General features: G+C 37.9%; 1 protein-coding gene and 1 pseudogene across 1 annotated transcript; both read left to right on the plus strand.

The window, feature by feature from the left end:
- Positions 1–29456: 29456 nt before the first annotated feature.
- On the plus strand, positions 29457–29942 carry LOC149990341 (homeobox protein TGIF2LX-like). The gene has a single exon (XM_090265207.1). The coding sequence runs from the start codon at positions 29457–29459 to the stop codon at positions 29940–29942; it is 486 nt and encodes a 161-aa protein (XP_090121333.1).
- Positions 29943–35142: 5200 nt separating this feature from the next.
- Positions 35143–35670, plus strand: LOC149990342 (V-type proton ATPase subunit G 1 pseudogene; annotated as a pseudogene).
- The last annotated feature ends 36419 nt before the right edge of the window (positions 35671–72089 follow it).

Genomic DNA, 72089 nt, shown 5'->3' on the forward strand with positions numbered 1-72089 from the left:
GCTGAATGGTCAGGCACTTGGAAGGAATATGACTGGAAAACTGGTAACAAAGAAATTGGAAGAAGAGATTTGTGGATAGATTTTTCTGAATGGATAAGTAATGTTAAAATATTTGTGTCCTATGTGAATCTCACCAAAGAGTGACTTCAGAAGAGGAGGATTTTAATCATCTCGTGGATAGTGACAGTCATCCTTTTCCTTCAGCCACCACTGAGTTCTCAACATGTCACCATTCCCTAGGGTAGTCAGCCAGTGATTTTCCTTCTGGGAATATACCCTAAGAGTCCTGAAATGCTAATTCAAAAAGACATATGCATGCCTATGTTCATTTCAGCGTTATTTGAGATACCCAAGATTTGGAAGTTTTTATCAAATATGTTAAATTACAAAAATGTGTCTCTGAACAACCTCTTGGCCTCCAGTCTTCACCATGATAAATTTTTTTAAAGAATTCTCTTCAGTTATTGATTGGTTGTATGTCACTTTAAGGAGTTTTTCCCATTCTGGCAGGAGATATTCAAATATCATATAAATAAGCCACGATGTCTAGATTTCCATATGTTAGAAAAATTTTACCATATATTATCACTACCTTAAACCCATATTTTTATTCTTTTGTTTCAGGACTATTGACTTTTAAGTTTATAGTTCCAGTGTCCTAATTGACCTTACCTTAATTTTTAGACATTATTTTTGGTTCATCTAGTTCCCTTGTGTCTAAAGTACTGAGTTTATTCTCAGTTCATAAGTTGCCTACTGACTCCTGGTTCTCCTGGAATAGCTGATCATTTTAATTATGCTTTGTTTCAGAAATTTATTTTTTGAATTTCCAACATAGGAAATCCTGACTTTCAAGAAGACATTCGTGCCTATGGCAGTAAATGGACATAGGAACAAAACTAGGTCAAAAGAGAAAAAACAACTGGTGCATATTAGTTTGAAAAATTGTATCATATGTTGTTAGATAAAACCTTCCATTTTAGTATTTTTCAATTTTAAAATAATGAATTTATGTTGAATATATCATACATTATTTGAGTAAATTATTCTTCAATCGGTAATAGATTGAAGCATTTTGACCCCACTCCTGAAGTTTCAGTGACAATGTTAGGTTTAATCTTGAAAATGTATTAAAGAATCCACCACTCTTTTATATTACCTTGGCCAAATGCATGCATATTTAATGCATGCTTGATGCCAGTAATTATTTGAATAATGACATATTTCATAACTGGTTTTTGCTCATGTTCCTAAACTTTCTTTTGACTCTATCAGTAGTTTAGTAATAAAAGCATCAAACAAAGCAACAAATCTCAGAATATGAAACAACTCAATTTTCTGTAAATAAATTATGATTTTATGCAGAGAGCAAAAACATTTGTTAGAGTATGTGCAGAAATGGGCAGCGTTATGGACTCAGAGTGTCAGGATACCCTCATGACCTGGCGAGCTAAGTACTATTATCCCCACTATTCAATGATGCAACTGAGACTCGCCCATGAACAAGTCAGTTTTAATGAACATTTCGAGTTCTTTTTTTAAAAATATTTTATTTTTATTTATTTATTTATTTGTTTGTTTGTTTGTTTTTTATTTTGGTTTTTCAATTACAGTTGTCCCCTTTTCCCCTAATTTCTCTCCCCCACCCAACCCACCCCCTCTCCCGCAATCATATCCCTCCCCGTTGTCCATGTCCATGAGTCATTTACACGTTCTTTGACTAAACCCTTCCCTTACTTATCCCCCTTCTCTCCCTCTCCCCTTATTTAGTTTTAGAGAGAAGGGAAAGGAGAAAGAGAGGGAGAGAAGCATCACTGTGTGGTTGCCTCTCACTTGCGCCCCCAACTGGGGACCTGACCTGCAACCTAGTCATGTGCCCTGACTGGGAATTGAACCAGCTACCCTTGGGTTCACAGTCCACCGCTCAAGCCACTGAGCCACACCAGCTGGGGCTGATTTTTTAAAATTTTTTTATTAATGGATATATCTTTGTCTTTCTGATTTCATGAAAGATCTATACTTTACTCTCAGTAGTCTTATGGATAGCTTAAGACCTTATTTCCAATGACTAATTTTAGCACTTTTATAGCATATTAAGAGATTGTTCTTAAATTTGCTGTTAAATTATTTTCACTTTCTTTTTGATTTGTGTAGAAAATATTTCTTTTCTAATTAGGTCTAACAGTAATTGAGACTCCATCACCAACTTGAACATTTTTGCAATTATTTTCTTTCCTACTTATGGATTACACTAAGGTCTTAGAAGGTTGAAGCTGGGCAGTTATTTCAAAAATTTTTTGGATAAAAGGAAGTACAGAATTAACTTGTATTTTCATTTTTTAAGGAAAAAAGTATTCTAATTAATATCAAAGAGATAATATAGAAAAATTAGCATGTTTAATCATATTTTTTCTGAAATAATATTTGTGTATTAAGAGAAAAAAATCTTTCATCTTTATTCATAGTCAAAAGCCTGTCTTTTGCAACACCACCAACAAAAAGGTCACTTTTGAGTAGCTGTGAGTTATAATAAGTCCTGAAATAAGTTTTTCAAAAAGTCACAAGGCTGGGTTGAAAAATATGAGTCATATTTTCCTCACCTTTTCAAAAAGAGTCTCGTCTTACAACAGCTTCAAATAGTTTTTATATTTGTTGTACACTTGCTTTTTTTTTAATTAGTCTTTTTTTTTTGCAAACTGTCTTGAATTCAATAAATTAAATAATGCTTTTTAAATGAAAATGCTGCCATTCCTAGAGGAATCTGAAAACTGCTCAACAAACTATTCAATGGAGAAATAATTTTGTTTTATACGTTCAAATTTTTATCTTGTCTGTTTAAATTGTTCTATGTTAAAAAAACCACTTGAGCTAAATGGCACAATTTGGTAAGATCCTAGGAGAGCAATAATGAGAGTCACATATTTCACACAAATCACATAAATGAAACAATAACCTTCATTTGTATTTTTTGTTTTTCTCCTACTGACAATTATAAAAAACAGTGAGCAGAAGTTTTGATTGTGTGTGCAAGGTTGCCTTTTGCTTGTATTAATACTTGCCTTTCTTTTAATATTCTATCTTGGCTTCCTCCTATTTATTACATTATCCATTAACTTGACACAATAAAACCCTTTAAATATCAAATCACCTCTTTGACAATTTTCTCATACATTTCAAACACAATAATTTATGCAATAATCTATTCATGGGAAAATATTCTTAATCAGAATGCTAAGCTATCTTCAAATAGATTGTTTTTTTCATAGTAGTATAATATGGTTTCATACTGACAAAATCTGGAGACATAACAATATTTTGCTATACCACATAAGGTGCTGAAACCCATGTACCTATGTAAGTAATGTTGTGGCACTTAAAGTGCACAGCAAGCATTGAGGCTTGCATGACTGGTATGCTTGCTTTAACATTTATTCTTCAATAACTTGTACTTATTATCTGTACTGTACATCATGGTAATAAGACATGTAACAATAAACGTGGGATGCAGCTTACAGAACTACAAGAAAACATCTCTTGGGAGCAGTACGTGACAATATGGATGAACCTGCAGGACAGTGTGATGCTAATCGTAATAAGCCAGAGGCAGAAAAATCCTGTATTATCTCACTTACCTGTGGAATTTTAAGAACTTGAACTCAGAGAATCAGAGAGTAGGACTGTCATTGTCAAGAGCTGGGGCCTGGGAGAAATCAGGAAATGTTGTTCAGAGCGCCAACTTTCAGTTACAAGTTGAATAAGTTTTGGGAATCTAGTATACACCATGGTCATTATAATTTCTAATGGTGTGAATATTCAAAACTGTATATAGTAAATCTTAAGTGTTCTCACCACACACACGCACACACACACACACACAAATATAACTGTGAGGAAATGCATGTGTTAATTAACCTGATTACGGTAATCATTTCATAGTGTATACAGATATTAAATCATCATACTATAGATTTTCTAAGGCCATAATATTGTGAACCTTAATATATTTAATTTTATTCACATCCTATCTCATTAAAGATGGAAATAATAAATAAACCAGTTTTGACTACAAAAAATAAATATTTATTAAAACTAATAATTAACACAGTAGAAGTTTCAGTCTAGCATTTAAAAATGTGAATGTAACTAAAAAATATATACATAAGTGTAATTGGTAGGAAAGAAAAGGATGGAGGGGGTTGGTGACAGAAGTTATTCTCATGTTTTCAACTAGAGAGTGACTGGATAATGCACATAGTTTTATCAGGAAATAATAGTCAAGGTATAATTTAGTTTATTAAGGTAACCATTATAAAAACTAAAAATAATAAATACATTTTCCAGTTATGAGTTAGGATCATCTTAATTAACATCAACAAAACAAACTGAACAACAAAAGATTTCTAAAAAGAGATAGCAGAAAATGTAATTAGTTAAGACCAAGCATCACTCTTACAAAATGAGAAATTTTCACTGAATTTAAAAAGGAAATATCAAATAGGATTTTCAAAAATTTGAAAATCTGCAGTTTAAAAATAAAAGGGGTAATTGTGGTTAAATTGATTTGAATGGTTAAAAATGTAAGATAAATTTATGAACAAGAAAATCAGGCTTTCTTGTATTAAAAAAATTAGGTTGAAATAAAAGGAAAATAAAAGCATTTAGTCAAACAAATAAGTGTTTTATAGTAGTAAATTATGCAACCAAAATTATTATTAAATTGTAATAAAAATGGGAATTGTTACAGAGCGGATACCCCCCCAAAATTAATTAATTAATTATGTTAAAAAAGCGTAACTGGTTGGTACAGAATAGACAGGGGGAAGTTAAGAATAGTACAGGAAAGGGTGAAGCCAAAGAGATTATGTGCACGACCCATGGACATGAACTAAGCGGGGTGGGATTGCTGGGGGAATGGGGGTACTGGGTAGAGGGGAGCAAAGGAAAAAATTGTGACAACTGTAATAGTATAATTAATAAAATATACTTTAAGAAATTGTAATAAAAAGCATGCAGCAAAAAAAAAAAAAAAAAAAGCCTCAAAGAGCACAGGGGAAATCCTGCAGGATTCATAAGCATGATTTGGTTGAAATATGAATGAAGTAAACAAACAAACATACTACTAAAGACTTGACATTCATTCAGCACCTTGAATTTACTAGTAATTAGAAGAGAAATGGAAATAGTGGTTAACCCCTGAGGCACACATATATTGTCCCGTTCTAACATTTGCATCTTGACATACTTTGAAGAAAGCTATTTTAGAGTATCATCATATATGACAACTTTTGAGTTTTAAAATGGTATCAAGTTAACACTATTGCAATTATTAGGTAAAGCCATTTTCAGTAGCACATTTTAAAATAACAATTTTAAATATCACTGGATAAAAACCAAAGACCAACAAAATAAACAAACAAAAACAAAGTTCTGGTCAAATTTAGTTTTTAGAGCTTTGTCTGTGGTTATTTTATGATTGTCTATGCAAGAAATATTGTTTCCCATGTTAATTGGGAAAATATTTCAACATGTTTTGTGATGAATCAGAATGAATGAAAACTTTATGTTGTCTAAACTTAATATTTCAAATTATTTTAATATAATGTCTTGTAGGAAATGAATGTGAAATGCCATTTCTTCAGTCCATCACATTCAGTTAGACACACGTTGTGGACTTGTTTAATTCAGAAAAAAACACAGACATAACTTACGTCATATTCTAGTGTCATGAGGCCAGAAATGCATAACATGTTGAAAGGTGGGACTAGTTGTAGCAACATTTTAATGATGGTTGTGTCCAATCTTCTTACTGGGGTCAGCTGAACACATTTTCATTTGTGCATTTAAGTGGAAATCAAAAGGAAAAGCAAACTGTAATTTTATAGCATGTTGGTAAACAAGGCACCCTCGTCTCACGTCCAATACACCGAGTGAAGAAGCTCCATAGCGCCACAGGCCAGCGTGGTAGGTCACTTCCGGGACTATAAATGCAGCAGAAACATACCGTGGCAAACATCGATATGCTTAATGTTCGTATTAAAAACAAAATAAATTTAATCTGTCACTTCTTCAAAGTAGTACTCCCTTCAAAGACCCAGTGAGGGGGAAAGAAAAGGCTAACGTCACTTATCATCTGCAAGGTCATGTATTCTTGACAAATTCCCTTTTCTATTTCATACTAATATCAATTCCTCTACATACAAATCAAGTTCAGTATGGCATGGATTAAAGCTTCTTTTTTTAAAGGTTAAAAAATCTTCTGCTATTCAACATCAGCAAAGCAACTCGGGTTGAAGCTCCATTGCTTCCTAAACACGTGAGAATTTAACTCAGGTGTGTTTAGCCAGCACTATGCGAGAATTAGAGGCTATGCATGCACGATGAAGGGAGTTAAGGGAAGTTTAAAAAAGGCTTTTCAAAGTCACACACTAGCACAGCTGCAGCCCAGAGCGAGCGGGAGCGGAAAGGCAGCCTCAGGACGTTGCTGGGCCATGCGGGCAGGAATGCTCTGCTTTCTGCGAGGCAAAGGCAGGTCAGCCCAGTTCTTTGACTTATAAACGGTACATTCTGACACTCAGCTGCAAGTCCAGATCAGAGGTCAGCAAGTACAACCACGCTTGTTCCGAAGAGGGCTCGGAATAATGGTTTAAATGAATCCAGAAAGCATCTAGGAAATAGTTTTGAGCTGTGGTCATTGACCTCAAATTTTTTTTTAAAAAAAGTGTTTATAATTTGCAATTGTAGGGAAGGAAACAGTGACCAGCTCACAGAAAAATAGAGATTTTTTGAAATAACTTTTATATTTAATAAATCAGTTTTATTTACCTTTACAAAAGACAATTCTAAGGAGTCAGTAAGGAATATTAAGTTACATATATGTTAAGTGGAGAGAATATTAACAAGCGAATCTCCATCACTAAGGAATAATAAATATGCAGAAGTGAGCCAGGGGAATTTGATTTCATTTGCTATCCGAGGAAGACTTTTTATCTATGACTGTAATGAGCATCTGAATGACACTTTGGAACCTCCCTATTTGAAAATCTTCAACGATAGAACGCAGCCACCTAATATATTTACCTGACATGCGCCAGATTACTGCAGACCTGCGGTCCAGTTTCATTAGCCTGAGACAGGAAAAACCGAGCCTGGATAGAAAGTTGTCCGTATGTTCTTGCCTAAAGTAAACGACGCACATGTAAGAGCCACAAAACTACTTTTACTTTTGCATATTTTAATGCATACATCTCTTACCACAGACAGTCACGACAGATTCAATGGAATAAATACTGTAGCTAATGTACTAGAACGGCATAGTTGAAAGTGCATCCCTTACATGCACCCTGTATTCTGACAATGGTGCTCGCAACGCAAATTGTTTGACCATTAAAACGTTTTCTTTCAGAAAGCATCTCTCTCCAATGACTATTCCACCACCAGTTCCGGTAGTAGACACCACAACGTCTTCTTAAGGATCTCACCTGAGTGAGGTGTTTCTATGGACATGGGGGAAAATGGAAATGCCAGAGAATCAGAGACCCTGTAACCAGCCTTAATGAGTAAGAGATGGGAGGTGGTGGGCGCGTCACCAGTTTGGGGTGGGCACGTCACCAGTTTGGGGTGGCACGACTATGAAGCATGTCCAGTGGAGGAACTGAGTGGCCCAGAGTGGTAGCTCGCCCTTCACCTCTCGCTGTATCGTCTTTCCCTCCGGTATCTCCATCCCCCATTACCCCCTAGTGTTTTGGATCACTTCCTATATCTGCTGGTCCCCACGTATTCTGGGGGAGCTCAAACCAAGAGAACTCTTTAGAAATCCTTAACAAAGACCGTCTCTGCACACCCCAGAGATAAACACACCCTACAAATAAAACTGAACCACAACTCTGACCATAGTTATCACAGGATTATTGGTTAACTCTAACCTTTACAGACCATCTGGGCATCGCCTTCCTCACCGACTCTGCTGTTTCTCCTTCGTGATATCACCTTGGATCCTCTGTCAGTGGCCTGATGTGTCTCTTTAGCTTTTATTTTCAACATTTCTCTTAGTACCTCTGAGCCTGGTTCTCTGAGGTTTTGAGAGCTCATAAAATTTTTACAGCATCTGGAGGACGGAGTATATTTCAAGACATTATACTATTCAGTGTATCATAAATTCCTAGACTATTATATTTAGATTTATAACAATTGAATAATAAGCATTATGAAGAAATCATCTGTTTGTGGCTGTTTTGTAAGTGTTGAGATAGGTAATATTAAACTTATTGATAGCAACATGTCTCAGAATTGTTAATAGTATACTCTAAAATGTCAGTCTCCAAGATATGCATAGAATAGGCAATTTTTACCGAAAACCTTACACTGCAACTCTTTATTTGCATCACTTCTGATTAGAGTAAAATTGAAATGATATGGGAAAAAAGCACAAAGAGAAAGCATACTAATGGGCATAATTTTAAACTATATAGGTTTTTTAAAAATTAAAATAAGAGATGTAACTGAGATAAATACATTATGAACCCATTCATATGCATATGTTTGCCCTGTGAAGAGTTGCATAATTTTATATTTCTTCCAAAAGGGCACCAGGGTTCTAAGTTCTCTGCATCCTTACCAACATTTTAAAATTTTCTAGTTTTTGATAGTGACCATCCTAATGGATGCAAGGTGTGTGATGATATCATTGTGGTTTGGGTTTGTAGTCCCCTCGTAATTAGTGATGTTGAGAATCTTTTCATTGGCCATTTGCATGTCATGTTTGGAAAAATATCTATTCAAGTAATTTGCTCATTTTGATTGGATTATATTGTTTATTTGTTTTTGTGTTATTGAAGTTTTTATATATTTTGAATATTAACCACTTCTCAGATAGATGATGTGCATTTATTTTCTCCCATTTCATAGGTTGCCTTCTCACTATGCTGATTGTTTTGCTTGGTAGTTTTTAAGTTGGAAGTAATCACATTTTTTATTTTTGCTGAATATATAATTGTCAAAAAAATTAAAGACATGAATCTTATTTGTATTACAAAAATTTTTAGAATTCTTCCTGGTATCATAGAATCTTGATACTTTGTCAGCACACCTGCAGTTATATATTTTCCGACCACATATTTCTGTCAACAACCCATCTCCAAGCATCTATGATTGTACCTGTTTGCCATTGAGGGCTTACTAAAGCCTTATGTAGTGTTTGCTCTGATAATTACAAGGAGATGGGAGTGTAAGCTTGTGGGAAGATGAAAATACCATAGCACACAACTTCGTGTAGTGGCCTTGCTTTTTAAAATGATGTGATAGCTTTAATCAAAATTGGAAGGATTAATTGGCTATAACAGTGTTTACCAAAATTAAGCTATCAGGATATTTAGTGTTCTGTTTATCAAGCAATAAGTTAACAGACTGCATTTTCATTCAGCATTCATGTGACTTTTTGACATTTTATTTGATCATTCAACAAATATTTATAAAGGCTTTTGTAAACATTTATCATGCACATTGATAATAATGTATAAAGCTATATAATACACAATAGTTATCCTCCAAAAACATATTTTCATGAAGACAAACGCATATAAGCACATAAATTACAAAACCAACTTATGTACATTGATAGCTAGCCTTAAAGGCTCAGCGCATGCGCGGTCGTACGTACATTTACCTGCTCGTTTCCTACTGTGTCTTAAGCAGATACAGGAGCCAAAAAATTGTAAATGTCTCGACTGCCTTCCGTGTCCCTCAGAATCATAATTCCTCTTTGAAACAAAAGGAGTTCACGTCAATCATATTGACATAACCAGTGTAAGCTTGTGCACAAGAAGAATCGTCCCCAGTAATGAACTGGGATCATGTACCAGCGAGCATGGCGTTTCCGAGGCTTTTCCACTTGATTCTTGTTGGAATAATGAATCAACCAGTTATCCCGTGTGCCACCTGTGCGAACACAAATGGCTTCTGAAATAGTCATGTCCTCCTGAGACGATCCTCTGACACCTTTCCACGGCCTTGTGCAAACAGTCCTCTTACACGAGTCATCAAATCTTGCTTCTGTGCCTCAAAGGAGAGTAAATGGAATGGGGAAAGACGGGGTGCATAACTCCCTGATGGTCTCAATAGTGCCTCGGTGTATACTTACTAACTTCTGGATCCTGGCAAGGATTTATAAGCCACTGTTGGAGAACGACAGAGCTCCTGCTACATTGGGTGATAGATCATAAGATTCCCTCAAAGAAAAAAATTGTGAGAGAACTTACTGCATTGTCCTGAAAGTCTCCCTAAATTAGCAAATACATAATATGAGGGGGTCTATGCCAAAATCAGTCTATGTTTGTTATTTTGTTGTTATCTAAAACAATTATCTTGAGTTAACTTTTATGTAATGTATACAGCACATAATCACCACTCCACTCAAGATAGTGATTATTTTAAGCTTCTAGAAAACGTCTTTGTTTCATCTTCTAGTCGTTCCAACCTTCCATACGTAATTGTTCTTCTCATCTATATCAAAATAGAGCAGTTCTGCTCATGCTTATGATTCAGACCAATGAATAACACAGTGGGCCCTATTTCTTGTGTTAATCCTCTCTCTTAGATACAATGTTTTGGAGACTCATCCATATTATTCCCTCAAAAATTCTTACTATGGTAAAAAGAACAAATTTATTTCCTTTATTTGAAATTTCCTGTATTTGAAGCTTCTAATAACAAAACAAAACAAAAAACATCTATTATTGTCCTGACTGATGCATATATTTTTGTAGCGGAGTGTGTGAAATAAGTAGGAAAAAATTGCTTTAATTAATGACTACAATAGAAATATTTCAAATGAGAATCTGTATGATTAGGATTCAATCTCTGACATTAGCTCTTTAAAAATCTTACCCTAGAATAACAAACACAAACATTGCCCTTCTTCAATTTACCATATTGCGGGTATTTTGTGCTGACATAAAAGCGATATTCAGAACCAATGAGAACTGAAATTGATTGTTGTAAATATATGTCACAATAAAGCTGTATGTCCTCCACACAGAACAGAGATTTGAAACACTGACTCAGATATAAAAATATCTTCTTCACTGCCCACAAAACAAGAAAGGTTTCTTAACTTATCTAAAATCTCTTTAGCTATAACCCAAGTAACCTCAATTTCTCACATCCCAAGCTACAACATAATTTATAATGTTTTTTAATCCAGAATGTCTGATGATAAATCATACCAAAATAAACTGAATAGAGGTAAGGATATGGCCTTAATATCTATAAGCATAAAATTATTAATTATTGGACTTGTAGTTTGAGTGCATATATATATAAATTAGTAATGTGTTTATTTTCACATAACATTTAATAAATATACAATGAATATGTCTTTACTTAAAATGGTTTGTTACTTGAAATCAAAGATAAATAGACTGACTTATGTCACTTCCTTCATCATTTACTTATTTTTCTTCAATTACTGTATCATCAACCCCCTGGCTGGTTTGGCTCAGTGGATTGAGCGTCGGCCTGCGAGCTAAGTGTCGCTGGTTCGATCTTCCAGTCAGGGCACATCAGAGAAGGAAAACTCTGACTCCAAAAAACCTCCGCTGCCTTGCGGCATACCTCTTCAGGGGAAAGGCTAAGGGAGTAAACCCCGACAGAAAATCCGGAGCCGGAGTCCCTAAGGCGGTTTGACGTTGGAGTCAACACCGGCAACTCCTGCGGCGCACCTGAAGCCAAGCTGTATTGACTCCATCTTTCCCTCGGACCCTTCAGCTGCGAAGAGAGGGGGGGTCTGCTGCATGGGCAACAGCAGACCCTCCATATCACCCTGCCCAGGCTCTGTAGCTTCAGCTTCACTGGAGAGGACACTCCAGCGTCATCGCAAGATGTCGATTCAACACGGGAGGAGACAGATACCGTGTCACTCCCGAGTCGGACTGCACAGCCATTCTCGGCGGTGCAGATAGACTCTTAAGAAGCTACACCATCGTCTCTCGAGACGGACGGCTGCCGACAATGTATCATCAAATATTAAAAATTTCCTTGCGATGAAACATATCAATTAAATGTAATAAGAGCCATATTACATTTAATTTGGTGTTATTTGGTGCTTTATTTTTCTTCCAAATTTGGTGTTATCCAATCCACAGATTACATCAATTCTATAAATACTGTTGAGTCTGAGAGTCTGGACGTTTAGTGGTATAACCATGTGTAAAGGGCTTAACTATCCCTGTGGTATTTTGCTGTTCACCAAATATTTCCATTTTCCACTTTCCAGTAACATGGCACAACCGTTGTTTGTGATTAAACAGCCAGGGTATTTAACCAGGAGTTCAAGAGTCTACAAAGTTCTATCTTTCTTTACACAGAAACTTTGGATATGGTAACTGATCTGTCCCCCTGTGTGCCTGAGCGATTACAAGGAGCAGAGACTCCCTGATGCCTCATGTTAGACAAATAGAAGAAGGAAGAAACAAACATTATTGTGAACATAACCCACTAAGATCTTTTTGCAACCACAATATAACCTAGTTTATACTGCTTAATAAAGAGAAGGTGAACAAGATCAGCTAATGGTAGATGGTTTATAGATTTGAGTAAAAGAGAAACTTGAGTCATTGATAAACATCGCCTCTAAATGTTTAAGAATATATGAAAAAGTAGATTACACTAAAAGAGAAAGGAGTTTTGAGATCCGTAACTCAGAGTACTCCTTAATAATTACATGAGAATTATATGAATATATATTTGTCCAGACATGTTCACACTGTCATATTAGATATTTTTAATACAAACAAAAACATTTCTTTGGAAATAAAGATTCTAGCATCCGTTGAATTCAGTCACATGTAAATTAGTTGCTGAAGGACTACAAGACTAAAAAGAGACCTATCTATCAAATTATTCCTGCATGTTTTCTTTGTTTCTGAAGAAGCAACAACCAAAAAACTGCTGATTACATTTTTTAATAGGCCAAATAAGTCTCTTGATTTTTAAATATTTTATTCCTTTTTTACATTTAGGGAGTAATAAAATAATTACAATAAATTTTGGCAGTGAATATGCATACACATAGTAGCAGAGGTAGTATTATCTTAAAAATATAAGTACATTTTTTCAGATGAAAATATTTAAAAAAAATTTGTAATTAATGGGCAATCACATACCACAAAAGGTTCCTTTTGAACGTGTAAAGTTGAGTAAATGTTGATGTATTCTGAAGAATGTAATCCCATCACAACTATGTAATTACAGAACCCTTCAACACCCTAACCCATTAACATTTAGTCCCCATTTCTCCCCCCTCCGAAACAAAATAAATGAACAAGCAGAACAGAAACAGACTCATAGATACAGAGAGCATTTTGACGGTTGCCACATGGGGGGGCGGGGTTCGGGGCCGGGTAAAAAGGGGAAGGGCTTGAGAAGTACAAATGTACACATTGCTTGTTACAGAACAGTCACAGGGGTGGAAAGGAGAGCACAGCAGGTATAATCAATAATATTCTAATAACTGTATGGGGTTAGATGGGTGTGAGGTTTATCGGGATGATCACTTAGCAAGTTACATAATGTCTACTCTCTGGGGCGCAGTGGCAAGTCTGTTGTTTGGTCGCCTGTTGGGGCCTGCCCGGGGTGCCGGCACTCGCCCGCAGGCGGCTTTGTTGCGCGCCTGTGGATGCGGGCATGGCGCTCATAGGCGCGCCGGCAGGGGGCTTTGTTGCGGGCCTATTGGTGCGGGCCAGGGGCGCATGCGCACGCCAGCAGGCGGGCTAGTTCCATGCCTGTTGGTGCGGGTTCAGGGGTCCTGCGTGCGCCTTTTGGGGCGGCCAGTGGCGCCTGGGTGCGGTGGCAGGCATGTTGGTCCTTGCCTATTACGATGGGCCAGGGGCTCCTGGACGCACCGGCAGGCCGGCTGGTTGTGCACCTGGGCGGGCGTATCGGGGCACTTCCATGTGCGCGCTCCCGCGACCCAGGGGGACGGTTGGGGTGCGGGCTAGTGCATTGCTGCGTTCCTCAAGAATCTCGCCCCACCCCTAGCCTCTCCTCCCCTGTCCGCATGAAACAATCAAAGAGAAGAAAAAACACCCACACACTCACGAAAAGAAAACGGACCGCTCCTTGGCTCTCAGAGCCAGACGCCACCTGGCCCACTCCTGGCTCTGCCAGCGGGCACAGCCTCGCTCGCCGCTCCTGACTCCTCTCAGGGGAAACCTGGGGTCACTTTGCGCACTGCCAGCCACTGCTTGGGAAGCCAAGCCAGCCAGAAATCCCGTGTGGTCCCTTTCTCCTCCGCTATCCTCACCAGACAGGTCACTCCCAGACGGTCTTCTCTGAGCCAGCAGCACCGAGGCTCAACTCCCGCCAGTATCCAGATGTTAACTGGGATGCTCGGTCCACATGACCCTGAGATGGACATGGCCCTGCATGGCTTTGGACAGGGGTGGCCACTAATTGTGCCAGGGACTGGCCTGGCAACAGGGCCATGCGGGCAGCAGCATCTCCAGCACGACTGTCCCTGGCTGTGGGCAGGTCCCGTGCTTCTCTGGCCCTGCTCACTGTGGAACAGGAAGTTCAGGCCAGGCAGGAGAAGGGAAAAAATAAAAATAAAAACGTGTACAATTAGATATTTTTTACTGTAATTACATAATTGTGCAATTATTACCATAATAAACACCCTATCCTTTGGATATAATCTATTTTTGATCCTACCTCTTATCCTAAGCAAACGCTAATCTATCTTCTGTCTCTATAAGATTTCCCTACTCTGGGCATTTCATAGAAACATATAACGTACAGACTTGATTGATTGGTTTCTTGTCTTTATTCCCAGATATTCATGTTAAACTTCTATATTGTCTATATAGTTTTCTCCCCCCATCCTTTTTTTTTTCTTAAACACATCATGAATGTAACCTAGCTGTGACATTAGGCTTCCTGAAAATTTGCCACTGAGGTGGATGTTTTTCCATTTTCAACATGCTCCTGGGAATATAATTTTCTACAATTTGCTCAATGTACATTGAGCTCCCTCCATCAGGGATACAGGCCACTGGTCCTCAAGGCCTGCCCAGGTAAAACTTCCATACCGTGGATCTGGATGGAGGAAAAGAAGGATGATACTGGCCCTTGGTCATTTTCTAGTCTTTAAAAATGACTTTCTGACCACATTGTACAATTTTGTTATTGCTATTTAAGGAGAAAATTTGCTAGTGTCCTCACTCCTAGATGCTACCTTATTAGGAGATATTTTAATTTCATTATTCTTTTTGTCGTTGAGAACTAGCACTGTTGTGTGAAGGGAAATGCACGAGAAAGTAATACAGTAGAAGCAAAGAAAGACCTCAGTAAACCTGCATTTAAATTGAAGTATTATGAACCCATAAGTCATTGCACATGTCTAAAATATATTGATAGATATTGTCTACATATAGACATGTATTACCTGCCTGTTGATAAGCACTAGAAAAAAACAGCCAAACCAGAAACAGTTCTAATTTCAGGCCCCCATACTGTGATGTTGAAATACCACTTACCTTTTTTTGAGTTTATTTTTATTGTATTTTTTCCATTACTGTTTCTCCCCCTGCTACCCTCTTCCACCTGCACCCACACAGTTGTCCGCATCTGTGAGTTCTTTTTCTTTTTTGCTCAATCCTTCCCCACCCCAATGCCCCCAGAGCTGTCAGCCTGCTCTCTACCTGTGAGTCTGTCTCTATTTTGTTTGTTAGAACTAGTTTGCTTATTTGATTCCACAAATGACTGAAATCATATGGCATTTGTCTTTCTCTGATTGGCTTAATTTTTTAAAAAACAAACACACAGTGCTTCTTAGAGACATTGCCAATTTTAAAGCAAGGAGTGTGTAGGATGAGCTTGGGCATCTTATAACAGATAGCAGGGAAACTGCACAAACAGTCAGTATTATGCCATTTCTAAGAGGTTGTCCCTAGAAAATGTGGATAAAACAAGAGCTTTGATAGGAATTATAATTGCAGTGGGTTGAAGCCAATCAACTATATGCTTGAATTGAAATGACAACAATTCTATCACCCTGGAGCTGCTTTTTGGGATATTGATTGTAAGCTCTTTATTAGGAAACAGAAGATTCAGAGAGAACCTTTGACCTTTCCTCCCTTCCCTGCCCAAGACACTCAGACAGAGACACCTGTTTCAGGAAGAAGACTTAAGATGCCACCTTAGGCCTCATCTGGATTAAATACAGAAAACAGGATGGCTACATGACCCTTGTGCCCCACTGTTTCTGAGTCACCTAGCAAAGATTTCCTGCTGCTGGTGCTCTGTTCTTCCTCACCTCCCTGTAAACTGCCTGTTCTCACTTCTGAAGTCTAATACCCTGTTCTCCTCCCTCTATCCTTCGTCCAAATGTCTTATATAAGCAATGTTGCCTCGCTGTTTTAGGAATTTCTATGGACTCATCATGTCCCTGTGAATTCCCCCTGCACGTGTATTAAACTTTGACTTCATTCTGTTAATTTGATTTTCAGCCCAGCCTAGAAAAATTTAGCAGATGGGAGAGAAAATATTAATATTTTTTACACCCCACAAAATCCATGATTTATAATGGTAAAACAACGCAATTTAATTATGATTCAGTGATGACGAAGATGAATTCCTTATCTTAACAATTGGTGAATGAAGATAATCCAACTCTTATATTTCTTTTCTATAAGAGCAGGACCACTATATGACCAAGTAGTAGGTCCTTAGAAGAGTAATAAATATAATCAGTTATACAGTTAGAAAATCCCATTTTGAAGTACTCAGTTACTTAAAATAACCACATAGGATAGTCTGAGATCCAGAAGTGCCCTCTGTTCCCATTATTGTAAGAGCAGCTCACATTTTTATCTGCTCACAGAAGTAAAATATATGACTAAAACGAAATTAAAGCTTTCAATTTTACTAATGACAACACATTACCTTGCGCTTTATTTCACTACATTAAATATTTAACATGCATCATATTTGTAGGTTATATTGCCCTTTTTTTGAATCAGCTTTATTATTAGTTATTATAGACTGTTATGTGAAAAATCAAACAAGCTGGCTTTTTTTATTTGGTCACATGTCATTCTTTCACAGTTGAATAGACACAGTGAGACAAACAGCTACTTGGAATTCTTGAAGTCAAATATGCTTTACTGTATCCAAAAAGCACAGCGCAGATTTGTATTGTGGGCGTATAGTAAAAAAAAAGTCCTGCACCTGCAACTTAAGCAGTTTAAGTGTAAACTTGTCTGTATGCTAGGAAGTTCATTATTATAGAGTTGTGTATAAGATTATACAGGAACTGTACACGTAAATGTGTATGACTACTGATCTGATTCCCAGTAGGTAAAATTTTCAGAATAGCAAGGACAAATGCTAGTCTAAAATAAAAACTTCTAAAGAGTTAAAATAAATACTCCTGAAAAAAGTCAAAACATTTCTTAATATCCTTTGCCTGATGCATGGAGAATTGCCGGCTTATTCCATAGCTTGTCTATCGTGATGATGAATGGCACCTGAAGACTGTTTACTACAAGTTTCATTGTTTTTTTTTGGGGGGGGGCAGACTGTTAGCAACACTGAGGCATCTTCAAAGAACACTTGTGTAGTTCAGCACACTTCCAATTAAAGGGGATTTTGTGAATTAGTCGTCCATTGTGCTAAGATTTTATATTTATATTAGCACACTCATGGAATGTTGCTACTATTTGAGTCACTTCTGCCTAAGCTCGTCGCATCTAACAATGAAAACTTTGCCAGCAGAATGTCAATTTAGCATTTCTCAGTGGCTTGGGTTTTTTAAGCCTGTTCAGCACACTTGCCTAATTAAGTGCTTTCTGACTTCTAGAGGAATGATATTTTAAGAATAAAATAAGTATTATAGACATAAAACATTGCAGAATATTATTTCTACTACTAATATACACTTTCACACTATTTAGTGAGGAAAAATATTGAGTATCAAGCAAATTATAAAGAGTACATATTCACACCACATTTCCAGTAAATTCTAACACAGAATGTAGTCAAACAGAAATGTAACGCTTGAGGCTGCCATTAATATTTGGAACATATAAGACATTGGGGTTAAAAGAAAATGCATAATTCGTCACTGCTCTTGGGAGAAATTCTCTGTTCCTAATATAAAATGATTAACTCACTTGAACCCAGCACTTGGGGTAATAAATGGGCTTCAATCACCCCCATTCCTAATTCTGAGCACAAATGAAGCAGAAGAGAAATTAGTTTTTTCTTGAGCCACGGAAGCCCCTGGGTGCCATGACATGCCTATGTTGGTATTAGTGTGACGATCTTACACTAATCTTTTGTTGCCCAAGTAGGTTGGAATAATTTGTCTATATGGTCTGTTTTATAAGTACTTTCTGTTAGCATTGTCTATCAGATGATAAGGAATATTTATAATGTCACTAGATGCTTGCAACATTTAAGATTACTTATTAGAAAGATGGGGTGCACAAATGTGTTTTTTCTCAAGACAGCAATTTGAAAGTTGCTGAGACAAAACCTGAAAAAAAGACTCTAGTCTACGTAGGCTCTGAATTTGAACTTTACGTGGGTAATTACTACAAAATGATTATTGCATTTCCAAACTGAACTTATTTGACTTTATAAGCATTTGGCATTTAGGAATAACAGAAATGTATAATTTGTGACATCTACTTAAGTAATTTATCGGTCGACTCTCAAAAATAGTTGTTTAAAATAGATCATAAAAAATATTCATGATTCTGTGTCCTTATTTCTCAAACTTCACATAATCAATATCTGTAATGAAACTATCTGTAAAAAATGAATGCAAATGGGGCTTTTTTATAATATACACATATGTGGACTAAGAACCAGAATGTAATTTCATGGCTGTTGTTAATGTTGTTACCTCTCATAGAAAAAATAATAATGCTTATATATAAAAGGTGTATAGTGCCTTCCATGCTTCTTACGCTGAATTAAATGCAGTGGTGGAGCCACCTCTAGCTGGATAGCAAGAACAGAATGTTAAAATTTTAGGAGTTTTTCAAACCCGTTGTTAATATAGTCATTATTATAAATGAAATTATAAAAATTTACAATTCTATGAACATTATTTAAAACAAACAAACAAACAATTTAAGTCTCTGGAAATTGTCCAAAGAGCATGCAGAAAGTGAAAAAAGGTTTGTTTAACAAGATACACTAAATATTGGTTAAGAGAAGTGAGAGTGTGTTCAGCACGGTGGAAGCTCTACTGTGAGTGCGGGGTTGGCTCTCTCCTCATCTGTGACGTTGGCTATCTCCTCGTCGCTTAGTTCTCCCACTGGAACCTAGATTCGTTCCCCCTTTTGGGCCATACTTCTCAGTCTCCTCATTCTGACAGGCTCTTGTGTTCGTTTGCCTCTACGTCCCAGGTAGAGCTGTTGCTCCTGTTACCTTGTTAAGAGGCCAAACCTTAGGGATCCGTCAGTACAGGGAGACCTGTTTCACCACGTGTGGTGCTGTATGTGGGGAAGGGGTCCGAGAGGGAACAATGCCACCTACCCAGCACCCACCCCTTTTCCAGGCACTTCTCCCACTTCCCTATGGGACTGGCACCCCTCTAGCTGCTGCCCTGGCTGTCGTTCCCAGAGTGGGTGGGTCTGCGGACATCCTAGGACCGTGGGGGCCCTTTAAACAAGCGGACTCTGCTGAGAGACCAGCAGTTTCTGCCTCCGCCCCAACCCCCACAGGTCTGCACAGTCAGAAGCAATGAGGCTTGATTTTCCCCGGCGCTGGGACCGTGAGATGCACGGTCTGGTGAGGGGGCTAGGAACACTCCCCAGGTGTCCCTCCTGACTTTAAAACATGTGACTGCGCTTTCCATCAGCCTGCCACTGCGGCTTCTGCTGCTGCCACCACCACACCGCGTCCTCTTCACCCCAGTTCCGCCCTTCCTACCTGTCTGGGTGAGTGTTTCTTCTTTATACCTTTGTTTGCTGGCCTTCCATGCAGCTTGATTTTCTGGGACTTCTGGTTGTCTCTGGTTTTGAGGTCGTTGTGTTCCTTCTTAGTTGTGGGGAGACGCAGCGTGTCTGTCTACGCCTCCATCTTGGCCAGTAGTTCAACTAATCAGAACATGTGTACTTTGTGAGTGAACAGAGCAATATATAATGTGAGCTGCATGTACTAGGCAGATTTTCTGGTATCAAATGTAACTTTATAGAAATTCACACTAAAATACATCCCGTATTTTAACCTTCAGTTCTGAATTTCATCTAATTTTTATTTGCTATGAACTCTTAAAATGTTAAATGGAAATATTATAATAAGAGGTTTACTTTAGAAATTTTCTGTCACTCAAAAACTGTAGGAATCATTTGGCTATATGGAGTTTAAAATACAGAGTATTTTATATAGTATTATTATGTAAATTATATAAATTTATATTTAAAATTGGTAAGCTGTGGCCTAAATTACTTTGAATCATGGACTACTTTAAGATTCTTATGCAAACTACTGATATATGAATAAAAATAAACGTATTATATAGTCTTTTAAATGCACACTTTCTCATGTAAACTCAGACTATAAATTAAACAAAAATCCCTTGCCTATATTGTCTGTATATTTTTTGTTCATTTCTAATCTTCTATACTACCTCTCTTAACGTATTGACCTGTAGATGAAACACAATTTATTGGCCTCCCAGTTCCTTGTGAATTTCCAAAGAGAACTATATCCTCACATGACAAAACCAGGCAAACGCACTTGATTTATTATTTCGAGATTTTGGTGCATCCCTTAGTACTCCACACTGGATTGTTTGAAAAATTACTTCTATCCAGGGTAGAAACAAGTCAAGGGGAGCCCAGAACACTTTAAGGGGTCTAAAAAATCTCCTTGTCCATGTTGTTCTTTTGCTCCTGCTTGAATAATTACCGCTTCATTAGCAGCAATAGCAGGAAAATGTTGGGATAAATAAACAGGAAAACAACTAGCAGAGGTGTTGCTGTTTTTGTAGTGACAGTATCCATAGCCTTGTGCCTTTTCCCCCTCCACCACCCAAAACACAAAGATATTATGCCACGTCGGGCTACACTAAGGTTTTGGAGGAGATGATGGGATGGGAATAACTTGGAAAAATCAACTAACCTCAAGCAAGAGGGTGGAGAGAGATTGGGAGAATCATGAGAAAATGAAGATGGGTACCTATCTCCTGCCGTATATCCAGATGCTTGTTGTGGGTGGGTTGGTGTGTTATCTTGAAGAGATGGTATTCCAAGAGTGGGGGATTATATTTTTAGCTCTGTAAGGCAAGAAAATCCTTGTTATGGATCCTGATCTGGCCTAGGGACAAGAGTGAATAAAAAAACTGAGTTGCAAATGATTTTCAGTAATCCCCAATACAAAATGACATGCAGTAGTGAAAAAATAACTACAGGAGGCCATCCATCTGATAGTGTTTTGAAAATGTGGAGGCGTGTTCTTAGAGAACTGAAATACTCAGATACATAAATATAAACTTAGACATACCATCCAAGGTTTATGATTATGGTTATAAAATAGAACTTTTATTTCACCATTTGTCTTAGAAATTGCTTTAACCTGAATCATTCACTACATTCTCTCCTTCAAGTTCAAGTTGTTCCTCAAGTATTTTTTAAAATGCTCCAGAAGGCAGCCTTTTTCAAGCAATCTCATGACACTAGCACTGATTCCGGGTGGCACCCAGGGAGATGCAGGGAAGCCTCAACCCAACCCAAGTCTTTGTCACAGAACAAGAAGGAACTCAAGCATGTGACAGAAATCTTTAACAAAGCACAGTAAGTTTATTAAAGTGATACTATGCACTTGAAAATTTCTTGAAGTGATAATAGGCAACTGAATAGTGAGAGCAGGCAACCTCAGACAATGAGACGTGTCAATGGGGACTGGGTGGAAGGTTTTTATTAAACACAGGCAAGGCTGGGGAGATATGGTGGTTGTCTGTTTCTGACATTAGTGGGGTGACTGCCATCACCACTCGTCCTTGTCCCTCCTCTGGGGAGGGAAAATAGGTGGTCAGCGAAGGCCGCACCTGTGATATTCCAGCCAAGATGGAGAAGGGGAGGGGCAGAGCTTGAGGCCTTTGCTCCCTATTCTAACTTTTCTGTCTCCTAAATGCTCCCTGAGAGATTCTGAGTCCTAATCACGTGGGAAGAAGAAGGGTTCCTGATCTGTCCTCTGTAGTTGCTTCAGGCTGAGACTGGCCGTGAACCCTGCCTTGCCTGCAATGGAAAAATCTCTTTTTGCCTCATCCAAGGGCTGGAACTCTATATCCCCTAGAGTGTTATATCATTTTTACATGAAATTGTTGAAACCTAGAATATATCAACGTAACAAGATTAAAAAGGCATAGAGCAAATAATAGAAAAAGAAAATAATTACTAATGGATCAAGGAGCGGAAAGAGCTAGGTGAAAGAAAGCAGAACCTATTGCATCTCTCCCAGATTGATGATATGCTTAAATTGTTTCTGTACCTCTGGGTCAAAATATATGTCAGAGTTTGAAAAGGCTTTGCCATGTAACATCTCAAGAGGCCTTAGGTTTAAATTTGGTTTGGGACCCCCTCTGTACCTCAGGAGCAAGAGCTATGTGGCCGAGACCTCCTGCCATAAGTTTTCTAAGATTTTCTTGAAGGTGTGGTTAAGCTTTCCTACTTTTTCTGAAGGCTGAGGCCTCCATGCACTGTGCAAATGATATTTATTGGCTAGGGCTTGGCCTATTTGAAGAGTAATCTTGGCTGCGAAGGAAGGGGTATTGTCACTTCAGAGGCTTCGAGGAAGTCCACACCTTGGGATGGTCTCCATGGAGGGCTCCGGCTCCCTTCGCCACCTTCGCAGTCCAGTTACAGAAGGTCTCTGCTCACCCGGTACAAGTGCCAATGAATACCAGGGTGTAGCAAAAACTCTGGCAGGAGGGCGTTTGTGTAAACCCTGTTTGCCAATCCATTCCTGGGAATGTACCCCTTCTCTCAATGGGCTTAAGAAGGCAGGGGGAGCTTTATTTTGACCCCTGGTTCATTAACTGAACAGAGGCAGCAGGTCTGAGTGACTTCTTTCATGGCTTGCGATAGGCCTCTGCCATTAAAGGTCTTTGATATTACAGAATAGGTGGCATGTCAAGCTACATGGAGAGAGTCATATCACTAAAAATGTGATAAATTTTAATGAGTGCTTAACTGGGAGCAGCAGGCTCTGGTCTCTTATCCACCATCCTTTGCTGTTTAGGGAAAAACCTTGCCTTTCTGCCCAGGTGTTTTCATCAGGGACATGATACACATATGTGACCGACCTGGGAGCTTCCTTTAGCCCTGTAGGCAAGGGAGTTTCCCTTATATATTTTAGTTGGGTTCCTTTGATGTCCCATACAGTGGAGTGTGGCTACTTCTCAGCTGAGGTTTGCTGCCTCTAGTAGCCTTAGAATCTCTAGGCTGTGCTTAATAGGGGAGTTTTTGGTGCTCATAGTCCCCCGTTTTCAGATGCAGCATGAGCACGCAAACCAAGGAAGGCATACTTGAAGTTTGTGTAAATGTTGACTCTGTTGTGTTCTCCTAGTTCAAGAGCTCCGGTCAAAGCTATGAGTTCAGCCTTCAGGGCCGAAGCTCCTGAGGGGAGCTTCAGTCCTGGAACCACTCCACATCAGGACTGTCTAGGGCTGTGTCCTTGAAGTCAGGGCTGCTGGAGAATGCCCGCTCCATAGTTCCAATGCAGGCATGCAAGGGGCCCTTGCTCCTGGGGCCTGCTTCCGGAGGGAAGGGCGCTCCTGGAAGACTGCCATACTCTCAGAGTGAGTTCAGGGTACATCTAAGAAAAGGGCCTGGTATTTAGTAAGTCTTCGCCTCAAAGATACTTTGAATCTGATGTGGGCTTTGAGTTTGTAGAGGTTGCTCTAAGATCAGCTTAGTGGCTTCCTTTGTTAATAAGGCACTGGCTGTAACTGCCTATAGGCCACCGGAGAACCAGTCACCACAGAGTCTAATTGCTTTGACAAGGGATGTGGCCTAGCTTCTGCATCAGGACTCCTAGGCGATCCCTTGGTTTTCTGCTGATTTGCTGTCTCCGTGGAGGGATGAGGGACCTCAGCTTCCAGTCTCCATCTTTATTACATCGCTCCCTGGAACATGCCTTTTAAAAAGATCAGATATCCAACATACCAGAGAAAATGAGATAATTTTGTTATTTTAATCAACCGACTGAGCCAGTATTATAAAACAGATCATACCACAAACGTCTGTTTACTTTGAAAAAACAATTCAATTAAAATATTCAACCCCACAAAAAATATATAACTATCTCAATGGCTTCTTGAAAAGATTCCTAATCCAAATCAATTTTTTTTCAAATAAGCAAAACTGTCAATTTTTTTCACTAATGACATATTAACGTTTAAAATATCTTAACCTATAAAGTTAACTTTTTGAAATTACTAATAAGAAAATTCACAATTGTCAACTCAGCATAATTTAAATCAGTGTTTTATTCTTCTTTTGTTCTTTTTCCTAATATCTGTGGGTTAGAGACAACTAATTGTAGGGCTGTAATTGAGATTTTGCAGCACACGTTTCAATTTTATACTGTGAATAACTTAGTTGTGTTCTAAAATTATAACAGGGAAAATAGCTTGCCATCCTCAAAGTGATGCTGGTGAACTTATCCCAGGAGATTTCTTTGTATTTCTGCATGTGGCATTAAAAATACCTTTCTTCTAGAGGAAAACATAGGCAAGAAAATATCAGATATCTCACGTAACAATCTCTTCACGGATACATCTCCTAAAGCAAGAGAAATAAAGGAAAAAATAAATAAATGGGATTACATCAAACTGAAGAGTTTCTGCTCAGCAAAAGAAAACATCAGCAAGATGAAAAGGAAACCAACCATATGGGAAAACATATTTGCCAATGACATCACAGACAGGGGACTCATCTCCAAAATATATAAAGAGCTGATACGACTAAACATCAAGAAAACAAAGAACCCAATTAAAAATGGGCAAAGGACCTGAACAAACACTTCTCCGAAGAGGACATACAGAAGGTCCATAGGCACATGAAAAAATGCTCAACATCATTAGCCATCAGGGAGATGCAAGTAAGAACCACAATGAGATACCATTTTACACCAGTCAGAATGGCCATCATCAACAAATCAACAAGCAACAAGTGCTGGCGAGGATGTGGAGAAACGGGAACCCTGGTGCATTGCTGGTGGGAATGCAGACTGGTGCAGCCACTATGGAGAACAGTATGGAATTACCTCAAAAGATTAAAAATGGAACTGCCTTTTGAACCAGCGACTCCACTACTAGGATTATACCTGAAGAATCCTGAAACCCCAATTCAGAAGAACCTATGCACCCCTATGTTCATAGCAGCCCTGTTTACAATAGCCAAGTGCTGGAAACAGCCTAAGTGCCCATCTGTGGATGAGTGGATCCAAAAACTGTGGTACATTTACACAATGGAATACTATGCAGCAGAAAGAAAGAAGGAACTCCTGCCATTTGCAACAACATGGATGGAACTAGAGAGAATTATGCTTAGTGAAATAAGCCAGGCAAAGAAAGACAAACACCATATGATATCACCTAATACAGGAGACTAAAGAACAACACAAACAAAGGAACTAAATAGAACAAGGAGCAGAATAGCAGTCAATAGGGGGGAGGGGGAGGGAGAGAAGGGGGATAAGTAAGGGAAGGGTTTAGTCAAGGAACGTGTATAAAAGACTCATGGACATGGACAACGGGGAGGGATATGATTGCGGGAGAGGGGGTGGGTTGGGTGGGGGAGAGAAATTAGGGGAAAAGGGGACAACTGTAATTGAAAAACCAAAAAAAAAAAAAAAAAAAGAATAATATGGGAAAGGGTGAATTCAAAGAACTTATATGCATGACTCATGGACATGAACTAAAGGAGGTGGGATTGGTGGAGGAAAGGGGGATACTGGGCAGAGGGGAGCAAAGGGAAAAGAAATTGGGACAACTGTAACACCATAATCAATAAAATATACATAAAAGAAAAAAAAAATACCTTTCTTTCCTGCATTAATCCCAGTACCTGGTGCCCACAGCTTAGTATTGAAGCACGCACACAAACAAAAAAATGATAAATTTTGCCCTTTTAATGGAAATTCAGTGCTACTCCCAGGCACTTGTCCTTCCCATGACCTTCATTCATGTCTCTGCTGCCTGGGTTTTCCTTGATTTCCACAAATTATAAGACATAATCCAGGTGCCACACCCCACAGGAACCCTTTTCTAACCCTGAGAACCATCCTCTCCACACAGATGCACGGACGGGTTACCTTTGGTACCCTTACTGTCTTCTCCCAGAATTCCACATGCATGTTCTTCAAGATTACATGAGCCGGGCTCCATTGTAAATATCTATTTATCCATAGTCTCCTTTTTAGCAGGTTATGTTTTGGGTTTAGAAATAAGCTTTGAGACCCCAGGGCTTAGCACGGTTCCTGGCATGCAATATAACAATGGACAATATTTATTACATTCTTTCATCTATCCGTTCAGTTTCCAGACTCTATCATAAGAACTCGCTGAAGCATTTCTTTATTCTTACATTTGATTTGTTAATTGTTTTGAAGCTGTACGTCACATATTTATTTTTGACTAAAAGTTTTCTTTCCCTGGTAACAATGTTTCCCCCTGGCAATAGGAGGTATTTGAAAGGTATGACAGTTCAATGATTACTTTTTGTTTCTCTTTAATGAAACTGTAGTCAGATAAACAGATGTGATTTGTGACATTTCAAATAATGCTGCCACCTTTATGTCTAAAGACAAAAATCAGAGCTTTCAAATGTTAGATTTAGTGAAAAGGGTACATTTGTGAGGGGATCATTCTGTTGTAATGTCTAAGTTCAGCACAGCTATGCATTGACTGCTCAATTTAAATAAAAATCATGTTTGTTACAATTTGCTGAACATTACTGATAATTTACTTTGTTATGGCAAGTACTTCCAGAGCCTGAGGTGGACGTATTTGCAGAGAAGGTTAACCATACACTGTTTACCATGCCTGTTTTCCTTATTTAAAGGTAACTATGCGACTTTGACAGGTTTAAAAAAAAGTGTTGGCACTATCTTAAACAATTCAGGATTACATGTATATTTACTAGTGTGAAAATATGAAAGAAGCAGGATACAAACCCAAAAATGTAACTGGAAAGTCATCAATTTATAATCATGATAAAAAGCTGCCTTTGTTGAGAACAAGGTATGGGATGAGGCCTAGAAAAATCTAATTTTACACTGCTTTATATTTTTTTATGGTACATAGCACATGTTCAGGGGTTTCAGTTTCTAAGAATTTCCTCTCCTAACTTTGGATAGAAGAAAGTTTTGCCTATGCTACTTATTTTCAAAGACATTAACTAAAATAGTAGATACTTGAAAGTCACACCTTTGTGACACACTGTTCTTCTGTACTTGACATATGTAAGGAATTAATGGAGCAAATAAGCACAAACACTCAATTCTCGTTTGACATGGAAATCATACTCGAAGTACTCAGGAAGAATGATTTCCTAAAAGGACAAAAGCATAGCCTGGTAAAAGAAGTGTACATAGCGCTAATTCTCTTTATGAAAGTAATGGTGCACTCTTTTGCAAATTATTGAGTTGGTTTTTGTACAACAGAAGAGAATAATCCCATAGCTATGACTTGGAAACAGCCATCTGATAAGTGAATGGAGTCAACTGTTTTTGAGCAATATAAAAAGGAAAACCTGTCAACTATTTGTCTTATGATGTCTTGAAATCACATTTTAGATACTTGGTCTTGAGTGAAAATTTTATTTCCTTGACAAGTTATTTCTAATTTTCTTATGTGATGAAATTCTAATCAGGTAGGCATTTGAGATTTGGGGCATTTTAAAATAATGCTACTGTCTCTAAAACTTCAAAACATCAATGTTTTCAAATTAGTAGGTGATTTTCTCCCTGTCTTTCTCCCTCTCTTCCCCTCTCTAGAAATAAATAAACATCTTTTTAAAAAGATAATCCATTTTTTCTTTTGCGTATTAATATGAAGAATTATGTAGATGTACAGAGCAATGTTAAACCATGATTGAATTCATGGATTGAAGTCCATTTGTTCATGTGTCTTATATTTTATATGAATCTAGATTTTATTTTAGTAATAACTTATAATTTTATAAGTGAATGTGCTATGATTATTTTTTGTCACACTTTATAAGATTTTTCCACATCAGGATCACAGTAGATTTATGCAGGAATTGGAAAGGATTTCCTTTACATCTATGTTGGGGCAAATCTTAAATATTTTGGCCTGTAGGCCTCTATGTTATTGGGAAATAGTTCTGGGATATTATCTTTTATGTTGACCTATTTAATTTGTAAAAGATATATAGCTTACAAAATTATATATGTAATGTAAGTATATTTCTAAAATATATTTGTTATATATATAATCTTGGGAAAATGAGATTGCCAGATAGATTATATACATAAATTCCCATCCCTTTAAGTAAGCTTCTGAGATATTACCGGTGTATTTGTCTTAATGCTGGCAAATGAAGGTATGTTAGTCCAATGTGCCAGAACTTTTTATCCAGGCCCTTCACAGTGTGATAAAGTCTGCACACTTACCTTGCTCTGAGTTGGCAAAGTCCCATTAGCACACCCTCCATGTTTGCTTAGGTAAGCTGCTGAGCTTCCTTTGAGAAGCTGGTTGCTTTGGTTGTTAGTTTTGTTTTGTTTCTTTGTGTTTTAATTTGGCTTTGCACTACCCCTCTTGTTAGAAGTCAAAACATAAGACTTGTTTTTCTCTTTTCCCCTTTTTAAGTATGCAAATAGACAAACATAATTTGATGTATAGAATACTCAAACTTATACTGAATTTAGAAATAGGGTACTAGAAACAAAAGCCATGACAAGATAGAGAAAAAGCAGGCTTTCTTGTTATCAGGCCTTCCCTATTTGAGAATTAAAGTGTGCATTATAGTATAACGCCATGCTTACTCATCATATAATTGTGGGAAGACACTTTTCAGGGTCCTCTGTGACTAAGTTAATGCTTAGAAATACAGAACAGTAATTATTTTCAATGCATAAAGGAAAACATTTGAGAGAAAACATTTATCTGAGCTCCTTATAAGTTTCAAATGAATGGGGGTGGTGGTGGAAGGAATGCATTTGTCTCGGAGATGCTGTTAATTCATATTTTGCATCTTGAAAACTTGAAGAAAGGTAATATGAGTTTATTCATTGTTGTTATTGGTACATTATGAAAGAAAGGAGCTTTGAATTAAAACTGACAGGTTTCTTCGCGGTGGGGGGGGGGGAATGCGTATAGCAAAGGCTGTTGGGAAGCAAGCGACTGCCCATTACAGGCCCCACCCCGCACCGCCCGAGGCACGTTGGCCATTGCGTAGCGGCCATTGACCGCCATAGTCAAAATGGAAGCCGCCGGGCAAAGCTCCGCGTCTGCCGCCCAGGGGGCACCCGAAACCACTTCCATCAAGTGTAGCAGCGCCCCCCCTGAAGCGCTGGGGTCACCGGGGGCCAACAAGGAGAAGAAGAGGCCGTGGCCCTCCGCCGTCACCAACATCCTGCGGAACTGGCTGTTCGCGCACCGCCTCTGGGCCTACCCGTCGGAAGTGGAGAAGCAGGCGCTGTCGGAACAGACCGGCCTGACCACCCGGCAGCTCACCGTCTGGTTCGTCAACGCCCGCAGGCGCGTCCTCCCGCAGATGCTGCAAGAGGCGGGCGAGGACCCCAGCCAGATCACCACCTACCACCGGAGGGCCACCAATGCCAACGTGAGAGCCTGCAGGAGGAGACGACTGCCTGCGCCGCCTGCCAAGGCGACGGGGGACGTCGCAGACTTCAGTGACCTCCACTTGCTGGCTGACACGGCTCTCCAGAAAGCTGCGGAATGGTAGCTGCTGGAGAAGCAAGAGTCCGATCCCTGACTTCCCACATCTGGGAAAAGCCCAAGTTCTCATTCATGTTTTCCTAGCTAATTCCTTTGTTTGTCTTTTACAGGAACTGTTCCTTCTAGCTGTTTGATGACACCCACCGATACCCAAGGGGACCCACTTGGACCAGATGCTTCACCGCGTGCAGATGGAAGAGCCCTGCAGCAAAGATACCTGCTCATTGATGCTCACTCCTCCCCAGACTTTGGACAGTTACACCAAGTCATCTGACACTTCTCCAGAAAAAGACGCTGCTGGCTTTTCCACTTGGGCTCCACGGTTGGTGCCGATATAAAGTCCCCCTTCTTTATCCCGCTCTCTGCAACTTTCCTTGTTGGCTATTATGAATGAGGCACAATAAACACTGTAAAAGAGGGCTCTACCCGACACTGCCCTCACTTTAATAAACGTTTTATAAAATTTTTGATGCTGTTTGCCTTTGTACTGTTGATAGACCATCTTAAGGAGTACCTGAGGTATTTCTGCAGTGGAATAAACATAAGAGACAAAATGCAGTCAATTAATAACCATGTTACATATAAAGGTTGAGCTACTTGTTTCCAGTGTCAGTGAAAATAAACAATAAAGGTAATGAAATGCCAAAGGGGAAGTTTCTGCCATGTGTTGTTGCATAGTTGCTTTTACAGAATAACTGTTATTAGTTTTTTAAAAGGTATCTATTTATTTTTTATTTTAGAGAGAGAGGAAGGGAGAGAGAAAGACAGGGAGGGAAATATCAGTGTGTGGTTGCCTCTCATGCACCCCCAACTGGGGGCCTGGCCTGGAACCCAGGCCTGTGCCCTGACTGGGTAGCCTATAAACCTTCTCAAAACTTGCTCTTCATGCTTCCTATAAAATACAAATTGGAAATGTGATATACATAATTTAAAACATCTCCCTTACTTGAACATTTTTAAAGCTTATTTTTATTTTTCACAGTGTTTTTCATTTTGTTTCAACAATTCTTATTTTCTCTTATTATTAGTTATTATTACTATCCCTTTGAAAATGTTAAAGTTCTGCTTTCCTATTTCAAAACTTACCTGAAGAATTCTAAAGCTATTCCCTTAGCTTTTGAGGGTAAAATATAGAAAAAGTTGAATAAGAAATTATTTAAATCAGTGATAATTTTTGTAAAAGATCACAAACAATTCAAATCCCCTTCATACGTGCTTCTGTAAATAAATGTACTATGAAGCACTTACATGAACATTAATTGTTAACTATACATCCTGATATAAATTTTCACTGTTTAACCTTTAAGGAAAGATATTTTCAGTTTTCTAAATTTTCACCAATTTATCATTAAGCTCTGCATAACATGTTTATGAGAACATTGAAGAAAATTAGAATCTGAAGTTAAAATAATACAACCAATGCTTTATTAAATTGTAGTAATGTAAAATTATGACATAAGTGACTTTTTATAGAAATATCTGAGGTGATGTTAGAAATTCTTCTACATCTTCTTAGCCCACCACAAATTTAGTAGTTTACTAAAGAAAAACCAGTAAGGTTGTGTTCGAATGCTATCAGCAGTGTGTGTGTGTGTGTGTGTGTGTGTGTGTTATACATGAAAAGAGGGAATGAGAGTGTGTGAGAGAGATTCCAAGAATCCAACAAGAGAAAAAACTTTACTTCCAAGTCAATGGAGTACATTAGCAAAATCTTCACTGTGAAAGCGCTTCAGCCGATATGTACTTGTGAGATGTTTATACCCCTTAGGAATTTCATAAAAATCCTACAGAACTTCACCTTTAATAAGCAAAATTATTGCAAGGATTCAGGCCAAATATATCTAGATTCTGAAGTACCAGGAGGCTATAAAAGCATTTGTCAGGGACACACATAGCTTTCAGGACATAATTTAAAAGTTACTTTTCTATGTAAATATATGATTTTAAAAGGAAAAGGTCAGGATATTGTTTGATCAAGTGACCCATTGACTGCATACAAGAACCTAGGAAATTAACTTACAGTGCTAACTATAACATAGACAAAGTATAAATACATTATAAATCAATCAGCATATAGAATAATGTAGGGAAATTGTGTAGCTTTCCAGAAAATTCTTATAAAATTTGATTCCCTATTCATAAATATGTTTCTCTGATAAATCTCGCCTATACCTATACTTCAGACTTAACTATAATCATATCTAAAGTCAAACATGGTTCATCCTTCCCTGCTATTCCCATATTAAAAGAAAATGAATATAAGTGGAATTTATGATCACATTGGTAGATTATAAATCTCAGCCGCTCCCAGCTGCCAAAGCTGAGACTCTTCCCCTTCCTGTCCATCAGAGCTCATGCAATCCCCAACCTGTTTCAGTCATCGGAGACTAATGATATTTTTGCCATACAAGGAAACCTCATGATCTGTCCGTTGCACTGGCAGGAGAGCCGCGTATAGCCTGTGCGTTTGAATGCAGAACATGTGCAGGACTGAATGGATTACCTGTCACAACAGTTCCTCAGACTGGATAAATTATACCCCTCAGTTGGGTAGTACAAAGGTAATTCTGTTGCCATATGTTGTGCCAAAGAGCTGCTGCTGTGACAGGGCACATTATCGATGATGTGTGTCTCTGGGATGCCCATTTTCTTCTTCCTCTACAGAAACCGCATCTCTACCAAGTTTGTGGTGTTCCAGCAGAAAGGCTTCGCCAGAGCTGGAAGCTCCAAAGTACATAAAGCACCACTCCGGACGACAGTAAGATTCTGTTGCAATCATTAGATGGGGTAGGATTTTATAAATGACCCTAATCCTTATAACCAGTGCACGCTGGGATTTCAAGATGAAGACATTTTTTAAAGTCTACTAAGCAATAAATATATTGAGAATTCACCCTTTTTTTCTTTGCATTTTAAAACTATACTGTTCTGAAATTACACTCGTACTGTGGACTCTTTTTTGAAGGATGAACCAAATAATTATTTATTATCATCAGGCCATATATTAGGCCACACAAATATGGTGATGTGATTATAATAAATGACAAAGCAAGCGAAGCACACCACAGAAGTCTTTCCCAAGCCTTATGCCTCAGTGGCTTGAGTCAGTAAGTAAATAGATGAATGAATAAATAAATGTAATAATATAATCTCTATATGTTCTGCAGCAAGCAACACAGTAAGTTTTCATCAAAGGAAGGAGTAGCAAGCAAGGACATCTCTAAATGCACACCACTGGAAAAAAAAAGAAAAACATTTTCAAACAGCAATTTCAATTCTCAAAATCCAGTCTCTGTACCCTTTTAAGGGATTGGATTCTAGTCATAACTGTGCCCCTTGCTGATTACAGACTCCCAATGTTTCATAACGTCTCCAGAGAGAGACTTGGTCTGAATTATAAAAAGCATAAGACTGAATCTGATATTAATAACCTCTCTTTCCCTCCCCCTCTCTCAAAAAGTCAGTGATCATGACTTTGAATGAGAATTTTTAAAAAATAAGTAAATAAAATAATTATCCCACTAAATTTTTCCACTTTAAACAATGAAAATCTCGGCAATTTCCTATAATTCCCATATTATAACATCTACATGATGATTCTTTTGCTTGAGAATAACATATTTTTATTCATTTGTGAGGATTAAGAGATGCTATTGACAGTTAAAACAATCCTATCAACAGAATGTAGATATCGCAGGAGCCTTTTGGCTCACTCCAGTTTTAATCTTTATATATTATATTATGTATTATATAACATCATTGTATATTATATATGCATATATATTCACATACAGAGAGGATATGTATATACCCTACCTCAAACTCCTATTTATTTTTTGTTTTTTCCTTGTAGTTTTCTTTGCTCCTAAAGGGAAGTGTATTGTGCTTAGAAGTGAGGACTGAACACCTTCTTTTCTGCTTCCATCACTTAAAAACCGCTAATGCCAAAAAGTGAAAAAATTCAATAAGAGAGATTATTTATGTTCCTACTGCATCTTTGTTTCCTGACGCTTTGGAATTTTATGTACTGCTAATGGTCCAAATGGAATATAGGGATTCAGTCTGGAAAAGACTTAACTAACATAAAGCTAGGATAACCTGGTTTCTTAGAGTAACATTCTGAGTACTGTACAATGATTTGGAATATTGGGGTACGAATTTTCAGCCATATATTCTTTTCTTTAATATTGCCAGAGGCAAACCTCAGCATTATGAATTATTTGTAATAAAAAAGATTAATTCTATGGGACGTTTCCTAGGAACAAAATGTAGTTTCCAGTATGTGTCACTGAAGCGATAATTCATTAGGTGATCAAATATACAACAGAAGAGTTGGTAGAGAAAAAGTGATTTAAGGAAAGCAGGATAAAAAGCAATGGTTTTATGATGACACATTGAAAAGGAAAATGTTTGGTGAAGATTACTTATTTTACATAAAATGATAGCTCCCCTCAAACATCATTCTTTTCACCAAGTATTGATATGAGTATAATAAATATTTTTGGTATTGATGTAATATAATTAGGACGTTGCCCTTCTGACAGTTTGAGTTCTCAGGATGCATTTTCAACATATATTTTTATGGAAAACAGCTTTTAAAACAATATCAGCCCCAACACATATTTACAGGACATAGGACATGGAACGGAACGTATGACTCCTCCTCATTATCAACAAGGATGAAATGTGGAAATAGTTTTTGTTCCAAAATGTGTTTAGTAATAATGTTATTCAAATATAACTATTTTAGAAACATATGGCAGATACCTTTTAAAACAATATTTCTCTTGCAATCACTGGCAATTTAACTTTTGTATTAAAAATGGTTTTCATGATGGAAATAAAGTAATATGCAAATAATAGGTGCAAAGGAGAGAACAAAATATCTAAAACTCTGTTTTTAAAATGCCATCTTGATTTTATTTAACATAAGTATGCAATTTTAAAACTTGACCACCCATTGTGAATAAGAATATTTCAATTAACTTTTTACAAAAGAAAATATTTTACTGAAAGGTAAATAAAGTCCATATTCATGACTAATTTATTTGATTATATCTCTGTGCTTTTCCAATATGAAATATATTTGTGTTCATTAGCATGATAAAGTACAAATATACAATTCCCATACAAGGAGTTCCCAATTTATATAGATTTTAAATATAAACACACATTTGGAAGGTAGCCATCAAATAGCTTAAGTTGGGCCCGCTGACGGCGGGGCGGAGGAGGGGATTTAGGCCGCGCACCGAGGCTTTCAGGCCACCGCCGTCATGGCCAGCCAGTCGCAGGGCATCCAGCGGCTGCTCCAGGCCGAGAAGCGGGCCTCTGAGAAGGTGTCCGAGGCCCGCAAACGAGAGAACCGGAGGCTGAAGCAGGCCAAAGAAGAGGCGCAAGCTGAAATTGAGCAGTACCGCCTGCAGAGGGGGAAGGAGTTCAAAGCCAAGGAAGCCTCGGCTCTGGGGTCCCACGGCAGTTGCAGCACCGCAGTGGAGGACACCCAGGAGAAGATGACTGTTCTCCAGACCTACTTCCAGCAGAACAGGGATGAAATCCTGGACAACCTCTTGACCCTTGTCTGCAACATGCGGCCAGAAATCCATGAGAACTACCGCATAAATGGACAGGAGAAGCTTGAATTATATTATTGTGGAAAGGCATTAAATTACTTCTGTGTATTACATAGTAGGTCCTTTTTACTTTTTGAGAACAGAAAATCTAGTTTCTTGGTGTAAAGTTAGAGCTTATCCAGAGATTTCATCTTTTTACCTCCTATTTCTTAGAAATTTAATGGGTATCCATTGTCTTTTTTTTCTATGCCTTTTGCTCAAGCAACATACATGTATATGACGATACTATTTTTTTCTTTCTTAGATATAATAACACTTTTTTTTTCTTAAAGAAAGAAAGGGATTAAATTTTTTTTCCCCTAAAACTTTCTTGAAGGTCAGGGGCTTTATCTATGAAAAATTAGTAAATAGCCGTTTATAACCTGTGTAAAGCAGCAACCAGCCTTAAAATAGTCCTTTCTGGCTAAGGTCAGAACAATGAATACTAGTATGATTATTGGAGCTGCTTTTAGTATCTCTTAATCAATTACTAGCTGATAGAATTTAAGAACTGTTACATGTTATTACTTGCTGTACTGATAATCATTTAAAAGTAAAGACTCTTTGTCATGCAAAAAAAATAGTTTCTTTATGATCAGCATTGAATTGTTACATGGAAAAAAATATATAAGATACTGTGTGATTCTATTATAGAAGCCTACAATAATTATATATCAGTAACCTGATAGGTTTATATGTATTAACGCTTTGTTTTAGAATCCGGAGCTGAAAGGCCTTGCTTTGCGGGTAATAGACCCCGGAAGAATGAAGGCTGCTCATTATATTTGCAGTTTGAAAAATCCGTAGGTTTGAATTTTGTGTTCCACCCCAAGTGCAGTCCCCTTCCATCAGCCCTGACCTCTGGGGACTCCCCCTGGTTCCTGCAGGCCCAGCATCATGGGGTGGTGACAGGAAGGGTGTCGCAGGCCTGCGGAATAGGGGCGAGTGGTGATAGGGGGTTAGGAGGCTTCCCTGGCTGGCTATTTGTTCTGGATTTTCCACTTGACTGTGAGGAAGGACAGAACTTCCCGCACCAGTGTGGCCAGAAAGTAGGAAGAGGACAAAGTCTTCTCAGGCCAGGGTGCTTGTTTTGGCAGAATCTCTCTTTCTGGTGCCACCAGGCCACCCTAATGTCTCCAAGGCAGGAGGGGAGCCTCAGGCCGTGTTGGGAAAGAGGGTATTCCAGGGGCCTTTTACTCTTACTGGTAACAGGGCTCTTGCTGGGCTGACGTCAAGCTGACAGAGGTGCCCAGCTGGTTTGGGTTTGCAAATGCTGGGCCCCAGCGGCTTTCTTCTGTTGGGCGAGGTGCAGTGGGCCCCCCTCAGACTGCTCTGGTCTGGTTTCTCCAGTCCGGCGGTCCCAAACAAATTTGCCTTTCTCGTGTTGCCTTTTAGGGGTCTCTTCAGATTGCCGTCTTTGCTATTTTCAGGGTTTCTATTTGTTCTTAGAGGGGAGAGCTAGAGAGAAATAAAATTTTATCTGTACTGAGTTTTCATCATTCTGTGACCTAATGCTTTATGCACGCTTCTTTAAAAATATGTGTATATATAAAAAATTTTAAAAAGATATGTTTATACACATAATATATGTATGAATATGACTATATATGTATATATAAACAAAAATATATGTGGCTGCCGACGGATATAAATATATGTATAAAATATGTGTATACATTTATGCATAAACATAGGTGTAGATATATATATATACATATAAAAATATGTATATTCTATGCATGCTTCTTTAAAAAAGATATGTATATTAAAATTAACATATTTATATGTAAATACATGTATAAAATATATATAAACAATACAAATATAAACATGTATACATATATGTGTATATATGTATCTATAAAATAAATACATGTATTTACATGTAAATATACAAAAGCCTTAGCCATACATACATATATATGTATCTATAAAAATACATATGTATGTATAAAAGCTAAAATGTTTTTTTCTTATTTTTCATCCAATATATATGTAAATATATAAAAGCCTTAGCCATACATACATATATATGTATCTATAAAAATACATATGTATGTATAAAAGCTAAAATGTTTTTTTCTTATTTTTCATCCAATATCTAACTTTGTGTATTTTAAATTAGAAATCTATCAATGACCATGTATGGTGGTTATTGATGTATTTGGACTTGATTTCATCATCTTCTAGGGGATTTTAATCCCTTATTCTTTTCCATATTTCTTTTTCTCATGTGATTTGTCAATATTGTTTGAAGTTTTTGGTTACTATTCTCAGGTCCTTTATCCCCATCTACTGATTTTCACCTTCTGTCTAATAATAGTGTTTTCCTGGAAATTACAAGAGCGTGCATACTCTCGTGTAGATCGCTCCTCTGTGGACCTACCTGCTATTCGGGTCCAGCATTTTATGCCACCAGAGTCCCAGTTAGAGGTTATTGTTGTCCTTACTGCGAGGCTGCTGTGTCTGTGCAGTCTCTGGCTCTATAGATCCACAGCCAAACATCTGTTGGGGGCCTGGTTATCAGAGCCAGGGCTTGAAGAGACACACTGGGTAAAATTAGACTAGATTGTGGGCAAGCTGCGACCTCTCTGTCACAACTGTGTCTGTCTGTCACTATATATATGACTGGAAAAATATTATTAAAATAATGCCTGACCATAACAGTGTTATTAGAGTAACACCCACGGCCTCACTTTTGCCTTTCACATCTTGTACAAGTGTTTTTGTCATTGGCCAACTCTAACCCATGAGAATACAGGCAAGGAGACTGTGAGAAGCGGAGGCCTTCAGTGTACCTCGGTGCACAGACAGCGCAATTCAGCACACACATTGCGTTACACATGTTTACTGATTTGTTAGGGTATTTGGGGGTGGAGACTGGTGAGATTTCCTCTTCTCCCTTGGAGACAAGCAATACAATTCATATTATATTTCATGAGGTTGTGACTGTTTTTGAAGAAAGGGGCTCCTTTAAGATATCTAGTTCGCCATAGTGTCAGAAAGACAAGTTGTCTGACACCCTCTGATAAAGATTGTGTCACTTCAGTAATTTTATTGTCAAAATTTAGTACTTCATGAAGTCACATTCAATATTTTCTGTCAGTAGGAAAATTTTAGGACAATGTCATTCTACTTTACTTTTAATGACTTTTAGTTTAAAATGATTGATATAGTAGCTTTCAAAAGTACCTAACCTCTAAAAGACGAAGTTTGCTTTTTTTAAAAAAATTCATGGATATAAATTGGTGAAATGGCTACATATTTTATCATCTAGCGTAATTTAATGCTTCATATCCTAAGAGGAAAGACAACAGGCAAAGCTGACTGATGAATGACATTTGTTCTTTGGGGGCGAATGTTAATAGGGATTTCAACACAAGTTGTGGACAATCTTGATTCTATTTTAGTTTTAGAAGATATTACGTCTACTTCACCATTTGCAAGGGCATAACATGTCCCAGAAAAAGTGCCAGAGTGACTTGGCTGTCTCAGGTTAGTTTCATTTTCTCTGGAGAAGGCTACAAGGATTAAGTGATTATTTCTCCCCAGCTTGAAATGGAGGTGTCTTTTTTCACTTAACAGGCCTCTGACCACGTCATGTCATCTAAAGTCACTTCTATTTAACATGTAACACTGTACTGTGCTTGTTCTAGATTGCTTTGTTTCTTCTTTTAAACCCCTACAGATTTTTCATATTAAACCTGCATTTTAGCAGGAATTACAAGTCTAAAACTTGACGTGAAATACCAAGGCTCTTAAATGAATTGATTTTATAAAACAAATACGAAGCCCGTTTTTCCTTTAAATAAAAAGTGGATGCAGAAGTTATTGTTGTTTCCAGTGGATGCACGACTTCAATTTCACTTCACTTTCAATACTCACAACTATCTTCCATCGCCCGCCCCTGTTTCCTATGCAGCATTTCCCACGTTCTTCAAAGAAACTATTTCAGGCTCATTCTCTTGAGCAATTCCTGCCTCCTATTCTGATACCTAACAGTTTGGGCTATTTTGTTACTTTATTCGCTTTTAACTGTAGTTTCCTAAAACTCAAGTGTTACTAATAATAGAAAAATTAAGTACCATAAAAACAGAAAATGCTATTTTGGAGACATCAGTTTATTCCACATATTGATTTTATTAAAAGTATTATTTCTTTATTTATCTCTTTTCCAAAAATTTCAGTCCTTTCTTTCAACACCTGAAACAAACGTGTCTGTGGGAAGAAGAGTAATTGTCTACATTTCAGTGAAAAAAGCTCACCATACATTTCCAATATATATGTGCATTGTACAGATGCATATTATACATATTATATATATATAGTAGTTATTAGTATGTGCCCCTGTATTTAAAAAAATGTATAAACATATTTATTTTTGTCTTATTTAATAATTCAAAAAATGTTTTGCTTTTACTGAAATATTGTCTAATAGACAAATATATTTTATTACCTGGCTTATTTTTATAAATTATAATGCTTATCATGAATGAATGTGTAACTAACAAACTACATTGATCCAAAGGAGAAAGCTATTCATTGCCTCTGCTTATTCTATCATGATTTTCCCTTTTGGCAGTAACACAATTTTTGTGGAGGATTCGTATGTCAGTGTTTCTTGATAATGCAAAGCTGTTTTATTTTTCTGTATTTAATGATCAGGTTCAAGACCCACTTAAGTTCTTCGGAAGATATTTCTATTGTTTAGAATATTTTTCACTTTGCCAGTCAGTCATTCTTACCAGCAGTGGCTTCTCTTATGACATCCATGGTGGTTGTTTTTACATGTGCGAACGCAATGAACAACACAGCATGCATTTTTTATGAGTGAGAATGACCAACTCACAAGATAAGTTGTTGATACCTGGACACTTGGCAGACGTTATCTCAGAAATGAATTAAGTGGACCTATCACTTCGAGGTTAGAGTTTTGCCAATAATCAAAGTCAAGCTTTCAAGGAAAAATGAGGATGATGGGAAACTTGTATCTGCAAATGTGAGCTTCTGTTCATCACTGTGAATCTGATAGATTCCCAATACATAAGACATTTTTGTGTATATATTAACATACTTATATTTGTATTATATGTTATAATGTTTCAATATTTGGAAATTCTGTATAATTTACTTACCAATATTTTTCAGTTGGCTAACTCTTGGCATTATGAAACCTTTCCTGGATTAAAAAAAAAAAGATGTATTCAAAATAGAAGGTAGATGGTAGATGAATGAATTTTAATATAACAAATGGAAAAGTTCACAGATATAGCTTCAGATTCCACATTGCAAGTAACTTTTACCAAATTACTACTTGTTGATTTTTGGTGCATTTCTCAAATGATATCCACATTATCTGAAAATATTAAAATATCTTTCCTTTTTCAATTACATATCTCAGGGAGGTCAGATTTCCTTCATTTGCCTAAACTAAAACAATTTATCACAAAAGGTTGAACACAGAAGTAAATATGAAAATTCAGTGGCTTTTTATTAAGTTCCTTTAGGAAATTTTACAAAATGTAAAAACTTACCATGTTTCTCAATACTTTTTGAATGTAAAATATGTTATTTATATTTACTTACAATGAGTTATGTTTTGGTATTTTAACTAAATCAATATATTTTTCTTTAATTCTGTTTTAATTCTTAATACAATAAATACTTGGAGATATAACCCACATAAAGCAAAACTCTTTGGAGTCTTCAATAATTTTTAATACTGTAAAGAAGCCTTGAGAACAAAAAGCTTGAAAACATCTATGTAAAAAAATAGACTGTGCATTTACTATTTCATAAAATCTACTAGAGAGCTACACAGCCATTTTTGTTAATCACAGAAAAGTCTTTTTTGTAAAAGAAAAATCCATAGCTCAGCTATTAATTTTACATGTCTCTTTAATTTGTTGTCATGAAATAACTAGCAAAATTGTGCTATAAATTTTTATGGCAACACCCCAATGCATAATAAAGTATTGGATGATTGTATTATATATTTAAGGTCTTATTTTATGAAGCTCATAACATTGATGATACTCTGCAGCACGTTGAAGAATTTTGGTTTTAATTTCTTCATAATTGTGTGTTGCTACCTCTAAAATTTTTCTGGAATTCTTCTATTATCCTCAGGAAAACAGTTCTTCTTTCAGTGTTTACATTTACAAACTTTTCCCATCAAACATTGTCTTTATTTTAAAAATTAATACCAGTGAGAATATATACTTTTTTAAAAATACTGCTTTATGGGTAAAAAAGGTTTTGTATACTTTATTTAAACAAAACCCAGTGACTATCACTTGAAACAAGTTAGAAATTTATGTCTTCCAACAATATTTGTTAAAAAGAGTGCATTTTAGCCATATCTTTCATTCATAAATTGTTTTAGCTGTTTATACAGAGGGAGGAAGAACAATCGTTTCCTTTTGTTCATTGAGAGAAAAGTTTGAAGATATTTATCATATATTTGAATTTTGTAAAGCACTGAGTTCAGTACTTCAAGTTTGAAATATCACTGAAATTATGCTAGCAGTTTGTATGACTATTATAGAAATTAGTTTTAAATGTCCTAGGAATAATGATGCTTCCTTACATTTACAATAAATTGCCCAAAGGTGCCAAATCATAGGCTACAAATATGTTATCAAACAGTCTCCTCGATAGAGTCAATATTTTGGCTAATGTCATAAATTCCAACTGAATTGCTTTAAAAGTCGTATAATGTGCTGATGAAAGCTTTCACTATTACTCATGCTTACATTGTTATCCTTTTCAATTTTCCTTGCAGGACTTTTAATGCAGTTGTGTATTTTGTGACTATTAATTTAGGCAAAATCAGAAAATGTAATCTGTAAGTCAGCTGAACTGGATGGCAGTTCTTAATCCCAACTTTTAACACCTATTACTGTGTGGTACTGTTATAGATATGGTACTTAAGCATCCTGCCTTAGTTTCTTCAAGTGTACAATAGAAATAATACTAGTATCTATCTCATAGGATGAATTGTGAACCTTAAAGGCAAGAGTACATGTGAAATGCCAAGATAGTATTTGGTACATAGTAAAATGAATAACGTTTATTTATTTTTCATAATTGTGATTACAGTAGTATCCCCTTATCCCCAGTGGGTGCCTGAAACCACCGATGGTACCAAACACAATATATACTATTTTTTCTATACATACATACATATAATAAAGTTTTATTTATCAGTTAAGCACAGAAGGAGATTGACATGATAAAATGGAACAATTACAGTAATATCACTTATGTGGTTGTGGTCTTTCTCTCAAAATATCTTATTGTACCGTACTCACCTTTTCACTTCCAAGAGCACTCTACAGCTTCCCTGTGGCATATCCAAGTTGCCAGTGTCAACTACTCTTGTGCTTTGGGGCCATTATTAAGTAAAGTGAGGGTCACTTGAACACAAGCATGGTGACACTGTGACAGTCGATCTAACCACCTAGATGGTGCTAAGTGACTAATGGGCGGGGAGCATGTACAGTGTGGATGCACTGGACAAAGGGATGGCTCTCGTCTCTGGAGGGACAGAGCAAGAGATCTCATCACACCATTCAGCACAACATGCAATTACAACTGATGAATTATTTCTGAGGCTTTTCCATCACCGTTTTCAGACTGTGGTTGACTGCCAGTCACTGAAACCATGCCAAAACAACCACGGATGAAGAGGCATGGACTGAAGTCAGATTGCCATAATGAAATTCCATGTTGGCCGCTTCGACTTTTAAGAACTCAGTCAAGTTTCTTGACCTCTCTATAAATGATAATCATGCTTACTTCACAAGATTATTAAGGAAACGAAATAAGTTACTAGTAGTAATTTGTTTTACACACTGCCTGGCATGTAGTAAACATTACATACATTTATATTAAGTATATAAATAAAAACATTGTTTTATTTTGCTTTGTGCTGTGCAATGAATTGGGCAAAACTTTGTTCACTAAGAAAAGTACGAATAAGTTGGAAATCAGTTTCGCGCTGTGACTCATTTGTTCACTACCCTTCAGCGTCTTTTCTCTTTTGATGTATCTGAATGCTGGCTAAACATCCTGACTATCGATTTAAACCTAATTTTGTTTTCTTGGCCAAGAACACATTTGACAAGGTCCGACAGAATTTACAATCAGACACAATGTAGTTCATCACTTTTCCTGGGGACGGTAGGGCATTCTTATTTCTGATGGTGGGGATGATTACAAACTTAAAGCAATTAAACAACACATGCTAAAAATGCAGGTTTCAGTTTCCAGAATCTTCTGGTTCTCCTTAAGCCAGAAGTTAATTATGGCACCTAAATTTCAGGGACTTTACTTCATTAATATTATTGTACTTAAAACAAAAAAGAATAGACATGACAACTAAATGTAATATGGTAACTTGCATTGAATCCTGGAACAGAAAAAAGGTCATGGAAAAAAAACTGAACAAATATGAATAATATCTCTATTTTAGTTAATAATCTGTTGTTTTATATATTAATTTCCAAGTTTTGGTAAATGTACTATGATTATGTAAAATATTAGCATCAGAGAAATGCAGACAAAGAGTATATGGAAATTTTCTGTACTCTAATCCCAATTCTTTTGTACATTCAAAATTATTTGAAATGTACATGCTAAAAACAATGTAAGCATATACCTACCATGTGACTCAGTGATTCCACTTTCAGGTATTTAAGGAAGAGAAATGAAAGCATATGTTTGTGCAGACACTTGTATAAGAATGTTCATAGCAGCTTTAGTTTTGAAACAAAAACTAAAGGAAAAAAAACATATTTACATGTAAAAGATATCTGTCATGAGTAGGTCTTTTTTTTTCCAGTTCAAATCATGTGATGAAATTTTTTAAATTTAAAAATTCATTATTTATTTACTGAGATAATACACAGCTATATAGATTTTCATAATTTAGCCTAACCAATGATTTTCTAAATATTATAAAAATTAAAATTGTATTTGCAGAAATTAATGCAATGTTAACTAATAAACCTATAATTTCATAAATTATATAATGGTCCTGGCATCAAATTAAAATAAATTGGAAACATTTATCTATAAAAGTGAAGGTACATTTACTAATGTGTAAGTCATTTTTCTCTTACAACAATACAAAAAGAAATTAAGTAGTCTGGTGATCACTAGGGGTAACAGATGACAATAGAGAACATATGGAGAATACTGAGGAACCTTTCACAAATACTGCAAAGCACCGCCACCACGCTGGCGCCATTACTGAGTCTCTAAAAGGCCGTTCTACTGGTCCACCAAGCTGGCTGCTGCAGAGCCATGGGGTACATGGTAACAACAGTGAATTCCCTAAGTGTGGAAACATCACCTCTTCTTTTCCTGTGAAGTGAGTTCCTTGACAAGAAGCAATGCTATATAGAATAATACCATGATGGTGCAGAAGTCCAACGATGGTAGCTTTGGCCAAAGAATTGCATGCAACAAAGTACTTAATCCAGTGAGAAGAAAACACTGCCCCTTCCACGAAGGAAGCAATGCAATATAATCAACTTGCAATCAGGTAGCTGCCTGGTCTCCCGGGAAAACGGCACCATGTTGAGAAGTCAGTGGTGGTTCCTGCTGCTCAACAATGGCTATACTTAGATTGGCCTTGGTGAGTAGAAGTCTATGCTGCTGAACCCTCCTTGCATAACTTCCTACTCTGTCACCACTGTCACTTTGTTCATGAGCCCATTGGGCAATGACAAGACTCGTTGGAAAGAGGGGCTAAGTTATATCCATAGACTAGATCATTCTAGCCACTTGATTATTATAATCTTCCTTTGCTGAGGCCACCCTTTGACGAGCATTCACATGGCACATAAATACATTCATGTTTTTGACCCTTTCATAGAGACCTAACCATGTACCTATTCTCAACATTTCCTTGTCTCTTCCAAGTCCCTGACCACCCATTCAAACTACTTGTCACAGCCTATAAATAAATATAGAATTTCACACCTGGCCATTTCTCCTTCTAAGCAAAATGTAAAAAAACTGTATGCCTTGCTCCAAACTCTGCCCACAAAGAGGACTTCACTTCACTGTTGTCTTTCAGGGGTGTCCCAGAAAAGGAATGTAGTGCTGTAGCTGCCCACTTGCAGGTGGCACCTGTGTACCACTCAGAATCACTTGTAAACCAATTCCAAGTTTTCCTATGTCAATCTCTAGGACATCTCTATGAAACCGTAGTTGCAGACTAGAAGAGGGAAGGTAATGCAGCAGTCAAAGTACAGGCATGCAGGCCCCTTTTTCATGTCACTATGTGTTCTTTGATGTCTTCATATGCCTTTCTGGACAAAGGAGAGGGAGGCAGTGGTCTAAAATTTCAATAGAAAAGTGTAGGCAATTATATAAATATATATATATGTAATAACATGTATTAAGTATTTATTACATATATGTAATAAATTTTGGACATTTCCCCCCGTTAATCTGCTTTCTGTTAATTTGTTGGTCCCTGGCCAGGTAGCTCAGCTGATTAGAGTGTTGTCCTAATACCCCAAGGTTGCAGGTTTGATTCCCAGTCAGAGCACATGCAAGAATTAACCAATGATGCATCAGTAAGTGGAATTACAAACCACAAGTCAATGTTTTTCTCTCTCTCTCCTCCCATTCCTCTCTCTCAACTCAATAAATTTTTTAAAATATTAAATCATTTTTTCACCTTCATATGAATAATGACAACGATTACAGGTAAATTGGTTGTAATTTAAGCAGTTACAATTATCTAAAATTGTTCTCAAATAAAAATCAAATTATACAACATCATACTTAAACTGGCAAATTTTACATCATATTTCAACACTATAGACTGTAATATGGATCAAATGAATAAATTTCTATACATTTATCAAATGGACATATTTGCTAAGAAACTAAGATATTTATGGTATGATTACCCCCCAAAAAATGTTTTCATGGACTCAATTTTACTAGGAACAAATACATCTTATGCTGAGACATTCATATAAGACAATGTTAATTAAATATATTAAAATATGGTTTTTAAAAAATGACTCATCATTGAGTGGCATTTAGACAGTATCAGCTTATAAACTGATATTATTGACTCATATAACATCAATAAAACAATTGTAGCAAAGATATCAAATGCCAAAAATTAGTTTATCTAGTAATCTTTGAGGCTTCTAGAGTTACTAGTCAATTTCTAGAAGTTTAATAGTGCATAAAAATGCCTAACAGACTCAGGTGTTGGAAATGAAGAAATCCCTTTATTAATTTCAAACAGAGCAATGAGGTTAACAATATTCTAAATAGATTTGAAAATAATATTCCTATAGCTTGGTTTAATTTTAACATATTCAATTGATTGATACTTTCTGTATGGTGCAGATTGAGCCATAATTTCCAGAAATAGAGACAGGAGATGGGGCGGGGGGTGGGGGAGAGCACACTGAACACTATTTTTAACAGGAAAGATGGTCAGAGATACTTACAGTATTTATGCACATTTATTGTATGTATGTGTGTATGTATGTGTTAATCACTTACAAATGGTATCTCCAATTCTGATGCCCCTCAGGGAAACAAACTACTGGAATATGTGACTACAGTTGCCAAGATCACAAATGCAAGCAAGAATATAACAAAGACTTGATCTTGATTATTCTGTTTCTAAAATATGTCTTTTGCTATCTGGGAATATACACTAATACGGACAGTCTTGAAACAAATACAAAATGGCCACATTTTCCAGTGGCTATAGGTTCAATTTTAGAGGCATCGTAAGTTTCTAAACTGTATCACAGAAATGATGTAAAAATGAAAGATTTCATTTTCATCTATCCATGCAAGTTAAACGTTTTGTTTAGATTTAGTTGGCATAGCCTCCAGACCTACCAGAGTAGACCCTTTTATTTTCCTAACACAAAATTGAGTGGTTATTTCAACCTTAAACTTCAAACACCACTTTGAATGTTGCCATTAAGAAAGAAAAACCAAGCCGAAAAATTTTATGAATAATCTGTAGTGAATATTTCTTAAACATTAATGAGACTGATAAATTGAGTAGAATGTTTGAAATTACAGTACCCTATTTAGAAATAATACTTCCCTGGAGTTATAATAAGACTTTATTTGAAAAAAAGCATTTATGAGATTAAAAAATATATAAAAATAACTACTGATAATTTGCTATATTGGTACTTTTCAAAAGAAAATTAAAGTAATCTTTTATGTACTCCATGACATATTTGTTTATTTTTACTTCCCCCCTTTTCAGCTAAGTTTTATGATTTTCATCGGCTGCCATGAGAGATCGGTAAATATTAGCATAAATGTCCTTATTTTGTGGCATCTTGCCAAATAATTATATATCAAACACATTTGTTTTATGAGGAAATAATACACGTTTTTTAGTTTTATTTAAAAACGTACCTTTCACAATTTTCAGTTGACCAAATACCTTTTCAGAGAAAGGCATATTAATCATAAATGACCTTGAATTGCAAGCATAGTTTTCTAGGTGTATTAATGAGCTGGTGGCTTTTATTTTAGTTACAATCAATAAAATAATTGTGTTCAAAAGATAATAAAAATAAAACATATGATGCAGAATATGTGTAAGCTATTAACAACAGTGACAACTAAAAGCCTATTTTACCTACCAAGAAATGGCTAAGAATTTACTGAACATTTAACAGTTTCCCTTCATAGTTGAATTCTATTGCATTTAGATATAAATAGAGGACATGAAAAGAGTAAATTTTGATAATATCATTGTTATTTCTTATGGGGTTTTTGTATGGGTTTCTAGATTGCTTTTGTATAATATTATTTTCTATGAAATAGGAATGCCACTTGATGAAGTCACAATGTCTTGTTCAACGTTATGTTCCTCAGCATAAACCATAATGCCCAGTGCCTAGATGTTCAAAAAATGATGGTTGTGTAGAGAAGGCAAAATTGTACCTCTCCCTTCTTAGGGTATTTTTTCATTTGGTCTGAGAGTTAAATTGACATTAGACTCAATAACAGGAGAAAAACATGCAAATTCATTTAATACACAACACAGGGATCATTCTAGGGAATGAAGACCCAAAGAAATGGCAAAAGCTACATTCTTTTATATTAGCTTAAAAAGAGAGAGGTTGCCCTGGCTGCTGTGGCTCAGTGGATTGAGCGTCGGCCTGCGAGCCAAGTGTCGCTGGTTCGATTCCCAGTCAGGGCACACGACTAGGTTGCACGTCAGGTCCCCAGTTGGGGGCGCGAGTGAGAGGCAACCGCACAGTGATGTTTCTCTCCCTCTCTTTCTCCTTTCTCCTCTCTCTAAAAATAAAATAAATAAACAAATAAATAAATAAATTATATTACAAAAAAAAGAGAGAGGCAACTGTAAAAAAGTAATGCAACTATGAGAGGAAGTTAAAGAAAGACAAGACTTTTAATTTAATTTAATATTTTATTAAATCATTTTTTTATTGTTATTCTATTACAGTTGTCCCAGTTTTCCCCTATTGCCCTCCTCCGCCTAGTCCGCCCCCCATTCCCACAGCCAGGTCCCCACCCCGTTGTCCATGTCCATGGACATTCATACATCTTCCCTGTCTAGACCCTTCCCCTTCTTCCCACCGTTTCCCCCTCCGCGCTCCCTTCTGGTCACTGTCAGTCTGTTCCATGTTTGGTTGCCTGTGGTTCTAGTTTGCTCATTAGTTTATTTTTTCAGAAGGTCTGTCTGTATAGAATGATCTCAGTCTCAACTTGTCCTTGGTTGATATTTTTCTTCTAGTATAGGGAGGACATCTTTCACCTGGGAATTTAATTTTCTGCCTTTAAGACAAAAAAAAAATCTGAATGTTTCTCGCATTTGCTCTTATTCAAGTACCTTTAACACAGAAGAGTCAATATGCCAGATCAGCGTATTTTGGGGTGGCACGTTCTGAGCTCTTCTAGTTGTCTCCAAATGTAATAACTAACAAGACCTTAGTGCCATGCTTATGCATAGATTAAAGAGGAAGAATTCTACTGTATAGCTATGGTCAACCACTGTTGCTTGACAAAAGGAAGATACCAGTTAATATGAGGGGTATGAAAACCAAGCAAGTCAAAAGCAGAGATAAGGATCACCATTTAGAAGTCTTAGCTTCCTCCATGTTGTTGCTCCTGTAATGTCTACTTCATAGTTTACAGCCTTATGTATAATTCACTCACTCATTCATTCATTCATCAGGTAATTCCAGAACTACTTAAAACATTATATTTATGCTCAAACTTACTGTCTTATGTATATTTGAGAATTCTCCATGAGAATCTAAATTAAACTAATCTTTACAAAGGGATTTATAATTGCATTTTGTGAAACTGGAAGAAAAGAAAGTAATCAACAGACTTTATTTCTCTCACTGTTCGACCATAATTTTATTCAACAAGCCTCAAATTGTTACCTAATAAAAGGAGTTCATCCACCCAGCATTAGCAGAGCCAAACACTAAACAGTGAGATTTGCAGTGGAAAATGATTGGTTATTTTATTCTGGATGGTGCCACTGGTGAAAATGGAAAGCTAATGCTGAAAGGTTTGAACTCCCTGATCCAGGATCTGGGGCAGGTTTCTAAGGGTGTGGGGGAAGAATGTCTTCGGGAGCAGTGGTGGGGCAGGTTTTAATTTGAGGACCTTGGACCCTGGCCATTATGGCAAAGGGTGTCAACGCTGGATCTTCTGGGACAATGGACTGTGATTCAGGTTCCAGCTATGTCCGAGTCCTTTGGTTTTCTGTGTGTGTTTGAGGGTAGGGAAAGCAAGCCTTTGGTTCCGGGCGCAGATGAAAGGCAACGCTTTTATTCTGCGCATGCCTTGAGAGCATGGCTGATAGTTTTGGCTTGTTGTCTCTCCAAAGCAACTCAGTATTTCATTAAACGTGATAGGACCATTTTGAGCTGTTTCTGCATTTCAAATTATCTACCACAAAGTGAAGACAAGAATATTCTTTATTTTTTTTCCTCACCCCACACCAAAATTCACCAAGCACTTATTCTGAATGGATACTTAACTATTTTTTGCTTGCAAAATTACTCATTACTCGCATCAATTCTAAGTCATTGCCAGGAAATCAAACTTTTAGAATGTAAACATGTCACCATTTAAGCAAACAACTGATGGAAAGAGTCTGCTCTTTCTTGTGGCAGTAACTGAAGGACAATTTGTGTTATTAACAAATCATAGGGCTGTTTGAAATAAGCCTAGGTCTTATTTATCTGTTTTCTTTTGTTTCATGCACATGGAATCCTAACCAAATTTTCGCTTTTGTGGGTAAGCAACATAAAAAAGGGGTATTTTATTCAATCTACATGAAAAAGGAAAGCAAAGCATAAGAATCTGTTGCTAATAAATTGAACTAATTAATGGCTGAAATCAGTGAAGGTCATTCAGTGCAGTTAAGAATGAGAGGTCCGAAAGACCCGAGGCACAAGTCCTGTGTCCAGCTTCATGCTCAGAGGTGGAAGTGGGGGAGGTGTGAGAGAGGATGAATTTATGCCTTTCTCAGATAGATTAAAGTCACTTGGCACAGATTGCAAAGTTTCTTTCTTCTATCAGACTATCAGGCTGGGAAGTGAAGAGGGGAAGTCACTAGAAGAGGGAATAATTCATACATTATTCCATCCTTTGGTGCAAGTATCCTGTGCACCTGCAGAGCTGGGACACTTATGGAAACGGAAGGACTTAGAAATCCAAAGCACGTTTGTGAAGTGCACGGTTTACCATGCGAAGCATGCACTTCGTACACCTGTACAGAGTTAACCAACATTACCTAGGAAAACAGATTAATTTCATAAACTTCTGAAAGTGTTCCGCATCTGTGAATGAATCGCACGGTGACATTTGGCCAATGTTCAGTGCGTTTCGGAATGCTGGAAAACTCAGTGTTTTGTGGGCGGCAAAGGAAATGAAAGGGCAGCAGACACAAAAGAGCTGCGCATTAATGAGTGTTCACATAGAGCCGCATTCAGGCGTTTGCACGTCGGCGCATGAATAACAAGTGAGCGCTCATGCTGCTAAGTAGGCGGATGCGGCTACCAAGGTGAGAAAATCGAGGGGTTAGTAGCAAAGCCGACAAAAAAGAGTCTCTCTAACTCTAGCATGGTTTGCATTTGCTTAATGGCTCTGTACAGGGCTTGACTACACAAGTCTTAAAAAATCAACCCCTTTTCTTTCCAGCCCCTCCTTCACCACAGGAACTCAGGACAAATGCAATTATTGGGTGGGAGGCTTTTTGGAACTGAGCTGATGGGGTCCTGCTGCTGGAACTGAACAAAGTGTAATATTTGGGCATGAATATGTTTTTCTATGTAGGATCGCACAAAAGCTTTCAGGAAGCCCCTCACATTAAAGGGATAAGAACAATAATCTTGGTTAAACTTTCACACACAGCTGCTGTTCTCTCTGACAAAAGTATTTGGGTTTTCCATATAAATGATGTAAAAATTCATACCTTTTTTCATTTATTCGAGGAAGACTGATTGAGTACCCAGTCTGTGTCATATACTAATCCGTGAAGAATGTTTCCTATAGGAGGTGCTATTTAAATTAAAACCTGAAGGATGAGTAAGGACAAGTGAGAAACATAATATTGAAAAATAATAGGCCCCAAATAGTTTTGTGGTCTCTGGTCTGCTGCAGGAAGGAGTGGATGGGAGGACATGGGAGGACATTATTCTCACATGTCAAAAGTATATTACCTTAGGTGCAAAAACACAACAGGTAGGCTCAGTTAAATTAAGACAGACATTTGCCAGAGAAGATACTGGCCTAGGACATGACTACCCAACATCACTCACTTTTAGTTAATAAGTTTTAATTTCAGACCATCCTCTGTGGCAACTTTTGGTCTCTGAGTGTGTAAGGCCACCACACAGGCCCCCATGAGCGTGTCAGGTTGGCTATGTGGCCCCTTTTCATCTACAGTGGTCTGTTATAATTTGCCATCAGTTTCATATACATGGTGTCATTACATGGAGGCAGCTAGAATGCACACCTGGACTTCTGGTATATGCTAACCAACCTGGCCCTGTGCTTGGCTGTTCCCAAAGATATGCTGATGGACTTAGCAGTTCCCAAAGGATGTGTTGCTGGACTGAAACCATCCCCAGGGGAAATGGTAATGAACCCAGCCCAATGTGTTAACTAACCTGGTATGTGGGGGGGGGGGACAGCAATCAGATGTAAATAACCTACTGAATATGTTGATAAGCAAACTCACCCTCACCAAAACGTGTGGTTGACAAGTATAAAAAAGGTGCCTGCAGACGTGCAGGTGGGATTCCTACGGGCACACGAGGGGGACTGGGGGTCCCCGTTCCCCATTCCCCTGCTCCCCATTCCCCATGCTCCTACGGGCCCTTGAGTTGGTCCAGGAGCTGCCTCTCCCCTTCGCCCCCTACTCCCCCTTTTCCCTCAATAAACCCATTACCTGATCCCTCAGTGGTCTCGGGGTGATTTCTCAGAGCAAGGTTGCCCTGACACATGGTAGACAGCCAGAAAAAAAATAGTAACTAAACCACCAGATTAAATACCTTCTACAACTAAAGACAAAAGGAAGAAAGGTGTGGGGAGGACAGTTATGGGGACAATATTAGGAAAAACACAATGAACAAAGGTAAGTTCTGTCGCGTAGATCTGTGTCTGCTTCTGCTCCACTGGGAAGTCTCTTGTGATCTACATCAGTCCTTCTCTTCCCGGTTCAGAGAGGAAAACAGCTTCGCAAATGGAGATTTCTTTTACAAGTGTAAATTTCCCTCACAAAGTGTTCACTTCCACTCTGCCTTCAGAACTCCTGTCTTGTGTTTCTCAGAATAATCAGCTCAAAATAATCCTTATACTAAAGAAGCATATTTGGGGGTAGCATATTCTGCATCTCTTCACGGCCATTCAAAATATATATACAGGGTCCTGGCTGCCACTTAGAATCTAGAAAAGAGAGGGGAAAAACCCAGGAAAACAACATAATGTTAGACAAATATGGACCCATCCATCAGAGGGTTCATTAAACATCCAGGAAAACCTAGGCACATTCCAGGAGGAATGAATTGCAAACACTTGATTGCAGAGATGAGGAGAACACTGCAAAGTGAGCATTATACAAGACAGAAACCTTCTGATTTATTTTTACTAAGTTGTTAGAGGTTGGGTGTGGGCTGGCATTTTAATATGGAATCTGAGAGAGTGGCGGACAAAGAAGTCATTTGTGCTCACAAGCTTTTCAACTTGGACCTCACCAAGTGTTCGGTAAAAATGTTGAACTAAAGTTCACGTGGAGCAGGAGGTAGCAGAGGAAGGATGCTGAGACTGCACTGCTGATGGTGACCAGCGATGAGCGTCCTGGTTGCCAGGAAATCCCTGCCGGCACTTAGGTGGGGTGAACAGTAAACCAAGGCAAGGAGGAGGAGGGAGACATGTCTCATGCTCTGACTCTGCAGCCCTGGGCATGGTCTGATAATACTGCCAGGTGTCCCAACATCACAGGAACACTATTTTAGCACGGGAGGAGGAGGGCCGTCCTTGAAATTCTAGGGATCGCTTCCATTATCTGGGAGGGAAGCCTTTGAAGCAGTGCTTTCATCCCAAGTCTTGAAGGACCAGAAAGGTCCAAGTGCCCAAAGGAAGAAGCCCATTAACACCGTTGTATATTCACACGCGCGCACACACACACACACACACACACACACACACACACACCCATCTTGCAAAGCTAGCACTACCTTTACCTGTCAATCAATATGTAGCTTCTTCACCCTCCCCCACTGGCCAACTATCTAAATCCTCAGAACAAAGGGCCTGGCCCATGCTATGTCACTCCCTCTTTGCCTGCCCTTTCTTTCACTTCCTGGACCCTGCTTTGCCCTGAAGCTATTCATCTCTCCACCCCCCACTTTAGCGGGGCCCATTCTTTCCCATGAGAACGTATCACCGATAGTCCCTGCTTGCACTCTAATAGACTTGCTGATCTGTAATTCTTTATGGCATGGGCAAGAAGAACCACGTGTCTCCCATTAACACATGTGCCTAATGCTTCAAAAACTGATGGACTCAGATGTTGGAAGGTTTCCATTTCAGGTAACAGTTAATAAGCTTAGTAATCAATGTACTAAAAGCTCTTGTTTCAGGAACGGAGGTACGACCCACCTTGACTCCAGGAGACCAGAAGCAGTCCCACCCCTGTGCCTCCGGGGGACGGCAGGCAATGAAGATGGTATCGGAGCCCTTGTGCTGCAAGAGCAGGCCCAGGACACAGACAAAGGTCACTGCCCGGGGCACAGAGGAAAGAATGCTGCAGCTTTTATCCCTGAATTCCAAACCCCTTACCTACACTTTCCTTCTCCTCCTAAAAAAGGCCCGTTTATACCGGAGTTTCAGACAGTCTGTTAGGGTACAAACCCGCTGTCTTCTCAGATCGCCCACCATCCGAATAAAGCGTCCGTAAGGATTCCATCCCTGTGTCTGCTTATTGGGCCTGGTAGCATGAGATTCAAGAACAAAATAAAATCACAGGCATGGAAACGAGAAAGGAAACAAAAGTGACCAGAGGGAAGGGAGGAAGGGTGTAATGATGGAAAGAAGGGGAAGGGACTAGACAAAGAACATGAATGAAAGACCCACGGAGGTGGACAACGGGGTGGGGACTGACTGCGGAAGTGGGGCATGAACTGGGCAGAGGAGGGCAAAGGGGGGGAAGCATTGGGAAAACTGTAATAGAATAATAATAAAACATTAAAATTTTTGTGTATTTGTGCTTTTATAGGTCAGTTTTTTTGACAATTTCTTAAATTTAATGGTTGCTGTATTTTATTTCCATTTAATCCCCTTCTACCCCCCTCCCCCCAGCAACTAGCACACTGCTGACCATGTCCATGAGTCCTTCCCTTTTGCTCAGTCCCTCCGCCCCTTAGCCACCTTCCCCCCACTGTCACCTGCTCTCCATCTATGAGTCTGTCTCTGTTTTGCTGGTTAGATCACTTTGTTCATTAGATTCCACATATGAGTGAGATCATATGTATTTGTCTTTCTCTGATGGGCTCACTTCACTAAATGTAATGTTCTCCAGGTTCATGCACACTGTCACAAAGGGTAAAAATTTCTTCTTTTTATAGCTGAATAGTATTCTATTATGTAAATGTCCCACAGTTTTTTAATCCACTCATCTACTGATGGACACTTAGGCTGTTTCCAGCACTTGGCTATTGTAAACAGGGCTGCTATGAACATAGGGGTGCATAAATTCTCTTGAATTAGGGTTTCAGGATTTTTTGGGTATAATCCTAGCAGTGGACTCACTGGTTCAAAAGGCAGTTCCATTTTTAGTTTTTTGAGGTAATTCCATACTGTTCTCCATAGTGGCTGCCCCAGTCTGCATTCCCACCAACAGTGTACTAGGGTTCCCGTTTCTCCACATCCTCGCCAGCACTTGTTGTTTGTTGATTTGTTGATGATGGCCATTCTGACAGGTGTAAAGTGGTATCTCATTGTGTTTCTTATTTGCATCTCCCTGATGGCTAGTGATGTTGAGCATCTTTTCAAATGTCTATTGGCCCTCTCTATGTCCTCTTTGGAGAAGTGTTTATTCAGATCCTTTGCTCATTTTTTAGTTGGATTGTTTGTTTTTTTGGCGTTGAGTTTTGTAAGTACTTCATAAATTTTGGATAACAGCCCCTTATCGGTTATATTGGTGAATATGTTCTCCCATCTGCGGGTCATCTTTTAATTTTGTTAATGATTTCTTTTGCTGTGCAAAAACTTTTTAGTTGTATGTAGTCACATTTATTTATTTATTTTTCTTTTCTTTCCCTTGCATGAGGATATATAGCCAATAAAATATTGCTACAAGCAAAACCTCAGATTTTGCTGCTTATGTTTTCATCTAGGATTTTTATGGTTTCAGGTCAAACATTTAAATATTTGACTCATTTTGAGTTTATTCTTGTGTGTGGTGTGAGAAGGTGGCCTAGTTTCATTTTTCTGCACATATGTGTCCAATTTCCCTGACACCATTTATTGAATAAACTATCTTTAGCCCAATGTGTGTGCTTGCTTCCTCTGTCAAGTATTAATTGACTACAAAGGTGTGGGTTTATTTCTGGGCTCTCTATTCTGTTCCATTGATCTATGTGTCTGTTTTTATGCCAGCACCAGGCTGTTTTGATTACTATGGCCTAATATAATTTGATATTAAGTGTTGTGATTCCCCCTCCAACTTTGTTCTTCTTTCTCAGGATTGCTGTTGCTCTGCAGGGCATTTTGTCATTCCATATAAATTTTCGAAATATTTGTTCTAGGTGTGTGAAATATGTCATTGGAATCTTGATGGGAATTGTCTTAAATGTATAGATTGCTTTGAATAGTATGGACATTTTAATTATCTTATTTCTTCATACCCATGAACATGGTACGTGCTTCCACTTATTTGTATCTTCTTCAATCTATTTCTTTAGTGCCTTGCAATTTTGTGTGTACAGGTCTTTTACATCTTTGATCAGGTTTCTTCCTAAGTATTTTATTCTTTTGAGACAATTGTGAACAAGATTGTTTTGTTTTGTTTTGCTTTAGGATTTTATTTTTATTTATTTTTAGAGAGAGGGAAAAGGAGGGAGAAAGAGAGGGAGAGAAACATCAATGTGTGGTTGTCTCTCATGTGCCTCCAAATGGGGACCTATCCTGCAACCCAGGTATGTGCCCTGACTGGGAATCAAACTGGTGACCTTTCAGTTCTCAGGCCTGCACTCAATCCACTGAGCTACACCAACCAAGGTAAGGATTGTTTTCTTAATTTCCCTTTCTGTTAGTTAGTTATTGGCATATAAAAATGCAACTAATTTTTGGGTATTAGTTTGTATCCTGCTACTTTGCTGAATTCATGTATCAGTTCTAGTAGTTTCTTGGTGAAATCTTTGGGGTTCTCTATGAACAGTATCCTGTCATCTGCAAGTAAAGACGGTTTTACTTCTTCCTTTCCAATTCGGATGCTTTTTATTTCTTCTTCTTCTCTGATTGCTGTGGTAGGACTTCCAGTCGTCGGCAGCAGACATCCCTGTCTTTTCCTGATCTTAATGGGAACACTTCTAGTTTTTGTCTGTTGAGTATGATCCTGGCTGTGGGTTTGTCATATATGGCCTTTACGTTTAGGTATGTTTGCTCTATTTCCACTTTGCTGAGTGTTTTTATCATAAACAGGTGCTGAATTTTATCAAAAGCTTTTTCTGCATCTGTTGATATGATCATGTGCTTTTTATCCTTCATATTGTTTATGTGGTGAATCACATTTATTCATTTGAGATTGTTGTACCAACCTTGAATTTCTGGAGTAAATCCCACTTGTTTAAACTTCAGTCACTTTAAAAGTACTCTCCATTTGATGCAATACACATACTGAGACATTTTTTTCCCAAAACAGTTTTTTAACTCATCGATTTTGATGCCTTTTAGTGCTTCTGCTGTTTTTTGTTTCACCTCTTCCACATTGGCAAAATGTTTTTCTTTGAGGATTTTTTTTTAATCCAGGGAAACAAACAAAATAAAAAGTCTCTTGGGGTAAGATTGGGTGAAGAGGGACGATCGGGTATGGGCATCATGCTGTTTTGGATCAAAAACTGCTGAACATTCAGTGTGGTGTGGACAAGTGCACTCATAAATCACCCATCATGGAATGGGCAAACGTTTTGAAAGAGTCTTCAGAAATATCACTGAAGCTGAACGCAGCCTCTCACAACACCACCAGCTGGTGCACAGATCAAGATGGGTTCCTAGAACACTCACCTAGTGGAGGAAGCCTATACGACAAGGGACCTGCCCTCTGGAAGACAATTCTGGGTTTTTGGGTTCTCCCTTCATATATGTGTTATTGGAATGTTTGAAAAAAGATGAACAAAAGAATGGAGCAGAATAAATATGTGTGTAAACAATGATTGGAGATTTCTAAAAATTGATAATCAACAACAAATTATAGATGCAAGAATCTCAGAGAACATACAGAAGGATAAATCTTTCCACCAATAAAACTGTAACAAAAATATTATATTGAAACTATTAATTCCACAAGACAAAAATAATTGCAAAGGCAACAAGAGGAAAATACACATTATCTACACAGTGACAAGAATATAAATTACAAAAATATTTCCCACTGGAAAGCAGACAAACGAGAAGACAATGGACTAACACATTTAAAGTGCTGAAGGTTAATATTTAGAATGCTGTCAAATAAGAATTCCCTATGCAATAAAGCATGCTCCAAGAATTAGGGAGAAATGAAGATGTATTTCAGAAAAACAAAACAAAAATGAGGTAAGAGCATTGCCAGGAGATGAAAACTACAGGAATTGTTAAAGAAAATGCATTAAGCAGTAACAGAGTGACACCAACCAGAAACTGGAATCAACATAGAAACACATGCACTCATTGCGTACAGTTAAAGGAAGTATGAGTCGAGAAAAATCAGTGACAATAAATAACACAAAGAGTGGTAGGGAGGCATTATGGGCATACTGTTTTAATATCCTTACCTTCCAGACACTGTAAAATATTAGTTGATAGTTTGTTTCAATGATTTAAATATGATCTAATGAAAATCCTAGTCCAAGCAGAAACAAAAGTAAAAAGAATAAAGAAAAGGATCATCTGACAACTGAGATGAAGAGGAAGCATAAAAATACTCAACATAAGAGGAAGAAGTGACCAGCTGTGTAAAACAGAAAACACCAGAAAGGATGGTAAATTTCAATGCAACCGTATTGTTAATCACATTCAAAGTGGAAGAAAAATGACAGAGCTTATCAGATTAAAAACGGGGCAAGAGAGAACCACAAAGCTGTTGTCGGCCCCTGTACACATCACATTTCATCTCGGGCAGCTGTCGTCGTAATATACTTGCTTGTAATTGTTCTTAACATGTGCCCCATAAGGAAAAACTATTTTACTCTGGGTGAGCTCTGAGCTGGTTCAAATACAGAGAGCCCTGAAAGTGGGTTTTTGATGGAACCCCCAGAAAAGAAAAATAAGTACATGTCACTGAGAGGCTTTGGAAGAGCTGTCAGGCTGTTCAAGGAATGTAGGCTCTTAATTTTCAAGGGTGGAGCATGAGGTGGAAGTGGAACATATTAAAATTATACAAAGCTCACTGCTCTTACTGAGATTCAGCCATACAGAGATATAGATAGATATAGATATAGATATTTAATCTCCAATATATATCCATGCTCCCTGGTTTTCTCTGAACCTTTGGGGAGTTTCCAGAATACTGAGAAAATGGATTCTGACAACTTTAGCCATGGCATTTTGCTGGAGAGGAAGGTGAATGAGTGAATGGTGAGTATGGTTTGCAGAATTGCCACATTATATTATTTAATGTATTTATTATTCAACAGTTTTACCAGACATGCAAAGGAGGAAGTAACTATCACTTGTATACAGGAGAACAAGCAATCAATAGAGACGGCTCTTGAGGAAGCCCATGTATTTGATTTACTAGACAAGGGTGTTTTTCATACACACATACCCAGGGAAAATCCCCAAGACTAAAAATCTACCTCAGTAAGTGGTCTGGCAATGAACAGAGTTATGAAATGAAACTTGCATGTGAGACACATCTTGGCTGCAAGGTAGCCTGTGCACTGCTTGACAGTCAGCAAAGAATCATATAGAGTCAAAGATGGTGATAGTGATGGGTACGAATATACAAATGCTACCAGGTATGGGAAATTTCTTTTCATGCTTGAGCAGGTCAGGGTCAAACGCCTGCACCTAGGAGGAGGGGAAGGGTGTTTATTTATTTCAGAATCAGCATCAGTTGCAATCATGCAAACTCTAATGGGGGGTTTGCATGAAACTATCTTTGTTCTGGCCTGGAGCAAGCTCATGAGTCAGACAGAGGTCATGTCAGGGAACAGCATCTTCTCCACACTCCAGCCCTCATGACTGGCGCTTACGATGTCATGGGACCCCTTTCTTATGTAAGAAGTCTTAAGTGTCCAGAGAGTGGTCACCGACTGGCCACATTGGAGACACGGGCCACAGCAACAATATAGGCACATCCAAGAGAAAATAATCAAAAGAAATATTCCAAGTATAGGGAAATTTTATTTTCAGTCCTGTGTTTGAAAACACCTGGGACTATAAAATTAACTTTTATGACATTTTTCAAGCTGGAAGTGATTTTTTTTTTTTTTTATGAAAATGAGCTTGCATCTTTTCTTTTCATTTATTGTAGCAAAACCAGCAACCTTCTAAAGCAGGGAAACCAGATGCCAAGATTTTGCATTAAAAAATATTCTTCCTACACTTGCTGTGGTTTCTGAAAAATTAAAAATTCTGATGCTTAGATACATTGTTGTCATTGAGTACAAAGAATGGCGATGTACCAGTAGATTGAAAGTTGAAGTCACCCAGTATGGACATTATTATTTCTTAGAATGGAACTGGGGCAACAGAGAACAGATGCTCCCTGATAACATAACGCCTCCAAACAATTTAAATACAGGCTCCCAGGATGCATTTATAGTGAACACCTCATGGTGGGAGAAGACAGTCATGGGTAATATTCTTCGGGAGATTGATTAGCAAAACCTCTCAAAACCCCACCTTAGATATTAGGTTATTTAACAATCTGAGTCATTAAGACTAGAAGATACTGTAGTACTTTTAAGCTTCTGCTGTTCCTGAAACCAATTGAGGCAACTGTATATTCGCAACCATAGAGTAAGAGATACAGTAGCCTTAGGATTTTTATCCTATGTTTTGTACATCGGTGTCTTGACCTTTCAAATATGCTCAATGAAGAATGCTATTACCATATTAAAAAAGCAGTTTTTTATCTCATAATTTATATTTGAATGTTTAAACACAAGTGAACATACTTTTTATTTCCTTATAGTACTTTATTACCTGAAAAGGTGATAATGCCAAAATAAAAGTATGAATTCCAAACTGAAATTTTAGTCTATAAGCCTAGTTTTATGTTTCTGTGAGACTTTATTTTGTATGACTTAGCTGTGTTTCACATTGCATTTTCTGAAATTTTAATAAATGTTTCCGACTGACAATTAGCACAGTTAGTATTTTTGAAAATAGTTTTTTAGTTTGGTATATCAGACAGAAAGCAAAAGCCAGTTTCTGTTGTTTGAAATGAGTCTTATTTACACAGAGCTTGAAAATCATTAATAGTCATACTTGCTCTTATAAAATTTGAGAAAAAAACAATACAACTTAAATATTGCTTTATTTTTTAAAACAGCCTATTTGTGAAGAGATTTTTACTATTTGACCATATGCATTTTTAAAAAAGGAGATGGGTGTTGTGTGTGTGTGTTTCTGTGTGCGCATGTGTATGTACACCTATACACACATCAATGTGGGAATCAGGTAAAACCTTAAAAAGGAAACTTTGTTTCTAAGATTCATTTTTGCTGCATTTATGACATCTCAAACCAGACTCCACTAATTGGCTGCCCTTGGGTCAGAGTCCCCCAGCTGGTTTAGTTTCAACACCTTCTCCTACCCTATCCCATTTCTGAAGAAAACAAAATTTAAACATAAATAGTACTTGTAGTATTTTCTATCTTTAGTCTGGTTGAAGTTGTTCTATAATGGTTGGGCCTTGAAAATGGATGTAAAACCTTGGTCCGAGAGCCTGGATGGGAAGGGGGTTAAATGAGGAGTTCCCATTCATTAGGATTTTTTTAACTGATGAAAAAGTTCTAAAATGAATCATAGTGACAATTGTGTGACACTTTGGACATACATGAAAAACATAAAATTGTACACTTTCGATAGGTACATTTTACTGTGTATGAATTCAATCTCAAGAAAACTGTTAAAAGGAAAAAGGAAGGAAGATTATTTTTGGAATATTCAGAGAGAGAAGGAAACTCAACCCAAAGGTTTAGCTAACACACTCCTTGGACTGAAAGAAAGAAAAATGTAGTTGGAATAAATCATAAGCTAATACCTCAATTATGCTGCCTCACAGTACTGAATTAATACAGAGATCCAAATTTTACCCAAATTCATCTTACAGAGATCCAAATGTGTATTGTAGTGCCAGTATGTAACTCACTGTCAAACCTGTAAGTTAAAGTATACGTATACACAAAAAATGTTTAAATGTTTGCCATGCAATGTGCTAATCATGTCATATTTTATTATTGATTTACTTCTCACAAAACCCTGGCTGGTTTGGCTCAGTGGATTGAGCGTCGGCCTGCGAGCTAAGTGTCGCTGGTTCGATCTTCCAGTCAGGGCACATCAGAGAAGGAAAACTCTGACTCCAAAAAACCTCCGCTGCCTTGCGGCATACCTCTTCAGGGGAAAGGCTAAGGGAGTAAACCCCGACAGAAAATCCGGAGCCGGAGTCCCTAAGGCGGTTTGACGTTGTAGTCAACACCGGCAACTCCTGCGGCGCACCTGAAGCCAAGCTGTATTGACTCCGTCTTTCCCTTGGACCCTTCAGCTGCGAAGAGAGGGGGGGTCTGCTGCATGGGCAACAGCAGACCCTCCATATCACCCTGCCCAGGCTCTGTAGCTTCAGCTTCACTGGAGAGGACACTCCAGCGTCATCGCAAGATGTCGATTCCACACGGGAGGAGACAGATACCGTGTCACTCCCGAGTCGGACTGCACAGCCATTCTCGGCGGTGCAGATAGACTCTTAAGAAGCTACACCATCGTCTCTCGAGACGGACGGCTGCCGAATACTTCTCACAAAAACTCTATAAAGGAGGTGTCATCAATGTCTATTTTACAACAACTGAGATGTAAATTAAGTGATTCGTCCAAAGTTATATTTCTAGCATGTGGCAGAGAGTTCACTCTCTTAATTTTAGGAGAAGGTAGTAGTGAATAAAGGAAAAAATGCACCCAATGTGGAAATCAATATGTATTGAAAGTAAATACACACAACTTTTTAATGAAAACATTACAGATCACTTTTCCTGATTATACATGTTTAAAGAACAGGCATACCAATCAAAACAATCCATAATATTAAATTATGTATCTTGTTAAACTCAATAAACAATGTAATAAAAATATTGTAGGGAGAAAGTACTCTTGCCCAAGACTCTTGTAATGAAAGACAGATTAGCGAGAGAAAAGCAAAGTCAAGTGTATTAATATGCAAACCTCGTGTATACATGGAAGATACCCAGAAGTGAATGAGTAGCTGGCTGAGATGACTTAGAATCCAGACTAAGTAGCATCTTATAGGAAAGGGGAGGACAGATGTGGGTCTCTTAGGGAGAGTAAATGATGTTTAGAAACAGTGAATGGGCCCTTAGAGTAGATGAGATGTCTGGCAGTGTGTGACCAGGTCTGAGTCTAGCCTCCTGTCCTGAAATAAGTCCATCTTCCCTGGTTGGTGAGAGGGGAAAAGAGTTCTGACAATTGAGTGCTTTTTCAGAGGGTGTCTTTAGGCAGATAAGGGAACTGCAGAGAAAGCTTCCCCCTGTATTTGCTTCTGTTGACATGCCTAGTGCTCAAAATAGTCATTACACCACAGTGGCGTATTTTAGGGTGGCCTGTTCTGTTACCCTTCAGCATAAATGACTAAACAAAAAATCCAATAATATTCAGAAATGTTCTATGATACTTGGCCATATGGGAGGTCTATAGACTCTGCATTGTTATATGTATGCGCTTTATCAGGAGCCAGCTTTATACATGATAATAAGGATCTAGCCTCTACATAAGTGTACTTAAGGCAGTGATATAAGATCCACTCACACTATACCAAGCACGTTTCTTAAAATAATTCATTTTAACTTGCAACAAATTTTATGTTTTTATCATCCATGCTTCACAATGGCAGTTGATTCATTGGTTCATAGATTACCCTCTACTTTTCCACCACCTCTAAAACACCAACTTTAGAGGATTTCTATACTTAGAAAAGACAAACTGAGGACAGATAGAGCTAAAAGTTTTCATTCTGGCAAATGTGCTAAGGGCAGTATTCAGTCATTCAACTTAGTTATGGATTCTTTATTATAATTTTATTTTAATCCTCTGAATCAAATGAGTTTAAAGGGCATTATGGATACTCCAAAAGTAGAGTGTAAAAAAATATTTTTAAACAAATTATGCATCCAATTTCAAGCTACTTTTTCTGAATCTACGCAACTTAATTTTCCTCTTAGTTTTTATAGAAAACTAACTTTAAATATTCACAGTTCATAAAATGTTACAAGTTTGCCTGACTTATGGTATAGAAATGTTTCATTATGTATAGAAAAAATATATGTATATGTGAAATAGGGCCTAATTGGAGTCAGTTCTTAGAAAATTCTATGAAGTCCAATGTCAAATATCAATTCTACTATAAGAAAAGAAAAAGAAAAAAAAGGTAACACGTACTTTGTTGACTTATTCTAGATCAATTTTGGAAATAAGCCAGGTACTCTGCATTAGAAAATATTGATATCCAAATTTCTCGGGTTATTGGAGAAAAACTCTAATGAGTTGGAATAACTAAACCTTTATACATATAATATTATATAATATGGACATTTGTATTTATTACCTCCTTTGTATATATCTTGTGTCCTCACAAAAGCTCCAAAGGATAAAGATCCATAGATTAGCCATACTACCTAATTTATAGATTTAGCCTTTCTAGCTGGTAGCCACCATAATGTTATCTGTCTATAAGTTTGTTTTTCTTGTATGTTCATTTGTTGCTCTCAGGTTTATATCCCACATACCAGTGAAATCATATGGTTCCTAACTTTTTCTGTCTGACTTATTTGCTTGGTGTGATCTTCTCAAGGTCCATTCACGTTGTCGCAAATGGCAGTATTTCATCTTTTCTTATGGCTGAGTAGTGTTCCATTGTATGTATGTGCCACCTCTTCTCTATCCGGTCCTCTACTGAAAGAAACTTTGGTTGTTTCCATGTCTTGGCTACCATGAATAATGCTTTTGTTTACTTTTAAGAGTCCTCGTGTAGCTGCCTTTGTAATTTGTTAAGAATTTTCAGTTGTCTATAGTGGATGATATTGCCATGGAGATATACAAATCTAAAGCTATGACACCAGAAACCCAATTCCCCTAAACACAAGTGTGGCTCAGTAATACAACTTCAGAAACCAAATCCATAAAACCTGTATCAAAGTCCATATCCTTTCATAGATTAATAAACTTCAGAAATTTAATTTTATAAAAGTATATTTTTGCTAGTTAATATCTATTAATATGTAGTTCTTTCTTTTCTTTTAAAAAGACAGGTATTAAATTTAAAGTAAGTGACTATTGTTATTAAATTATGTAAATGTAAATAAATTATAATATAAATTATAAATTTATAATTTTTTTAAATTATAAATATCATTTATGCCATAGTCTCCAGTAGTCTGGATGCTGGCCACTAGCTAATTATTTTTTGTGTTATAATTGAGTAAATATCACTGTTACTACATTCAGGCCCTTTAAAATTGGTTTTGTATTTTTCTTTTATTGGAGTTTCTATTAAGATGCTTCAAAATAACACAGATTTGGATAGATCCTAATAGAAAAAGTTGCACATGTTGGAAAATTATCACATCACGGTTTCATAAAATGATTTGTGATTGAAGTGGTCCAGTTTATCTAAATTCCATTCTTGCTAAATTAACTTTGATTATATAATAGTTTTCACAGATGGCCTACACATATACTATAATGCATGTATTATAGCAGTGGATAAGTTCCTCATCTATTAAGCCATAGAAAATTTTTCAGAACTCATTTTGGATACAGATATGCCATTAAAAATCTTCTTTCCTTGTCTCAGATAGTCATTTTAACTTAGTGAATGTAGGGATCATCTTTCTTAAATAAAGTTTTTGTGAATATTGCTCATGACAAGTATGTATCTAAAATTATGCTTATACTGCAAAATATTGTACTTGTAAATGACTTCTTTTTCCTTTTTATTGAATTTATTGGGGTGACACTGGTCAATAAAACTATACAGGTTTCAGGAGCACCATTCTACAACACATCATCTGTATATTATATTGTGTGTTCACCACCCCAAGTCAAGTCTCCTTCCATCACCATTTATGCCCCCTTTACTCTCCTCTGCCTCCCCCGCCTTTTCCCCTCCCAGGACAACTATTTCCTATGGATTGTTCATAAGTATGATAGCTTCACAAATTCGAAGTGCTGAGGTCATAGTTTATTATGCATTGACCGAAGATTGCACACCTGCTACTCGTTAACCCATGTATGGAATGAATAGTGGTTGAGCGCCACTATGTGACAGCACGGCTGTACTCTGTTCAGGCACAGAGAACTCTCCCACTTTGGTAGCAGCTGGAATAAGCTGTTCATGTTTACATGTTTAGAATAAGTAGCTGTAGCTCCCAGCTCTTTTATACCTACAACAATCCAAGTCTGCTCCTATTGTGATGAGCTGAAACACATGGCAGGGCTTTGTAGATTTGACAATAATTAGGTTCATCGATATTCACACCGATTTCATTATTTTGATAAAAGTTAAGAAGGAGGCAATAAGACAACATACATTTCTACTGAGGCCATTCACTGCACCAGTTACTGTGTTAGGCCCCTTACAAAAGTAACATGTTTCATTTTCTTTCTTTTTTTTTTTTACTACCAACACTTTTTATTCATGCAATTAATTTCTCCAGAGACCTGTCTTGTGCTGGGCAGTGATGGGGACATGGTGATGACAGAGAAAGTCCTGGCTCTGCGCTCATGAGGTTCTCAGTCCAGTGGGTCACAGAGTTTTCTTTTATGAGGGATTGCCCTTTGTACCAGGTCCCTGGAGAGCATGAGTTCTTAAGACTGAGTAGACAGGGAAGGGCATTCTAGAGAGTGGGAACAGCATGCAAGGAGCTATGACAAGTGGAGAGGGGGACATGCTCTGGCCTGGCGACTGGCCAGATTATTGTACCCATTCCTTTGCTCCCCAAGACACCTCTACCCTGTTGCTGGTGATATCTAGGTGTGTCTGTTTAGTTAATTTCCTCCTTCTCAACCTCTGTTCTTGTGTAAATTAGTTCCTAGAGTCTGGGCTCTTTGTAGGAAGTCCCACCTCCAATCTAACCTGAGTCTCTCGTGCTGCAGACCTTCTTTTGCTCTATATTCATCTACACTGGTGACCGGTAGAAATTTGGGCCATTCCAGCAGAAGAGGTGCCCGGGAGGGCGCGGGGTCGGGGCCAGGCGCTCTACTTCCCCTCATCCGGGGGGGCTGTTGCTCGGGTCCGGGTGAGTCAGCCCCCGCAGCTTCCGCGTCATCCCAGCCTCTACTCTGCGCTATTTCGGTCTCCAGGCGCTATAAATAGAGGCTCATGGATCGGAGCCGCGGTCCTGGCTCGTCCCCCCCACCCCACCCCCCGCCGTGTCTTCAGCCCCGCAGTGATCGCCCGGCCGCGCGTCACCGCGGCTAAGTTTAGAGGCCGGAGGGGACACCGACGCGGTCACTGCGTCCCTGGGCCGCGGCCCCGCTTCCAGAGCCTTCGTTTCGGTGTCTCTCTGTCCCCGGGCCAGAGACTCTTGGACGGAATTAGGAGTGGAGGTTCCCATGTTCTCCATCCGCACAGCACCCCACATGTTTCATTTTCTTGAAACTTTCTTGGAACAGAAATTATTTGCCCATTATCAGGAAGCAGTTCTCCATGGGTCTCTCATGGTTCTGTACATCTTGTGAGGAGGACATCAACTGTCCTTTGCTCCAGACTATCTTTCCAAAGGCTTATGTGTAGAATCAAGCTTTGACATACCGAAGAGGGTCTTCGTATGCAACAAAGTGAAGCTATGTTTATGCTTTTTTTTTTTTTTTAATACAATGCCAGGCATGCTCAGCGCCTATTATAAATGATGTGGGTACCCCAAGCTCAGAGTATTTCAGCTAGAATTCAAAGTCATTGCAGGCATGACATCCATCTGGACCATGTGATATTCAGTCCACGGGGTTCGGAGGCAGTAAAAACTGACCCTGTGTGCTCATGTTCACGCTGCTTGCTTTGTTCCCAGAAATAAAGTCCTTTGCATCTAACTCTGCAGTCCCATATCTTCTCTCAGCTATCAAGAAAGTCTTGTGGCTAATTTGTTAGCTTGGAAAGAAGATAAAATATCAGACTCTTCACTATTCTTCACAAAAATTTACAGTGTAAGCAACTTGTATGGTTTCACCACTAAAAAGTGACCGAGTGAGGAATCTCAATCGGGTATGTCTGAAAACAGTGCACATTTTTTTTACACAAAACACTGCCATGTATTATAAAGTACATATACAATACCCTTTTATTATATATATTTTATATACATATTATATCTACATAGTACATATGTAGATATATTGTAGTACTGTATTAAAAAGTACATATACAATACAGTATTATAGTTAGTTAAGTCACTGAATATAAGGATTCCATTTCATTAAAATATATAACCTCTTAAGCTCCTAGCAAAATAATTTGCGGGTAGTAGATTTTCAATATATGCTTTTCAAATACATTACAATACTATAGTATGTTAAACAACTGTTATATTTTTCAGTTCAATAGAAAGAATTCACTCATGTTCAGATATGGCTCTTGACATATCTGAGAAATCAAAGGTGATTTTTGCCCTAAGTCAAGGCAAACTCTGTAGACCTCCAAGACTATTGAGAATGGCATTTCCTTAATTCTCTACACCATCCCTCCAAACTGGATGAGAGGCAGGACTGGAGACCAAACGTTTCCTAGAAAATATGATTTCAGCACCCACTGGAGGCCTGCAAACCGTCAGTTTAACCCCCTTTAACAGTCAGATGATAACTATGAAAAACAGGTATATCGACAGACTCATGGACACATGCAGGAAAATGACATCAGCATCAATCTCTCAGGTATTTTATTAATAACGGAATAATTTGTTTGACTTAAGGAGAGAAAGAATAAAATATTTCTAATCGTATTCTAATTAGAAATTTAAGCTCAATTTCACTTTTTTTAAAGTTTATTTTAACACCCTACTGATTCTGGAAAACAAAAATCTTCTAGTCAGTGTTTAATTATATATTGGTTAACCTTCTATTTAGAAAATCCATATTTAATTTTTCTTAAAAACACATAAAAAAGCATTAAGCCAGGTCACAGCTGAACAACACTTGGTGAGAAAATTGAGATTGTTTTCCCCCTTTGAGTTTAAATTAGCAACGGTGGTTAGTTGGGCAGTGGTTGCTGGAGGGTTAAATAATTCTGAGGCTTCAGTTAAAAGATGTGCCCATTGCTGAAGATTAATTCAACTCAGAGCATGTATTTATCCGGGACTGTCGTTCGTACAGATGCCAATGGCTGAAGGTTGGGCTTATGAGTATGATCCATTTTAAAATGGCTTGAAGTATTTTAAAAAGTGATCTACAAATTCTGAGAAATTACAAGGCATCTCACCCCAACAGGTAAAAAAAAAACCAACATTAACAAAATGTATTCTTAGTTGATGTATTAAATGAAAGTTTATAAATATTAGTCCCAGGTGGCAGGAGCTCTATATTTTAATAAGATAGAAACTGGACCAAATGTTTGTCATTCAGATCATGAAAAAGGGTTATGTTGTCAGGGAGTTATCATCTGTGTAGCAATGACACACCAGGTATTATATGATGACGTCCCAAGTGGAATATAGTCAAGTATCTTGGGAGTAGTATCTACAACAACAAGGAGGTTAAAATATTTATGTCTATGAAAAAGTGTTAAGAGGAAAATTAAGGTTCTTAGGAGGTAAACTTCTGAATGCAAATCTTGGCCCCAGCACTTATTAGCTAGGATATCTTGAGCAGTGATTAAGCTTCTTGGCTTCATATTTTTCACTTGTGACATGTGACTAAGTAGTGTAGGTATCTCAGATTGTTGCTGGAAGGCGCTGAATGAAATAACTTACATAAAGGTCTAGAGCAGCCTCTGGCACCAAGTAAATGTTATCTAATATCTTTACATTTGCCAGGCCCTAAAGAAGAAAGAAGAGGTCAGCATAATGCTTTATTTTTTACCTTAAGCAGCTTCAATCCTGATAGATCTCTTTCATTGCAATAACAGTTCAAAGAAACAAGATAACCTATCTATTGTTTACCTAATTATCTCTGGAAAGGAAATGTCACTCTGTTTATAAGGGCACTTGGAGACACTCGTTTGGCTCTTGCAGTCACTTGTTAATTAAAAATGTAAAAAATTCCTATCTTTATAAACATAGAACCCAAATCATTAGGCTATCTGCTTTCTTTTTTTCCTTTTTATTTTCATTGGGGTGATGCTGGCTAACAAAATTCTACAGGTTTCATGTGTACAATTCCACAACACATCATCTGTACATGGTGTTGTGTGTTCACCGCCCCACGTCAAGTCTCCTTCCATCACCAATTATCCCCCCTTTATCCTCCTCTACTTCCCCACCCAGTTCCCTCTGGCAGTCACTATGCTGCTGTCTGTGTCTATGAGGGTTTGTTTGTTTGTTTTGCTTAACCCCTTCACTTTTTTCAGCCAGCTCCCCAGCTGCCCTCCGATCCGACAGCTGTAAGGTTTTTTTTCTAACTATGAGTCAGTCTCTACTTTGCTTTTTAGTTCATTCATTGGACTCCACATACAAGTGAGGTACTTGTCTTTCTCTGACTGGCTTATTTCTCTTAGCATTATAACCTCCAGGTCCATCCAAACTGTCATAAAAGCAGTTCAGGTGGAGAAGGTGTGGGAGTCATGCTTTGGGTTGAGAGATTGCTGGGGGCACTCTATGGGTTGAGGGTTTCCAAGGAACACTGTTCAAGTGGAGTGGGTATTGGGGGGCTGACTCCAGGTGAGTCGGTATTGGGCGACAGGCTTTGTGTTGACGGTCTGTCAGGAGACACCATATGGGTTTTGGGTCTCTGAGGGACATGGTTCAAATGGAGCAAGTCTTAGGGGACAGGCTTTGAGTTGAGGGTATGGCGGGGTACACCCTATGGATTGAAGGTTCTCAAGAGATACACTTCAGGTTGAGGGCTTCTGAGCGACACAGTTCAGGTATACTGGGTGTTGAGGTCATGCTTCAGGTAGAGTAGATGTCAGGGGACACACTCTGGGCTCAAGGGAGGGTGTCAGGAACACATTTTTTATTGAGGGTGTGCTGAGGAACATGCTTCATGTGGAACGGGTGTTGGGGCACACGCTTCATATTGAGCATGTGCCAGGGGACACCTGATGGGTGCAGGGTTGCCGAGCAACACGTTTCAGGTATAGCTGGTGTGCGTGGACATGCTTCAGACTGACGGCATTTTAGGAGACACCCTACGGGTTGAGGGTTTTTGCAGGACACGGTTTAGGAGGAGCAGATGTCGAGGTCATGCTTTGGGTTGATGGTGTGCTGGGGGACCTTCTATGGTTTGAGGGTTGGAGAGGGACATGGTTCGAGTGGAGCAGGTGTTAGGGCCACATTTCTGGCTGAGTGGGTGTTGGGGGACAGGCTTCAGTTTGTGGGTGTGTCTGGAAACCTTATGAATTGAGGGTTGCCAAGGGACATGATTCTGATTGAGTGGGTGTCAGGGTACACTTCTGG

The sequence above is a fragment of the Furipterus horrens genome, unplaced genomic scaffold (assembly GCF_987537825.1).
Source record: "Furipterus horrens unplaced genomic scaffold, mFurHor1.1.pri manual_scaffold_17, whole genome shotgun sequence".
Lineage (NCBI taxonomy): Eukaryota > Metazoa > Chordata > Mammalia > Chiroptera > Furipteridae > Furipterus > Furipterus horrens.

What these genes read in the sequence shown, in the direction of transcription:
- LOC149990341 (XM_090265207.1), top strand. Translation starts at nt 29,457, where the DNA reads ATGGAAGCCGCCGGGCAAAGCTCCGCGTCTGCCGCCCAGGGGGCACCC.